This window comes from Helianthus annuus, chromosome 15 (assembly GCF_002127325.2).
Source record: "Helianthus annuus cultivar XRQ/B chromosome 15, HanXRQr2.0-SUNRISE, whole genome shotgun sequence".
NCBI lineage: Eukaryota > Viridiplantae > Streptophyta > Magnoliopsida > Asterales > Asteraceae > Helianthus > Helianthus annuus.
Window position 1 is genome coordinate 120,476,187 of NC_035447.2, and position 72,089 is coordinate 120,548,275.

Below are 72,089 nucleotides of genomic sequence, written 5' to 3' on the forward strand. Positions count from 1 at the left end.
TCTAGCCTTATCTTTTTGTGGTCACGATGACTTATAAGATTCTTTAAATAGATGAATTATATTTGGAATTATTATATTTTTTTGGATAACAAAATGAAACTATTGGTAATGTTGCATCAGGGAATGCACGTAACGAAGATTAACAAATGACATATAAAAAATACGTAAAGACAATCGTAATCATTTTGCATAAGAAGTGCTAAATAGATGCTTTTATGATATGATGATAAATGTGGAGTTGTTAAAGAGTGATTTACTGGTCTTGTTCATGCCTTGGAAACATATGCATTATCTTCCAAATCTTCTGTTAATGATTTGTTTGCCCGATATGAATTGAGCATAACTAATGTTAGAGGTTAAGGTTATGATTAAACAAGTAATATTGTTGTGAGCTAAACGGTTTGAGAGATTTAATTTTGAAAAAGAAAACAGTCCTTCAGTGAGTGTTTTGATATGGTATACACCTTGACAAATGTTGTATGTGCATCTTGCAAATGCCAATACATGCTTTGAGAAAGTCAAAAAGAGAAATTGAAAGAGGCAATGGGATTTGATACTTTTAAATCATGAAATTTCTTTTGCAAGAGTTTGGGATACAAGTTGGAATTTTCATTATAATACACTTACACATTTGGAAGAAGTTTGCTCTGTGTGTGAAGTATATGACATTAAAATGATCAATATGAATGACAATAACTTAAGAAAAAAAAAAGACAAAGAACTAATATCACAACTATTATGAGTTAATCTATTTCAAAACGATGTTAGATATGCAAATTAAAGAGTTTGGGAAATGTTTTAATGCGGTAACATCCTATGATAAATTCGAGAGATTTAATATATCAAATATACTTAAGTCATAAGCCAAGATGTATCATATGATTTTTATCTTTTTGTTCTTTATTATTTTATAACAAACTGTATTAGTGTCGGTTTTTACCTTCATGTACTGATACCGAATAGGATCGTACCGGTATTTTTTATACCAGTACTGGTTCGATATCGGTTGACACCAATCTTATCCCAACCTCTGATATTAAAAAAAGAATTAAAGTTAAAAAGTAAAGAAAAGAAGTATTATTATAATATTAAAAATAATAAAGTATTAAAAAACTATATATTATTATAATAGTAAAATCACTATTCATTTCAATTCGTTTAGTAATATATAGTAAATATATAGTAAATAGTAAATATATAGTAATAGTAATAGTAATATATATATCTATAATACTATATAATATATCTCATATGTACTAAAAGGTAATTTACTCCTGAAATTTTAAGATGGCAGTCGAAGGGTCATGCCTTATTCCCTGTTTTTTCATCATCTTCTCCCAATTTTACCCCCCAATTCAATGGATTACGCCCACAATCAAGTCTACATCTGAATAACACTGCTGCTAAGATGACGCAAAGCGTCACTGCAATTAGTAATACATCAATTAGGTCACATCAATTCTGGACGATTGGATGGCAGCAACCCTAATCCTCCCGGTGAAGAAGACGAACCGTACAAACGAGGCGAGATTATTCACCGTCGTTGCCAACCCCACTGCTACTGTCTGACGCGATGGTTGTTACTTGCGGACTCATTGAAGATGAACGAAGGCGAGATTATTCAACACATTCGGCGGACCACATGTATGAGTTTTCAATTTTGAGTTGTGAAACAAAAAGGTTTAAATTATCGTATCGAATCCCAGATTTGATTGGTAACTACTAATGCTCGGCTCGTCATCTTGGGTTCTGATCGAGTCATCATCTAGGATTCTGATTGACAACCTTCAATTGCCTGGTGAATTTTAGTTCGAATTAATCGACTCATTGCTGTTTTACTAGGAAATTTTGAAGAACCCTTGAAAAGCTTCATCTGGGTTTTTGACAAGGTGCCCTTTTAGAAGTCTGTTTGATTTTATTACATAACTTTTGCTTATATTCAAGTTCATTCTGATTATTGTTGCTAATACAGGGAGTATGCAGTAAGATTAATGGATTAAAACAGGTCTAGGTTACATGGTCATTTTTAGTACAGGCTAGAATGAACTGTGTTAACCCACAGTTACATTTTGTTGATTTTTTTTTTCATAGTGATAATAGCATATTATGATTAAAAATCAAAATTACATTGTTATGAAATAGGCAAAGAATCTTTTAAAAGAAGAATTCATTCATAATTTCATATATTGCGTAGGAAGGGCACCGGATTCTTTAGAGGAAGCTCGAAATATTAAAGAGTGACTCTTCATAAATTGGCAGATGGGTGACATAACTTTTGCTTATGTTCGAGTTGATTGTGATTATCGTCGTTAATATAGGGAGACTTCCCTCACTGGGTTGATTGTTTAACCACTTTTATGTCTTTTTTAACAAATACATTAAACCAAGGAAAGATTTGCAACTTCATATCTTGCAAAGTGGAGTGTTTGGGTTGGGTGTCTAATAGTGTGTTTATGGTAGATTTTGTTTTCTTTTGTATAATTAATGAACGAACTGATGAGTTTGGCCTTCTAATTATCAAGAAATGGTCATGCTTGGAGGATTCTACATGGGAATAATATATTTTCAGGTATGCTTTACTTGGAGCTGCCTCATTCTTTGGAGGTTTAATGCGAATGGCAGTTACCCTATGTGCTATTATCGTTGTAATTTATTAATAGTTTTAAACTTTTACCTCTTATCATGCTTGTTTGATTTGCCGGTACAGAACAAGTTGGACCCACATCTGAAAAAAAAAATGAATACATTAGTGAAACAAGCAACACTGAGGATTTTGAATTGGATTATTTGCTTGTTGAACCATTTTTGGTGCTTCTACCAGTGACTTCAAATTTGATGGAAATACATTCCTTAAAGAAGATGACCTTTTGATGTTCAGCCAGAACCCAGCTTTGACAATTTCCTAAGTATTCATTGTTTCTTATGCCACCAATCCAATAGCTTGGAATACAATTCTTGATTCATTCGATAACGAATATATTTTCGAGGTAAACACATCATTACTTCAATTTGTTCTCTTATTTGGTTTTGATCATATCTGAAACTAATATTTTTATTTTTTTTAATTTTTTAGTATTCAGAATTCAAAAAATGAAACTCATAAAGTGAGTGAACTGAAAAACAATGATGTTGCTTCCACTTCAAACCAAGAGCATCCAGATTCAGCAATGGGTAACATGGAAGGAACCCATGTCATTATTTTTGGCTACGATCAAAATGGAAAAAAAAAGAATGTCATGGGATTGACCCGACAAGTGTGGGCCCCACTAAGGGTATCATCAGCTCCTCATTTAGTCCAATTAGGCGTCAGTTTAAAATGGTGATTGGGTCGACCTTTTGACATCACACGGGCCAAAGGTCTACCAAGTTTACATAGTCACCTGTGTTTCTGATTTTTGGCTACGATCGATCATTCGTGTTTCTTTTTTTTTCTGTGTAAAGCATCGACCAGGTGTTGATCACCAACACCAACATCATTTACATTTTAGTTCACCTACTCGATCATAAAAATGGAAACAAAAAAAGATGTGTCATAGGACTGACCCGACAAGTGTGGGCCCTACTAAGGGTAACGGAGTAGGCGAAGTGAAGCAAGCAACATGGGTAAATTTGGAAAAACAACCTGCTGATGATGGTAACCTGTGTTATGCCATTCCAGAGGATGCTGACTGAGGATGATAATTGGACTGACCAGTGCATTGACTTTGCAGTCAAAACATTTGCAAATGAAATTTTGTTTAATGGTCAGCCAAGTGGAGACTACAGGTGAAATTTTGATAAACTAACGTAAATTATCGACTCCGCTGCAACGCGCGTAAGCTTTAGAGGCAAAAGGGTGCTTAAGGTATATTATGTTTTTTTGGTAACCCATAACATGTTCGCTTCGTTTGCAGCTCTATGTACATGTAAATAAGTTTGATTTTTCCAAGCAATTTAACTTTTTAAACTATTATGGCAACAAGAAGTATGCATACCCGAGACCAGTGGCAGTGGCTGCGGCTCAAGTAGTGATGTCGTGTTCACTTCTCTACTATGTCGTTAGTGCACCAGGGGCGATATACATTGTCTCAGTTGTGATGGGATCGTGTTACGGGGCCCATTGGGCCATTGTGCCATCTGCTGTGTCAGAACTATTCGGGCTAAAGAGTTTTGGTGCATTGTATAACTTTCTTACACTTGCTACCCCAGCCGGTTCACTAATTTTCTCCGGCGTCATTGCTAGCGGCATTTATGACTATGAAACCAAGATTCAAAGTGCTACAAACCTTAACACGCTCACAGATGGCGAAGCACTGACGTGCTATGGAACCATATGCTACTCCATCACTTGCGGAATCTTTTCACTTCTTTGTCTCATGGCATTTGTCTTGAGTATGATTGTGCTGTATAGGACTAAGAGAGTCTATGCAAAACTTTACCGGAGTTCTTGAAGTTGGATCGCGCTCTCGAACTAGACCGTGGTTGTATCATGTGTGTTAGACTCATAGATTTAACGTTTGGTAAAGATGGAGCCATTTAGAATATTGATTCTTTGGTACACTGCTAAGTTCTTTTTTTTTTGGTTGTGCTGCAAATTTAGTACACCATTCAAGTTTTATTTGTAGAATGAACAATATGTACCACTTATGCGTTTTGTGATGGATGTTATATAAAGATGGTGTTTTGTTGAGATTGGTTCTTCTTTATGGGAAATGATAAATTAGAATTCATGGTTGAACATTGCCAAACTCGGGTTAAACTCGAAATTCGACTTGAGATCTAAGCCTTTAACTTCAAGCTCAATCATGGTAAAGTGATCAATACTTTTGAGTTCTCTACTCGGTTATCATCATTATATATTTCACGCTTACACTTGTTTATCATGATCGATGCTTTCGGGCTCTGTTAAATTATGATTTTCATTATCGGCTATTATTTATGTGTTTGTTGTCAACGTTAATGTATGTACGCCGGTGCATGTTAATGTTCGTTTTTGGTACAAGTCTCATGGGGATTTTGGTACCGAGCTGAGGTCACGACGCCTCAAGTCAAGGTAAATACAAAGAAGAATTTAATAATAAGCAACTTAACTGAGGACACTAAATAACTTGGATTTAATAACTGAGGGCACTATATATATGACTGGAATGGGATTTATGGTCGTGTATTGTCGACACCGCTGCAATGCGCGGGTTCCCCACTAGTAGTAATATATAGTAATAATATATAGTAATGGTAATAAAAGAAGACTTGGGCTTAAAACTCCCCAACTACATTGACAATTTGAAAACGGAAAAAGTATTTACAAAGTTGAATGTTTTATTTGCTATTGTAAAACTGACTGCGGAGACAAAGAAACGTTTTTCATTTATGTTGGTGTATAGTTTATTGAAGTTATCATTAGTATTAGTTTTATTGGTTACAAGATCCACTGTTGAGATATGTCTTTCTTCAATGAAGTATGTATAATTAGATTTGCGTAATTGGATTAGTGATTAATATTTGTATGATCGCTGCATTGTTATATTAAAGGAGTTAATTAAGAATAATTGTCTTGAAGATGTAGTAGATCGTTTTCAAAAGACGAAAGACTATACAAAACAATTGTACTAAGGCCACCCGGGGCAGTGCCTTTTTGGTTCGTGATAAACAATTTCAACGCGTGAAAGATTTGCATAAACCACCGGCACACCCTAAAGTTCACGCGTAAATCTTTATTCCCGTGAAAAAAATGACGCCGTGATAAATGGAACATGTGAGGGGGTGTGAGAGTTTATTGTTGGGTGTTGTGAGTGATGAGCATTTCCACTAAAAATGTTGTGAGTGATGGAATAATGGTTGATGACATGGCGGAAACTGATTGGATGTTGTGAGTGATAAATGGGTGGTGAGTGATGATAACCACCCTTACCCCGTAAAACTGTATTTTATTATGTAATTTCTCATGAGTCATGACATAATATTACTATGTATTTTCAAATGGATTTGGTATTATATTTATTATGTGATCGACCCGATGTACATTGAGAATTGAGAATTATGTAAGTGAGACGGTGAGTGATGGACATCCGAACACTGAATATTAGTTACTTAAAAAAATTCATGAGTCGTATCATAACCCATTTCAACGAGTGCAACCAAAAAAATCGTACACAAATCTCCCACACAAATGAAAACGCTAAACAAGGATTCAAGTAGATACACCAGAACTCAAACCCCATAACTTGGATTCACTTATTCAAGCAAAAAACAAACCCTCCAACTACGACTGATCACGAACCCTAAACTAACATTGATTGCTTTTAAATAGATGGAAAAATCAAAAACAAACTCAATAAACCTCCTTGTTTGTAAACCCACAAAATGTGCAAAATCAAGTGTGAGAGGAATGAACGGCTAGAAGGGGTGCTGGCTAAGGTGGCGATAGCGCTGGATGTTGAATCAGTTCTGTTAAACATATAAGGGAAAACATGTAAATAACACCTGTTACAGCAGACAGGCCAGCAGAGAATCCAGTCAGAGATGCAGCCATTGAGTTCGACATACTTGTCAGGATGATCTGGTTCCTCCTTAGGGTGTAAAGTTATGATGGTGATGAAACCGAAACTATGGTAGAATCGGTTGGGAGAGAGAGCCGAGAATAGATGTTATGAGGGTTGTAATTGTGTAACTTGTCTAACCTTTAAACTCTCTAATAATCTCCTTATATATACACCCAAGAGGAAACCTAATTAGTTAATAAGGGTAATATGGTCCATCAACAATTACCAACTAATTATTAATAGGTTATTATTATATTTTGATCTAATATAATATAAATGATTATAATGGCTAAAAGATTAAATATTATAATAATAATATATTTAATCTCACATTCTCCCACTTAGCCGAGTAATCATTTATCATGAGTATTAGATGAGCCTGGCCAGGAGTTAACACTCATTTTAGCCTTAAACCAAGAACTATAGCAGAGAAATACAGCCGTTGAATCATCATTCGACTCAGGACCCCCATTAATCATACTATAGCCTCAATTTAAAACCTAATAGTTATGATCAAAATACTTATAAGCCCTTTAGCGTCTGATTTGTATTTATATTTGTCTATATGTCATTACACCGGCAGAACATATGTTAGAGACATACAAAATCAAACTGGGGAAATTTTATTAATTAAAACGTAAGCTAGTACAATATGCCATTAAATAAGGTCTTTAGTAAGTCCCATATTCGATACATGTTCTTCGAAAACTTTAGGTGGGAGACCTTTAGTCATCGGATCCGCAAGCATATCTTTAGTACTAATATACTCAATACAAAGATTATTTTCCTCAACTCGTTCACGTACGAACAAATATTTTGTATCGAGATATAAACCAGCTCCATTCGAACTGTTACTGTTCGAGAAACTAACGACAGCTGAGTTATCACAGTAAAGCTTCAATGGTCTAGAAATGGAATTAACGATTTTGCGTCCAGTGATCAGATTTCTAAGCAACATTCCATGACAGGTTGCGTTATAAACAGCAATGTATTCTGCCATCATTGTGGAAGTTGTAGTTAACTGTTGTTTATGACTCTTCCATGAGATAGGTCCGCCTGCTAACATAAAGATGTAGCCCGAAGTGGATTTCTTGTCATCTTTGTGACAACTCGTATTTCGAACCTATCTTTGTGCAACGTTATGTAATTACGTGAAATTTTATTAATTGAATGTTATGATTATGTGCTGTGTGTATTGAATGTTTGTATATTGAATGGGCCCAAAACGCACAACATGAACCGACCGCACAACTATTGGCCGATCGCACAAGCCCATTCGGGCCTTACTCATTGTATTCGGATCAAGGGCAACCCAAAGATGGGTTCGGCCCACTCACCCATTACGCATACATGAACCTTTAGGGGGTGTAGTTTCTCATTACTTGCAAAACACCAACACACACAAACCCTAAGCTCTCTCCTTTTCTCTCCCTTGGAACCGGACGGCAGCCCCACTCGAAGCCTTTCTCTTTCGGTTCAATCCAACCCTCTCGAACATCTCGGTTAGTGTTATTTTGTTGATGGTTGTTATGCGTCTGATGTGGTATTGTTATATGATCAGTTAGGGTTTCATGCTAGTAGTTATGTAATGAATTGTGATCATGAATGGAGCATATGTGTTGATTTCGGTTTGCATATGATGAAACTGTTTTCGTGTTAGCAAAACTATTAGAAGGGATTTCATGATGATCTAATGGATGGCTAGGGTTGCATGTTAGTATTAGAGTCCGCTAGCCTAATGATCCGATTAAATGATTGAATGATGATGGTTGATAGTCTATGTTTTGGGTTACATGTTAGTTCTGGAATTAGTTAATCAGATGATCCGATTGAGTGCTTGATGATTGTTCTTGATTTCGTGATGATTAAGATAGTATGATTGTGTATGAAATTCCGAATTCAATGCTGTTTAATCTGTTGTGAAACTGCCAAACTTGTTAGCAATTGTTACGGAATTAAAGATGCTGTAAATAAGGAAGTTTGTTGCATTCCTGATCTCGACACGGGTTGCGAGTCGAGAACTCATAGTCTCGACTCGAGACCACACCTCACCAGCACAGAAACAGCCTAACTCGAGACCATGGTTGCGGGTCCTGTTGCGACTCGAGACCGTCTAGTCTCGACTAGTACATGCATGACTCGAGACTTCCTTAGTTGCGACTCGAGAACTCCAGGACTACAACTCGAGACCACCTAGTCCCGACTCGAGATCTCTAGTCTCGACTCGAGACCAGGAACACGTGCACACAATTGGACTTATACACTGTTACGAGCCCAACTATTTGGGCCGCATACTTGGACTTCGTTTATTTACGTGACTGTACTGTTGAACTCATACTGTGGTTGAACTGCCATGATTATACGTGTATGCCATGATCAATACTTGTATGCAACTAGATGGAATATGTGTAGAAAACATACGTGCACTACTTGAATACGAACCTGAGTTGTATGGTAACCATGGTAGGACGTGGTTGACCACAATATAGCTTGATTGACCTTTCTGTGTATCTGCCGAGCAAACCAAGGTGAGTTCACACTCTTACCAACTCATGGGATTCCCAGGGTCGGGAATGGGTTTGGAAGATTTCTTATACTCAAGTTATTATCAGGATTACGTACTTTGGGCCTCGGGAGAGGAAGGTTTTTGATAGATACTGCTAGACTAGTGATACAAACACTTCTCTTCGCACACACGCCGGGAATGGCTGCGATAATAGAACTAATCTTCGCACACATGCCTGGAATGGCTGCGAACCATACACTAAACTTCGCATACATGCCGGGTGGGCTGCGATACAAATATACCTAGTCTAGAATACTTGGGAAACTCCCACTAATCTTCGCGCACATGCCTAGAGGGCTGCGATACAAATGCATACGATACATGGTTTACTAAACGAACATACGATTTGCTATTCTATCACGAACACTGAATAACCAACTGTGAACTCGCTCAACTTTGTTGTTGAATCTCTGTTACATGCCTTGCAGGACCTTAGGTACCCATGGAGCTTGCACGGGAGGCGCAGTCGTTGTGGGGCATGGATCGTGGATGCCATGTTAAACATTATGACATTTTAAACTATTACTTATGTTGGGTTTTACATTTATGCTTCCGCTATACACTTACTTATGTTTGGTTTTTGGAACACCTTTCGTATTGATGAGTTACTTTAATTATATGCTATGTTCAATATGATTGGTGGCTTGATCCTGGTCATGTCACGCCTCCAAGCGGTGGTACTCCGCGTGTGGATTTTGGGGGTGTGACAATCTTTGCATTTGGCAAAGTCAGAATCAGAATAACCTACCACTTCTAAGTGATCACTTCTTCTATAAGTCAGTTTATAGTCTTTCGTCCCTTGCAGATATCTAAGGACCTTCTTAGCTGTTTTCCAGTGATCTAGACCAGGATTAGTCTGATAACGGCCTAGCATTCCAGCAATATAAGAGATATCTGGGCGAGTACAGACTTGAGCATACATCAGGCTCCCGACTACTGACGCGTAAGGTATCTGGCTCATTTGCTCCTTTTCAACCTCTGTTGTCGGACACTGGAATGAACCGAAAACATCTCCCTTAACTACTGGAGCGACGGAGGGTTTGCACTGTTGCATGTTGTAACGTGTAAGGACACGATCTATGTAAGTCTTTTGAGACAATCCTAAGATCCCTTTGTGTCTATCTTGGTGAATTTCGATGCCAATGACGTATGAAGCATCTCCGAGATCCTTCATGTCGAAGTTATGCGAGAGTAACCGCTTCGACTCATGCAACATGTCTAAACTATTACTTGCCAATAGAATATCATCTACGTAAAGGACAAGTATCGTAAAGTTACTCCTACTCATCTTGAGGTAGGTGCATTGATCCACTTGATTCTTCATGAAACCTTGCCTCTTCATGACTTCATCAAACTTGAGGTACCATTGACGTGATGCTTGTTTTAACCCATAAATGTATTTCTTCAACTTACAGACTAGATGCTCCTGACCTTCAGGTTTATATCCTTCAGGTTGTTTCATGTAAACATCTTCGTCTAAGTCTCCGTTAAGGAAAGCAGTTTTGACGTCCATCTGATGCAGCTCTAAATCAAAATGAGCTACTAGGGCCATAACGATCCTTAATGAATCTTTACGAGAGACAGGTGAAAACGTCTCTTGATAGTCAATTCCCTCTTTCTGAGTGTAGCCCTTTGCAACCAATCTCGCTTTGTAGCGTTCAACGTTCCCATTCGGATCCAGTTTTGTTTTGAACACCCATTTACAACCTACAGGTTTGACACCATTGGGTAATTCTACCAAATCCCAAACGTCATTTTTCTTCATGGATTCAATCTCATCAATCATTGCTTTATTCCATTCAGAAGACTGATCACTGCTAATGGCTTCATTATAAGAGATAGGATCATTGAGCTTTCCAGCATCCATTCAGGTAGGTAACATAATCATCCCAATTAGTAGGCCTTCTTTTCCTAGATAACCTCCTGAGTTGATTATCGGGTTCAGCGTTGTCTTGGTTTTGAGCGTTTGATGTGCCTTCGTTATGAGGTATAATGGGTTCTGATTGTGGAGATGGAATTGGTGCAGTGGCTTCAGGTGCAGTTGCATGGGGTACAAGAGGAGTAAACGGAGTAATGGTAAGCGACGAGTCTCTCCCCCCCCCCCCCCCGCGTCTTGTACTTCTTGCAGTTCTTCGTAAGGGTTGGTACTGCTCCCACTGACCTTGAAATCCTCCAGGAACGCATCACGCTTGGTTTCAACAATACGGGTGACATGGGAAGGACAATAGAAACGATAACCCTTTGAATGATCAGGATACCCGATAAAGAAACAGGTAACTGTTTTAGGGTCAAGTTTCCTTAGGAAAGGATTATAGAGTTTTCCTTCAGCAATGCAGCCCCATACTTTCATATATTTAAGACTCGGTTTCCTTCCTGTCCAAAGTTCATAAGGAGTTTTAGGGACAGACTTAGAAGGAACCCTATTGAGTATATGAACAGCTGCTTTTAACGCTTCAGTCCAGAGGAATAATGGTAAATTAGTGTTGGCTAACATACTGCGCACCATGTTTATAAGGGTACAATTTCTTCGTTCAGCGACACCATTCTGCTGAGGTGTACCAGGCATGGTGTATTGGTTCACAATCCCCTGGCCCTTACAAAACTCATAAAATGGACCAGGAGCTTGACCCACATCAGTATGTCTTCCATAATATTCACCGCCTCTATCTGATCTCACAACTTTAATCTGACGATCTAATTGCTTTTCAACTTCAGCTTTATAATCTTTAAAAGTTATAAGAGATTCAGACTTTTCCTTAATAAGATACAAGTACATGTAACGAGAATAATCATCAATGAAAGTGATAAATGAAGTATGTCCTGTGATGCCAGCGATTTGATAAGGACCACTAATGTCAATATGAATGAGTTCTAATAAATTAGAGCTCCTAGTGGCACCTTTCTTATTTGCTGATGTCATTTTGCCTTTAAGACATTTGACACATGTTCCAAAATCAGTGAAATCGAGAGGAGGTAAGACTTCATCCTTTACGAGACGATTTAATCGTTCTCTTGAGATGTGGCCTAAACGTTGATGCCACAACATGGATGAAGTCTCTAAGTCTCGAATCTGTTTCATCTTTGTGAGTGATTCATTAATATTATATGATAACAAAGATTTGGAAAAATTATCATCTAGTTCTAATCTATAGAGACCACCATCCAGAATGCCAGTACCATAAACAACGGAATCATAGAGAATAGAGAGTTTGCGATGACCATGAGAAACGACAAAACCATCCATTTCTAACTTTGGTCCTGATACAAGGTTCCGAGTTACCTCAGGAACATATAAGGTATCATAAAGTTTAATACATAAACCAGTTTTCAAAAATAATTGTAATGTTCCTATGGCCTTCACTTCTAACTCCCGATCATCCCCAACTTTAAGTGTTCTTTGGTTTCTTCCCAGCTTCCGGATTGAAAGGAATCCCTGAGTAGAGTTAGTTACATGAACCATAGAACCAGAATCAAACCATCAAGAATTAGCAGGAACATTTAAATTAAAGGACTCAAGTATCATGAAAAAATCGTTACCTTTCTTAGCCAGCCACTCCTTGAAGTCAGGGCATTCCTTTTGCTTATGTCCTGTTTTCTTACAGAACTTGCAATAAGGTTTGCCTAAGGAGCTCTTAGAGCTGGAAGGTGCACTTGTATTAGGATTGGGCTTTTGGACTTTGGAAGCATCCTTTCTTTGATGATTGTGTTTCCTCTTCTTAGAGTTGGAGGTTGTGAAGTTAGCAACATCAGTAGTGCGATCCATCTTCATACGCTCTTCCTCCTGTACGCACATAGCGACCAGCTCACTCATCGTCCATTTCTCCTTCTGAGTGTTGTAATTGATCTTGAATGCTTCATAGGACGAAGGAAGCGAAGTGATGATGAAGTGAACAAGAAAACCATCACTGATTTCCATCTCTAGCCCTTTCAGCTTATTGGCCATGTCATGCATCATCATGATGTGCTCGCGAATGCCGCTCCTCCCATCATACTTAGTCGTCACCAGCTTGAGGATAAGAGTGCTAGCGTGTGCTTTTGATGTTCCTTTGAATTGAGCCTCCACAGAAGCCAGATAGGTTTTAGCATCTTCAGAATTAGGAGTGGCGCCTCTAATAGCATTGTGAATGGACTGCTTCATGAACATGAGAGACATGCGGTTACACCTAGTCCATTTTTCATGAACTATCTGATCAGCAGTAGTACTTTGAGTAGTACGATCTGCTGGCTTATTCTCTCTAAGAGCATAATCGAAGTCTAGCAATCCTAGTGTAAGCATGAGGGCATCTTTCCATTCAGCAAAGGTTATCACCAGTCAAAGGTGGAATCCCGCAATTGGGTGCTGATAGTGGAAATAAGATGAGCAAGTTATGATACTAAGAAAGAAGTCCTAATGTGATCTAAGGGCATGATATACTAAGGCATGCATAAATAATGACCATTTTAATTATGAAGTTGTGATAATGTCTATTACTAACATCAAAATAATAGCTTTGGGCAGAAGTGTAATCATTTAAGTATGTGTGTAAAGTAATCGTGACAAATCAGCTTTGGCCATAAATGAGACAATCACTTTAGTTATGCACTTGTCAAGCATGCTAAACATAAATGAATTAAATCAGCTTTGGCCAGAATTAAGACATTTCACGTTTGTAATGCATACTCAACATAGCTTTTATAATACTTGAACAATAAATAGATGTATTAAATCAGCTTTGGCCAGAATTAATACATCAGAAGCTCATTCAAGTTAAGCTATTTTGGTTTTGTAAAAAATTATCTGATTCTGATTAGTGAATTAAGTGTTAACAAAACCAAGTATTTAATAGCAAACCACCTGTTAGCGCGGATCGAACTCCAGAGTGAGTTCGCTGGGGGGTGCAGGGGGACAGTGTGCCCCCGCACGGGGTTCTGGGCGGAGCCCCGAGCTAAATTTTAGTTCACATCAAACAGCCCAAGGTAATGAGGTCTCGAGTGAGGTCTCGAGTTAGGTTTCGACTGAGTTTTGAGATCTCGAGTTAGTTATGAGATCTCGAGTCGTAACCTTTGTCTCGAGTCGAAACCATGGTCTCGACTACTACATTTTATGCGATCTCGAGTCGTAATGAGGTCTCGAGTCACAACCACGGTCTCGAGTTGTGAAGATTATGGTCTCGAGTCGCAACCTTATGGTCTCGAGTTGTGACCTTATGGTCTCGAGTTATAAAGATTTTTAAGCCCTTATGATTTCGAGTCGAGACCTTGTGGTCTCGAGTCGAGATCTGTTGGTCTTGAGTTGTGAAGATTTAAGGACCTGATGATTTCGAGTCGAGACCTTATGGTCTCGAGTCGAGACTGATGATCTCGAGTCGTAATCTGATGGTCTCGAGAGCACTGTTAACAGCTGTTTTGTGATAATAACTGGAAACTGGAAATTTTTGGGATTGTGGGATAATGTTTCCTGTTTTAATGCTGATCTAAACTTATCAAAGATTTCGAAAATAATAACTGATTATTTCTTTAACAGTTTTCAAAAATTTTAGTAGATAAAATTCAGATCAAAATCAGTAAAAACACCCACTAATCCAAATTATATTCCAAAATTTAAGGAATTTTCGAGTTTACTTAGAACAAGTGATAAACCCTAAAAAATATAAACATAATTATGGAAATCCGAAACCTGAATTTTAATGGTTTTGTAATGGATTTCGTAACAACAAGTTTAACCCTTTATGATTTCGAGTCAAATATTTAAACATTCTTCCGAAAAACAGTGACTTCGGCACATGGTACTCGAAATCAGCCGAGACATTTAAAAAACTTTAAAAATTCCGTTTTCCAGATTTTCGATTCCAGAATGATGGATACGAAAACAGAACTGATTTATCAACATACGCTCTGATACCACATGTTGAATCAGTTCTGTTAAACATAAGGGAAAACATGTAAATAATACCTGTTACAGCAGACAGGCCAGCAGAGAATTCAGTCAGAGATGCAGCCATTGAGTTCAACATACTTGTCAGGATGATCTGGTTCCTCCTTAGGGTGTAAAGTTATGATGGTGATGAAACCGAAACTGGGGATGAATCGGTTGGGAAAGAGAGCCGAGAATAGATGTTATGAGGGTTGTAATTGTGTAACTTGTCTAACCCTTAAACTCTCTAATAATCTCCTTATATATACACCCAAGAGGAAACCTAATTAGTTAATAAGGGTAATATTAATCTCCTTATGTAACTTGTCCATCAATAATTACCAACTAATTATTAATAGGTTATTATTATATTTTGATCTAATATAATATAAATGATTATAATGGCTAAAAGATTAAATATTATAATAATAATATATTTAATCTCACACTGAAGACAGATGTTGACCCGGGTGACAAGATGATGGTTTAGTTAAGGTGGCTTGGAGTGAGTCTGAAGTTGTAGGGATGAAGAGACAAGAAAGAGTAACGTTTGAGACTTTTCGGAAGTAATATTTTAGACTCATGCATATTATCAAACATCTCGTCTAGGGATAGTAACATATATTTCAGCCTAAGTAGAAGATGACGTGCATATTAGAAAACAAAAATTATATGTGTTTTTGTTTTGTTTTCTGCCTAAAATAAGGGTGCATATTGAATTTATCCCGTTGGTTAATTTCATGTAACCCATATAGGTAAAGAAACGAAAATATTACTTGTATAGAAAGTGTATTTAACATTATTCTAAGTTTTATCCATTCATTATTATCGATCCCAAGAAAATACATTTTCAACAAATAATCATGTTGAAAATGATATTTGGAGATAATTGACTATATAGGCTTGGATCTTATAGCTAGAAAAATAATGCACGAAACATATTATGTTATTTATTTATATTACTTAGATTAAAAATGACTTGTTGCATTGCATCTATTATTGAACTTAATTACAGTACAGGTTAATGAAAGTGCAATATGATAATTTATTGTATTGTAAATATTATATTATTGGTACATAAAAAGTAATTATTAGAAAGGGGCCCCTTCGAATTGTAGACAACTTGCTTTGTCTTCTTCACCTTCAACATCGTTGGCCATCCTTCAAACATAGGGTGTGTTTTCTATTTCATTACTAGTCTTGTTGTGCTGAATAAGATTGTTATTAAATCGGCCAAACATCTGTATTTATACCACCTCTCTCCATTGTCCCAAAACACATTTACACATTCTTTCTCACTCAACAAACACGCATTAGTATTTCAAAAAGAAATTCGATAATAATGTCTAGCAGAAGATCGAGGCAACCATCAACGAGGATCACCGATGATCAGATCATACAACTACTCGCGAAGTTGCAACAACTTCTTCCAGAGATTGGTAATCATCGTTCAAACAAGGTAAGGGACATTTGTCAATGATTTATATTCTAAACGTTAAATTTGACATTGAAAATTCAACATTTTTCCCTTCATACCATGACAATTGACAAGGACAAGAACTGTTCATCAATGGGTCAAACATGAAAACTATTGTAATGGCATTTATAGGAAAACCACGAATCTTAGTTTCTTTTATCACGTTAATTAGTTCGATTTGAAAAAATGATATAGACTTTGTACTTAATGAAGTTTATCATTTTATGTTGAATTAAAAAATAGAAAACCCTAACAACTTGCAATGACCAACGAGTGTGAATATACCAAGTTTTATTGAAGATCACTAAGATTATCGCAGAAACAAACATAACAAACCTAAATTATTTTATTTATTTTAATCAACGGTGCATACTTCTAAGAATTGTGTGCATTTGTTTATATAACCCTAGTATTAAGCCCATACGTTGCAGCGATTGTCATAAATCTGTGTTAAGTAATAGCAATACTATGCCATTGTCAGCGACCACCAACACCGGAAAAAGCTTGTAAAAACAAAATAAATAAAAATGGGGAAAAAATAACGTCGAGTGAAAAGCAGACGTAAAATCTTGGAATCACGCACGCTCGTTGTAGAGAAATTAAACCGAAACGTAAAACACTGGAAAAAATAACTAAATCCATCCAGGGCCTGCATGTTGGACGAACTTGTCAAAGGCAGAAAAATAGATGTGACGCGACGAGCCAGTCAAATGGGGAAAAAATATACGAAAAAATGTTGAACCCCACACGCACATTGCAATGCGTTAACTCACAAAATTTAAAACGAAACGAAAAACTTGAGAAAGATGAAAAGTATGGTGGACCAAAATTGAAAATAAAAAGCGTTAGGATTAAATTGTAAAAGATGAAAAATTTTGGGTTAAAAGTAAAAAAAACAAAGGGTCTAAATTGCAAAATTGAAGTTATTTATTAATTTTAGATAAATATAAGGATAAAAATAAGTGATATCTATATATTTGTTATTTGGTTATTAATTAATATTAATATTAAAAGAAATTTATTAAACAAATATAAATAAAATTTATGAGGTTGAAAGAGAGAATGTCATGTGGCATTATTTAGAGTCTTTTATTATAAGTTAGATAAAAATAATCAAGATAGTTTATTCATGTGTTTTTAAATTTTTAATTATTTACCTACACATGTATATGTTATGTTTAGCTAATATAATATGTACATGGCTTACGCATGTGTAGGTTACATATATGTAAAAACAAAAAGATTTTTTACTTTTTTATGAAAATTTCGGGTAAAAGTTATATTTAAATCATTATTTATTTTTTTAAGATATAATTAATATTGAAAAATTAAAAGATCCATTTTGTCATGTGTATTCTCATATTATATACATACACACAAGTGGCAAATTTAGAAAAAAACGTTAAGGGCCAAAGTTTCAAATATTTCTTTTCTATAGAGGTGGCGAAATCGAAAAAACATCAATTTTTTCCAGAATTTACACTACCACCATAGCGTTAAGGGATATCGAGAGCTACCCTAGTATCAAGCTACATCCGCCCCTATACACACACCATTTATTTTCGTTTTATTTAGTTAATACTATTGAGTGTCATGTCATGGTCGATGAATATTTCTAAATGAGGGGTCTATTTTTGAGTCACATGAATTGCAGACTAAGACTAAAAAGCTCGTACACAATACATTCATGTACCCTGATAACAGGATTTTAATTATTTACAAAATTTTATTTATAAAAATTCTTGCTAGAAATAAAACTTTGTTTACAGGCATCGGCTTCAAAAGTGTTACAGGAGACTTGCAACTACGTTAGAAGCTTGCACAGGGAGGTTGACGATCTTAGCGACCGATTGTCACAGTTATTGTCCACCATCGATTCTCAGAGCCCTGAAGCTGCAATTATTCAAAGTTTACTCATGTAATTTGTATCTAATTTATTTTGTATTTCGTCATAAACTAATATTATATATTTTAACGTTTGTACTTAGATATGTGAGATTTAATATATTATTATTGTAATATTTAATCTTGTAACCATTATAATCATTTATATTATATGGATCAAAATATAGGGTGGAGATATGATATGAAGTCTATTTCTCTAGGAAGCAATCATGATCGTCCAATTGCACAATCTACGGTCTAGATTAAAATCAAATTAAAAACTGTCATTTAAACACGCTCTCCGGGCTTTCAAGGGTATTATCGTCAAATTCCAAAATAACCGCCGTTGAATATACACAGAAACGCTTCAAAAAAAGTTCATTACGTTTTACACTTCCATTGAACGATCACAAACATACAGAAATTTGAGAAAATCATACTCCATTGAAGTTCATGGCGTCGTCGAGAGATAATTTGAAGGTTTACCTTCGAGTTACTGAAAAGAAATCCGTCTCTCAAAACCCTAAATCATCAAAGAAGCCAAAAACATCATCAGTTGAAGAAAACATAGATCAACAAGTAAATATTAGCCGAAAATCAACAATGAAACAACAAAGTAGTAGAAAACGCAAAGAGATTTCAGACAATGGTAATTTTATGTATTTTTGCTTTTTAACTGAATTCAAGTTACGTTTTATGAAGTGCAATAGACCTAATATATCATATCTCTTCCCAAAAATTGTTAATGAGTGATATCTTATCCCTATCTTATCATTGAATTGCTTAATTGGGTTTGCTATTAGAGACCGCATTGCGTTTTATGTTAAAATTATGACCTAGGGTGCTAATGCTTTTTATGGTATTTATATATTGTGAACTAATGCTTTTTATCTTAATAAATTTGCAAAAACAAAGAGATTATTATTATGATAATTGTAATCGAATTTTAAAACATTGCGTTTTATCTTATCTTTGAATTTGCTGAGATACATGTGTTGTTAACTATTGTGTTTTATCATAATACTGTATCAAATGCTTTTTTTTCTTGGCTAATGCGTTTTATATTAAAATATCATAAAAAACAAAATGAGATTATGTAATGTTCATTTGCTGTGTTAAATTTAATATGATGTAAAATATTGCGTTTTATCTTAAAACTGTGAATTACTGCTTTTTATCTTTATAGTGTTAGCTAATGCGTTTTATCTTAAATTTGTTAATTGACATTGTTTCATTATTCTATTTAAAGTTAAAAAACAAGAGGAAAAACAAAAAAGGAGAAGAAAGAAAGTGGTGATAGAATCTTCAGAAGATACAGATTCTGTTTCAAAGGATGAAAATACTAGTCGAGCTATAGTTCTGCATACTTCTGAACAACAACAAGTAAATTAAGGTAACATAAAACGCCTTAAACAAATTTCATGAAAAAAACATATGTTTCTAAAACACTTCAATGTATCAGATGATGATTTTGTTGATCCACCACCAAGAGTGAAACAGACAAAATATCAAAAGAAGGAAAAGGCAGAATCAAAACCAAAGAGATCATTGAGGAAAGATAAAACAGAAGAACAACCAGAACAACAACCATATTATGATTGCGACGGAAAAAAATCAACATAAGATGTGCAGTCAATAATCTAAAAGATTATATTGAAAATTTGTCAAAAGAGCAAAGGAAAGTTGTTAGAGAAATAGGGTTTGAGAGCATACTATCATTCAAGCTGCATTCAGTTCCACGCAAATTCAGATATTGGCTGGTAAAAAACTTTGATGCTGAAAATGATGAGATAAATACTGGAGATGAAAAGATTAAGATCACAGCTGAATTGATCCAAAAGGTATTTCAAATACCAAATGGAAAAACAGAGATTGAGGAAAAATTGAGACCAAAAGAAACTGATCTTATAATTAAATTCTGGCGCGGTCAATTCAGCAAAGATATTTTGAAGAGAATGTATGCTGCCAACTTGATTAAATATTTAAAATCAAGAAATGAGCTTGGAAGACTGTTCAAACTAAACTTCTTGGTTATATTTTTTACGGTCATGGCAGAGGCAATGCAAAGTAGTAACGTTAATCAAAGATTCTTGACATCGATGAAAAGTGACAAAAAACCCAGGATTTTAATTGGTGTGAATATATTCTGAATGTTCTAAGACATACAAGAAGACAATGGCCTGGAAATGACAAGTTCTTCAATGGACCTATTGCATTGTTAGCGGTATGAAATCTGATCTTTCATTATTGCTACATATTTGTTGAATGCTTGTTTAGGCTGCTTGTTTAATTCTTTGTTAAAAATATGTTTGATTAAAACGCAATGTATATAAAGTTACAAAACGCAGTGACTTGTTTATATTATTTGTTTGTTTGTTTAAAACGCAACGTTTATAAAGGTACAAAACGCAGTAACTTGTTTATATATATATTTTTTTTCAAACTATGCTTTATTAAAACGCGATGTTTGTGTAAAACACAATTTATTTAAAGTTACAAAAAATTAGTTGTGTAAGTCGTTTACAATGATTTATATTATAAAACGCAACAAAATTAGTATTGAGTATTTTTTTAAAACGCAATGATTCATACAGATTCTATATGCTTACAAAAAACAAGGATTTGACGATGCTGAAAACACTGAAGAGTTCTCTCTAGATAAAATTGACTCTACAACATTACAAGAATTTGAAGATGAATTGGAAATTGCTGCGCAAAATGAGGGGGGAGGTCTTGTAATGGATAAAAAGAAAAAAGAGAAAAATGTCAGAAAGAATAAACAAAAAAAAGAAAGATGAGGAGGAGGATGAATTTTATCTTTATCCATCTGAATCCGATAATGAAAACGAAGAAATTTTTCAAGATGAATCTGAAGAAAAAGATGAACACGATGCTGAAGAACAACCAAACATCAATATCAACTCAGAAGAGATAAAAGATGGAAACACCATACTTAAAGCTGCAACAGACTGGATTGAACAAGAGGATCAAGAGGATGTTCAAAACAGCCAACTTAAAACCAATGAAACTGAGAAAACACAAACAGAAAGTGAAGGATCATGGGGGCAATTCTTCATAAAACCATCAAAAGGAAATAAAGATAAATTTTGGGTAGACAGTCAATGCCGATTGCGTAATTTCATGCCATCACAAATTCAAAGTGAAGGTCTTTCTGAAATTCATTCAACAAAAAGTGGCGATGAAAATATGAAGAACATTGAAGGTAAAAAATCAAATGAAGAATATGTTGTGTCTGCCTTGGATTATCATTTTAAAGGATTTGAAGAAGTTTTCGAAAGCATCCAATCACGCATAGATGAGATCATTGAAGAATATCCAAACAGTGAAGTTGTTCATAACAAAGTAAACGAATGGGCGTCATTGATTGAAAATTTCAACGATCAAGCTAAAAAGCACAAGAAAGTTAATGTTGATTCAACTCTGATCTAAACACCATCAAGATTTCTAAATTTGAGCCAAAATGAAGACATCGAAAATCAAATCATTTCAACTCCATTGATTGTAAAACGCAATGATGATGCTACAAAACGCAATGAAGATAACACAGCTGTAGTCCAGCCCTCCAATCCAGAAAAAATCATTGAGAATGAACCTACATCGAGTCTGCAAACACACATTGAAAACCCTTCATTAGTACAATCATCATTTAGCGAAGAAACACCATCATTAGTGTTGGAGATAATAAAAAAGACAGATGAAGAAGAAAAAAATCAGATAAAAAAAATTCAAAATGATGAGGTACCATCCTTTGATTTGAAATTTCTCAGTTGTCTTCAAATGTGGATGAAAATGAAGTGGAAGTTGATACTACTCGCCACGCTGCACAATCCGAAATTCAAACGGAATCTGAAAATAAAACAATCGAGAAAGAAGTTCAAATTACTGGAATAGAAACAATGTTTAAAAGAATTGAAGAACAGAAAACTGAAAAGGAAATCAGTGATCTAATTCAAAACACATCATTCCTCAACCCACAAGAAGATCTGTATAAAACACCTGCAAAATCAGTTCAGCAAGAAAAACCAAGAACTGATATAACCAAAACAGAATAAATAATCACAAAGATGGTACGACCAGATCGAGAGAAAAATGTACCAGAAGTATTTTGTTCACCATACTATCAAAGACAAGTAGCAATGAAGGAAGCAAGAACGGCACACGAAAACAACATATCGGGATATTCTTTCCAATGCAGAAGGAGAAATAACATAAAAAATCATTTATATACACTAACACAAAACAAAAATCAAAATATTATAATTTAATTATTTTTTTTTTTGCAGGGACACTCTCTTTAAAATTAGAGATCATGTATTTCTGTCGAGATATGGTGTAGAAAGAATGAGGCCAGGATTGGAAATCACCGGAGAAGTAATCAATTGTTGGGCATATATTTTGAATGAAGAAGAAAAAAAAAGATCAAAAGATAACAAAACTCCAAGATTTTTTGTACTATTCGAATGCTGGTAAGATCTATAAAATGCAATTTGTCTGTTTTATAGAAATAATATATGTTTAATGAAGTTTTTTGAAGTTCGATTGAATAAAATTATATAAAACGCAACTGCCAGTTTTATTTCTTTCATAAAACGCATCTGTATGTTGTATTACCTTCATAAAACGCAATAATATGTTAATTTGTTTAATGTTATGCAGGCTTTAATATCGAGTGATAAGGAAGAAACTGAAAAGGAAGAAAAAATGATAGAAGCGTTCACAAAGAACATTGAAAAAATTCTTCAAGGTGCAAAGCTAAAAAGCATAAAAGATTTTAAAATTATCCTTTGTCCCGATTCTCCATTCAGAGCATTTCTTTGTGATCTCATTCAATCTTGAAGAGAAACAAATATTCATCATTGACAAATAGTGTGAAAGCGGTCACAAATAAAGAAAAATATGCTGATGTGCCTGAAAATACAGTAAGTTTTCCGACTTATGCTTTTAAAACACAAATATAAGCCACCTAATCTTTTTTTTTTTCTGTAGAGGAATGCTTTGGCAGGTTACCTTAAATCTGTTGGATATGAAAATGCAGATGATATAAAGGGCATAAACCCTGTTAGAATGGAGATGAAATGGAGGACAAAAGATAACAGCATTGACTGTGGTATATTCTGTATGCGTCATATGGAATGTTATAATGGCGAAGAAGTCGAAGAATGGGATTGTGGGTTTAATGAGGAATATGAAGAACCTGCAATTATCAAGAAGGGTAAAAACAAAAAAACAAGTGAACAAGCAGACCGCACAACTCGATGATTTAAGAAGAAAGTTCATCACAAAGATATTATTGCACGAAATCAACGAACGCAAAGATTATGTTATTGAGGACTCAAAGAAGTTTCGGAACCTCAGTGCGAAACCTAAAAAACAATCTTATGACACTAGTTTAGAAAGGATTAAAGAGAGGCTTGCTCTTGCTAGTTTACTTTGATTTAGAAATGCTACTTATTATAAAACGCAATGTTTTTTCTTTTAGCATAATTTTAATATAACGCAATATTTTCTTGATCTTGCTGGTTTACTTTGATTTAGAAATGCTACTTATTATAAAATGCAATGTTTTTTCTTTTAGCATAATTTTCATATAACGCAATATTTTGTTGATATATTTGCTTTAAAACATATACTTAGAGTTACAAATGCTACTTTTTGTTTGTTATTTTAAAACGCAATATTTATCCTTTATTTTAAACATATTATTTAAAATTTGTACAATTTATCAATAAAAATTTTAAACAATATGTTTAAAAGAAAGGATACATATATAGTGAAATGTTATTATGGTAAAACGCAACATTTTAATAGTATGCTATAACTCAATATTGTCTATTTAGTTGTTGTTTGACATAAGTTATTTATTCTAAAATGCATTACAAAGTGTCTCCTAATTATTCATTTTGGACCAACCTGTATAAAAAGCATAAAATTATTAAACATAAAACGCAATAATTTAAAACGCAATATCATGAAAATATGCATTAATGGTAAAATGCAATTGTTTTCTTATATTAAAAAGCAATTTTATTGATAAACATGTTTGGGGATCTTATTGTATAATACATAAAAACACAATAATAAACCTATATAAAAATTGCAGTTTATTATATCGTAAAACGCAGTATAATACCTTTGTCTTCAATTTCCAAACATATAACGCAATATATCTTTATAACGCAATAAAAGTTTTTTTTACTATTTTTATAACGCAAACAAAATAAAGGCTTAATGACAATCATAAAACTAATATATTATACTCTTTCTAAAATGCAATGTTATAAAATAAAATAATAATAAATGAGGAATTGATAAAACAAAGAAAAAACTGATAGCTTAATGACAAAGAAATTGATTAGACAAAAAGCCTTAAAAAGCCTTAAAAAGCCTTTTGGATTCCTGATAAAATACTGTATGATTGAACAATCAATTCAAAGAAAAAACGAAAATATAATCATTTTTATTATTAACACACTTGATACCAATCCCTCTACCATCCATTATATAAGAACAAAAACCCTAAATTAATTTCACATTCCTCATACACCAATACCCAACAACAAACACACACAAAAACCCTAAATGGCTAATCAACAACTATCAGTTTGGTGGGTTAAAAGAGAGAATTTCGTTCTTCAATTTCTTGATGGAAAAAAAATAAGATACCATCCCGTTGCTTCTGTTCTTCAAAACTGCAATGAGAATGTGTTGAGAAGGATGAATGAAATAGGTATACCACCTGCTTGTTAAACAAATCAGACAGCCGCACTATTCAGAATTCTACACAAAAGATTTGGAAATCCGAATCAAACTGCAACTGAAGAAGCCCAAGATACATCTTGGGAGTTCATTGAGGAAACTTTCAAAGTTTCAATTACTTGGGACGATGGTGATGTGGAGATATATGACCCAAGGGACATATCTTCCAGTGAGGATATAAAAATTTTGAAGCAATTATCTGAAATACCAATCATCAACAACTCTGCTAGCAAATTTGCAGAGAAGCTTCAAAAGGCAGTAGTCTCACAGGTTGAACTTTGGACTGAATCTGAAAGTGATGAGGAAATCCCTAATGGAAGCTTAGGGTTCTCATCTGAAGAAGAAACAAACTTTTATCCATGATGCTGATCTTGCTAGTAATTTTTATTTAATTTTGTGGTTTGTAAACATCATCTTTGTTTTTAAATATCATCATCTATATAACGCAATGTTAATGATATCCACTTGCATTTCATGTTTAATTTGATATGTGTTATAATAAAACGCAATAATCAAAAAATTCCATTTATAGTATATTGTTCTATGTATAAAACGCAATAACAATATACTGTTGTTATCATAAAACGCAATTAACCAAAAAAAGCTGATATTTATGGAGGATATCACAAAACGCAATAACAAAAAGAGCTGAAACCTATACATCATAAAACGCAATGACAAAATTTTTTTCTTTCTTATTAATATCAGAATTTGACAGAATTTGTATACATACTTACATTGTATTGCTAGAGCCTATAGCATTAGAAGAAACCTTATCTTTACATGTGCGACTGTTATGTCCTTTTCCACCACATACACGGCACGATTTCTGGATCTTTGATGATTTCTGAATTGCAATCTCACGATTAGACTTGATCCTTTTTTGTACACCGCATCCTTTGGTCCTTTTTTTGATCGGGACACGAATCATAGAATCTGACTTTTCTAAGTTCCCTCCAATATCAGCAAATCTTTCTTTGCGACTAGGAGGGGGCGCAACAACCATAACCTCATCCGCTTTATCAATATAACTTTTAATATGATCTCTGTAACGACACAGCTCATCTAAATACCCAACCAACCTATTAACCACATACTCATTTGCAACAACGATTTCTCTAAAAACTTTATCAATTTCACTATTCCTACCAATTTCCTCAAACCGAATATTGCAATGATTTGATCCATTTGAAACAACATCTCTCATCCATCTTCTAAGAACATATCTTCTAAGAAACTCAGTTATATCATCATACCGTAGAACATAAAATATATGGCGGCACAATATACCAAATTGTTCAAACCGTTTGCAAGTACAACTTATACTTAAACCATCTTCTTGTTTGCTGTATTGAACATGTAAATAAAATTAAATAGCTATATAAAATTAGTGAAATGTAATATAAAACGTAGTGAATAATAAATATAATACAGAAATTAAGTATATGATCATATAATGATAAAACGCAACAAATGATGGAAAAAAATAAAACGCAATAGATGTTTAAAACAATATAAATTTAAAAAATTACCTTGAATAAAGATGTGCATGGCTGTTTGAAATCCTTTATTTCATAATATTGAACATCACCCACAGTATCATGAGACTTTGACATACACTTTGTAATGGCAGCATCAATTTCAATCTGAATATCTTTAAAAATTGTTTTGGTATATATTTCTGATGCTTGTTTCTCCAATACAAAGTCACTCCAAGTCTTAGACTGAATATACCTTGTATCATGATCATTCCTCCTATGCTCATGCCTTTGAAAATCCATTGCAGTCTCAAAATGAGTGAAAAATTCGACAAGTGTGCATCTCGGATTGCAAATCTGACCAAAGAAGTAATTCTCACTTTCACATCTAGACGTAGTACGCATAAGAGCAGCCAAATTCTCTCCATGGTAATAAGCGGAAATCCAATCAAATCAAAGATCGTACATATCTTTTAACCACTCATGATTTTCCAATCCAAAAGTAGACATTATTGAATGCCCTCAGTTTCAAAATCTTCTGGAATAATAGTATCATTCCAAACAACATGAGTCATTCTTGTATTAAAATCAATGTTTGATGACAAAACATGACTAACCTGTATAAAAAGTAATAAAATTATTAAACATAAAACACAATAATTTAAAACGCAATATAATGAAAATGATAAACATAATGCATTAATGGTAAAACGCAATTGTTTTGTTATATTAAAAAGCAATTCTATTGATAAAAATATTTGGGGATCTTATTGTATAATACATAAAACGCAATAATAAACCTATATAAAAATTGCAGTTTATTATATCATAAAACGCAGTATAATACCTTTGTCTTCAATTTCTCCCATATATGCCACATACATAACCTATGCCTACTTCTTGAGAGTACATCCTTAATAGCACTCTTCATTGCAGCATCTTGATCAGTAACAACAACTTTAGGCTCATTTCCAAAAGCATTAACAAAGCACCTTAAAAGCCATCTATAAGAATCTGCAGTCTCAGAACCAAGTAATGCACCACCAAATGTGACATTCCGAAAATGATTATCAATCCCAGTAAATGGTACAAAAACCAAATCATATCTACATAAAACAAATTAATAAAGCATTAGAAAAAATAGAACATGAATATATAACGCAATAGAATATATAACGCAATAAATGAAAAAAACTTACTTGTTTGATTTATAAGTAGCATCAAAACCAACTATGTCACCAAACACTGTATAATTTGTTTTTGATTGCTCATCAGCCCAGAAAAGTCCTTTCAATCTTCTATCTTCACTAATAACATAACATGTGAAACCAGGAGAACTTTCTTTCTTTCTAATAAGACGCCTAACTACCATTTCTGCATCATACTCTCCTATGTAAAGATTCAAATCCCTTCTATAGTTCTTACAATCAACTTTACTAGCACCAACTTCACCAAAACCACCATACATTGTTTTCATAATATTGAATGCTTTAACAGGTCCAATATTGATTGCAGACAATCCAGATATAAAACTTTCTTTAACATAATCAATACTTCTGGTAGCAGGCAAGAAATGAATATCTTCAACAAAGATATGATTATGTTCTTCTTCAAGGTAATAGATTTTAAACATATTATTGTTCTCTAATATTAATTTCACATGAGCATTGCATCCAACTCTTTTTGAACCTCTATTACGTCTAACAATCTTTTTACTATTTTCATCAACTGAAGAAGAATCTATTGCTTTGCTAACATGAAATCCTTCTTTTGAGCAGACAATATATCTTATTTTCACTAAATCACCACTTTTCCAAGAAGTATTTTTTCTTGCAGAAAAACTTGCAGCAAGTGCATATCTCTGATAAAACGCAAAAGCCTCATCAAATGATTTAAAAAACATTCCAACAGTAGGTGTAATGGATCCACTGACTTTAGGTTTGAAAAACTTTCTTCCACTGTTTAAGCATACACGTTCCTCCCACTTGGAAATGTGATCTAAAACAATTAACAAATAACTATAAAACGCAATACCTCTTATATAATAATGTTTTAGTGTTAAATCTCAAAATATATTAATAAAAATTTAAAAATACAGACCTTTAAAGTTTATATATGAACTAATATGGATAAAAGCATAAAACGCAATACGTTCAGTAAAACGCATCAAATGATGAACAAACAAAACAATGTATGAAACGAACAAAACTCTAAAATTGTACAACAATGACAGTTATTGCTTTATATTACATCAATCTTAATTTTAAAGTTTGTATGCACATAATGTTAATCAAATCATAAAACGCAACTCTTCACTAAAACGCAATAAGCAATGAAGAAACAAAACGAACAAATTATGTTAAATTATACAACAATAACAATTAAACTTATGAAAAATCAAATATTAATAACAGAAAGATGAATTATAAAACGTAAAACAATGAATTTCGAAAAAAATAACAAAAAGTTACTCAAAATTGAAGCTAAACTTACCAACAGAGTCTGAAGAAGACATTGAGGTTATCGAACTGACGAACAAAACAAGATTATTGCTTGAAAAAAGGTGAATTTGCGATCAATTGCGATTTAGGGTTATAGAATCTTCAATTCTGTTATGAAATTGACGAACTAAGAAGAGAGGTAACATAATCTAGAATCGTATTAGAAAGAAGATATGATAATGTAAAATGACGAAAAAGCCCACGCGTCCAAAATTTTAAAAAAGCAGATGAACGGCTAACATTGCTTCCTATACTTCCTAGATAATATAAACTTCCTATTTGATCCCCACCCTCAAAATATATTAATAACCTACTAATAATTAGTTGGTAATTGTTGATGAACCATATTACCCTTATTAAGTAATTAGGTTTCCTCTTGGGTGTATATATAAGGATATTATTAAAGAGGTAAAAGGTTAGACACATAAACCTATTAACTCATAACATCAGTTCGTCTCTCTCTCTCCCTAGTCGAAACCTCCCTAGTTTCGACTTCACCACCATCATAATCTTACACTCTAAGGAGGAACCAGATCATCCTGACAAGAATGTCTAACTCAATGGCTGCATGTCTGACTAGATTCTCTGCTGGCTTGTCTACTGTAACAAGTATGCTATTCATGTTTTCCATTATATTTATACAGAACTGATCAACATGTGGTATCAGAGCATATATTAATAAATCAGTTCTGTTTTCATATCCATTATTCTAGGATGAAAATCTAGAAAACAAAAATTTTAAAAGATTAATAAAATCACAGCCTGTTTCCGAGTCCTTTAATGTTACCGAAATCACTGTTTAGAAATATTAAATTGCTTAATCATGAGACTCGAAATCAAATGGGTAAATTAATGTTCAAAATCTGTTAACAGAGGTCTTAAAGTTCAGGTTTCGGATCCCATAATTATGTTTTAAATTTTAGGGTTCATCACATGTTCTTAGGAAAATTCGAAAATTCCTTAAGTTTTGGAATATAATTTGGATTAGTGGATGTTTTTGCTGTTTTGATCTGAATTATATCTCTTAAAAACTTCGAAAATTGTTAAAAGATAATCAAATTATAATTTCGAAATCTTTTGATAAGTTTAGATCAACACTAAAACAGGAAACACTATCCCACAATCCCTAAAATTTCGAGTTTTCAGTTATATTTCACACTAACAGCTGTTGACACTAGGTTTCGAGACCAACCTTAACGAGTCGAAACCATAAGATTCCGACTCGAAACCATAAGATTGCGACTCAAAATAATAAAAGTTTCAGTCTTCATGACTCGAGACCAAGATTCCGACTCGAAATCATAAAGGTTTTAATCTTCATAACTCGAGACCAAGGTTCCGACTCAAAATCTCACTAAAATACGAGGACAGCTGAGATTGTGACTGAGATTTCGACGATTGCGACTCGAAACTCATTATGAAGTCGAAATCTCATTAATATTCATTACTTGAAACCTCGAGATTTCGACTGAGGTTTTGACTGACATTAGTGACTTGCAACCAGATGATTGCGACTCGAAACCTTAATGACTCAAACCTCATAATGATTCATTATTGAGTTTGATCCGCGCTAACTTGAATGAGCTTCTGATGTATCATTTCTTGCCAAAGCTGATTTGATACATCTATTTATAGTTCAAGTATTATAAAAGCTATGTTGAGTATGCATTACAAACGTGAAATGTCTTAATTTCTGGCCAAAGTTGATTTAATTCATTTATATCTAGCATACTTAACAAGTGCATAACTAAAGTGAGTGTCTCATTTCTGGCCAAAGCTGATTTGTCACGATTACTTTGCACACATGCTTAAATGATTACACTTCTGGCCAAAGCTGACTCGTCTTCGTTTAAGTAGAATTTTAACTAAGTCTATTATTTTGATGTTAGTAATAGACAATATCACAACTTCATAATTAAAATGGTCATTATTTATGCCTGCCTTAGTATAACATGCCCTTAGATCACATTAGGACTTCTTGATTAGTATCATAATTCACTCATCTTATTTCCACTATCAGCACCCAATTGTGGGATTCCACCTTTGACTGGTGATAACTTTGCATGAAAGGATGCCCTCATGCTTACGCTTGGATTGCTGGACTTCGATTATGCTCTAAGAGAGAATAAGCCTGCGGACCTTACTCCTCAAAGTACGGTTGCTGAGCAGATAGTTCATGAAAAATGGACTAGGTGTAACCGCATGTCTCTCATGTTCATGAAGCAGTCCATACAATGCAATTAGAGGAGCTATTCCTGATTCGGAACATGGTAAAACCTACATGGCTTCCGTGGAGGCACAATTCAAGGGGACATCTAAAGCACACGCTAGTACTCTTATTCTCAAGCTGGTGACAACTAAGTATGATGGGAGGAGCGGCATTCGCGAACACATCATGATGATGCATGACATGGCCAATAAGCTGAAAGGGCTAGAGATGGAAATCAGTGATGGTTTTCTTGTTCACTTCGTCATCACTTCGCTTCCTTCGTCCCTATGAAGCATTCAAGATCAATTACAACACTCAGAAGGACAAATGGACGATGAGTGAGCTGGTCGTTATGTGCGTACAGGAGGAAGAGCGTATGAAGATGGATCGCACTACTGATGTTGCAAACTTCACCACCTCCAACTCTAAGAAGAGGAAGAACAATTATCAAAGAAAGGATGCTTCCAAAGTCCGAAGGCCCAATCCTAATACAAGTTCACCTTCCAACTCTAAGAACTCCTTAGGCAAACCCTACTGCAAGTTCTGTAAGAAGACAAGACATATGCAAAAGGAATGCCCTGACTTCAAGGAGTGGCTAGCTAAGAAAGGTAACGGTTTTTTCATGATACTTGAGTCCTTTAATTTAAATGTTCCTGCTAATTCTTGGTGGTTTGATTTTGGTTCTATGGTTCATGCAACCAACTCTACTCAGGGATTCCTTTCAATCCGAAAGCTGGGAAGAAACCAAAGAACAATTAAAGTTGGGGACGATCGGGAATTAGAAGCGAAGGTCATAGGAACATTACAATTATTTTTGAAAACTGGTTATGTATTAAACTTTATGATACCTTATATGCTCCTGAGGTAACTCGGAACCTTGTATCAGGACCAAAGTTAGACATGGACGGTTTTGTTCTTTCCCATGGTCATCGCAAACTCTCTATTCTTTATGATTCCGTTGTTTATGGTACTTGCATTCTGGATGGTGGTCTCTATAGATTAGAACTGGATGATGATTTTTCCAAATATTTTTTGTCATATAATATTAATGAATCACTCACAAAGATGAAACAAAATCGAGACTTAGAGACTTCATCCATGCTGTGGCATCAACATTTAGGCCACATCTCAAGAGAACGATTAAATCCTCTCGTAAAGGATAAAGTCCTACCTCCTCTCGATTTCACTATTTTGGAACACGTGTCAAATGTCTTAAAGGTAAAATGAAATTAGCGAATAAGAAATGTGCCACTAAGAGCTCTAATTTATTAGAACTCATTCATAATGATATTAGTGGTCCCTACCAAATCGCTGGCATCACAGGACATACTTCATTTATCACTTTCACTGATGATTATTCTCGTTACATGTACTTGTATCTCATTAAGGAAAATCTGAATCTCTTACAACTTTTAAAGATTATAAAGCTGAAGTTGAAAAGCAATTAGATCGTCAGATTAAAGTTGTGAGATCAGATAGAGGCGGTGAATATTATGGAAGACATACTGATGTAGGTCAAGCTCATGGTCCATTTTATGAGTTTTGTAAGAGCCAGGGAATTGTAAACCAATACACCATTCCTGGTACACCTTAGTAGAATGGTGTCGCTGAACGAAGAAACCATACCCTTATGAACATGGTGCGCAGTATGTTAACCAACACTAGTGTACCATTATTCCTCTGGACTGAAGCGTTAAAGGCAGCCGTTCATATACTCAATAGTGTTCCTTCTAAGTCTGTCCCTAAAACTCCTTATGAACTTTGGACAGGAAGGAAACCGAGTCTTAAATATATTAAAGTATGGGGCTGCATTGCTGAAGCAAAACTTTACAATCCTTTCCTAAGGAAACTTGACCCTAAAACAGTTACCTTTTTCTTTATCGGGTATCCTGATCACTCAAAGGGTTATCGTTTGTATTGTCCTTCCCATGTCACCCGTATTGTTGAAACTAAGCGTGCTGCATTCCAGGAGGATTTCAAGGTCAGTGGGAGCAGTATCATTCCTTACAAAGAATTGCAAGAAGTACAACACGGGGGGAGAGACTCGTCGCTTACCAGTACTCCGTATACTCCTCTTATACCCAATGCAACAACTGCACCTGAAGCTACTGCACCAATTCCACCTCCACAATCAGAACCCATTATACCTTATAACGAAGGCACATCAAACGCTCAAAACCAAGACAACGCTGAACCCGATAATCAACTCAGGAGGTCATCTAGGCAAAGAAGGCCTACTAATTGGGATGATTATGTTACCTACCTGACTGAAATGGATGCTGGAAAGCTCAATGATCCTATCTCTTATAATGAAGCTGTCACACCCCCAAAAATACCACCAGCGGGAACCCCCACGAGGCGTGTGACGTACCAGGATCTAGCCACTAATCACATTGAACTATAAGTAAAAATAGAAATTTCCATTAAATGAGTATAGTAATATTCAAACATCAGTTTTGAAAATCAAACGTACTCAGTGGAAGCATTAAATATTGTTCAATAAGTTTAACGTATAAAGTTTAGAAAACAATCCAACTTCGGGTGTCTAACCAATCGCCACGACCCATGACTACTCCAGCTTCCCAGACAACAAGTCCCATATCAGTGTACCTAATAGCCTGCAAGCATGCAGAAAAAGTGTATCAGCATAAAGCTGACGAGTTCACAGATTTGTTTACGTTTAGTTACCAAGTGTTCGTTTTAAGATATGTTGATAATAACTTGATACCGCAAGACGGTTGTTTGTTTGCCCTTCCCCAATTCTCTATCAAACATTGGTCACGAGGTTAAGGTCATTAGTTTACGCCCATCCTATCCATGTACATCGTGAGGGTGCCAAACCTAATAGCATTATCAACTAATAACCCCGTTGCCCTACGAGCAACTAGTTGGTAGTAAGATGGGACTTAAGTGATAGAAGTGAATGTATTATCCAACAACGACATTTACCGAAATCTGCCTCATATCCCCTACAAGGACATGGGTTTGTAAAGTATCCCCTATGCAAGTTTGTTTGTTTGTTCCTACAGGATGCATGCTTGTAAAGAAAGTAGTGAACTCACCTTTGATTGCTCGGTTAGACTTTTAAAAGTGATTAGGAGTTGAGGTAGGTCAATCCCGTCCCAATACGATTACCATTTAGTTTGTTAGTGTGTTCATGTAAGGCACGAAACTCTAACACGTATCATGCAATCACGTTGACAACTTACATACATATACCTATTCCACATGTAATCACTTGTGATCATAGCACACAATAACTCGCATAACATTTTCGTTGACATCAAACAAGTTTAATCATTCTCAGATAGCACAAACAACACTTAGATATGCACATAATCAACTTATTACGTTTCAGCTTTGACATCCCAAGCTGGGCTGTTTTCGGGTATTTTTATAAAATAGTTGTCTTACTCCAAAAAATCTAAATAATTTACAGAACATTCTAAGTCGTCCGCGTCACTTTTTGTAAAAATCTCAGGACCTAAATCATTACCAATTATTTATTAAAAATCATCCACTAGGCTGCAGTCAGATTTGTCACTTTCTAACCGCAGTCCACGGAAAAATTTATTTAAAAATCATCATCTATCCGATTGGCAAAATTCTAGTGGGATATTTTCGGCAATATCCTTGCCCAACTACTGTATGAATTTCACAACCTAACTCTATCCAGTTTACAAGATATAACGAAACACATAACATGTAATTTCTGCAGAAAAAACGTAGCTTTAGCTGCTGTACAAAACAGCCCTATAAAAATAGTAAACGGTCTCAGAAAAATGCGATCCAGCGCCATTTGAAGCATTTTTAAAAAACGTACGCTTCAGACTTCAGAAAATCAGTTTTTCGATATATAACGACCTGTTTACAGCCAACCGAAGTTGGCTGTAAATGTTAATCAGCTTTTTGTTTTTTGTCTTAATAATACTAGAACGAGTTTAAATGACCATGAAACTTAGTAATATTGACTACTAACAAGTTAACCCATCATGTATCATCTAGCATATCAAAACCACAACAACCCTAGGTATGTAACATTCCAAACATCGACACGAACGTAGCCAACACTCATGTATACATGCATATCATCGGATATCTCAAGCATTAATATTTCACCTGAAACTAATCATGCAACCAATAAATATCTACCATAAACGACTCAAGAACACAGCCATGTATATACAAAAACACCATAAACCGCAAGCTAACAAGCACACTAACCTTGGAGCAGAGAGAAAGAACTAGAGGGAAGGAGATGCGATCAAGAGAGATAAGATAGGGCCATGAAACCGAACTGTAGAGTAGTTATTGGAAGCTCTATCTCTGATCAACAGTAGCGAGAGAGAGGGAGGCAACAATAAGTCGCAGGTAGGGTTTTAATTATCAGGTAGTTATCATCATACACTTACGTAAACTATATAAAAAGGGAATTTAGAGTTGGGCCGATCATAATGTGATAAGAAAAAGAAGTTGGGCCGGTGACAATTAGTTAAGAGAAAGGGAATAGAGTGGGGTTGGGCCGATCAAGTGTTGGCTGCCATTTACCAAACTATTTAATTAAGCGGGAAGGGAAAGTGTATAATATTTATACTAAGACTTCGAAGTGTATAGTCTGTTGCTACAAGATTTCAAGATTTACTGTTTTATAAGTTGATAAAACAACCCGACATGGTTCGGGCCTCGTAAGTTTCGAGTTACGCGAACCAGGTGTTTTGGTTCAAACGGTTCGGGTTGGTTCGACGTAATGTGGATAAAATGTAATTAATTTATCAAATAATAAAACGTAGGATTTGATTTATAAAAGTAAAACAAACGGGTTTTTACCTCAAAGTTACGGGTTATCACAGAAGCCATTAACGGTGATCAGTATTCTGAATGGAATAAAGCAATGATTGATGAGCTTGAATCCATGAAAAAAATAACGTTTGGGATTTGGTAGAATTACCCAACAGTGTAAAACCCGTAGGATGTAAATGGGTGTTCAAAACAAAACTGGATCTGAATGGGAACGTTGAACGCTACAAAGCGAGATTGGTTGCAAAGGGCTACACTCAAAAAGAGGGAATTGACTATCAAGAGACGTTTTCACCTGTATCTCGTAAAGATTCATTAAGGATCGTTATGGGCCTAGTAGCTCATTTTGATTTAGAGCTGCATCAGATGGACGTTAAAACCTCTTTCCTTAACGGAGACTTAGACGAAGATGTTTACATGAAACAACCTGAAGGTCAGGAGCATCTAGTCTGTAAGTTGAAGAAATCCATTTACGGGTTAAAACAAGCATCACGTCAATGGTACCTTAAGTTTGATGAAGTCATGAAGAAACAAGGTTTTATAAAGAATCAAGTGGATCAATGCACCTACCTCAAGATGAGTGGGAGTAACTTTACTATACTTGTCCTTTACGTAGATGAGATTCTATTGGCAAGTAGTAGTTTAGACATGTTACATGAGTCGAAGCGGTTACTCTCGCATAACTTCGACATGAAGGATCTCGGAGATGCATCTTACGTCATTGGCATCGAAATTCACCGAGATAGACACAAAGGGATTTTAGGATTGTCTCAAAAGACTTACATAGATTGTGTCCTTACACGTTACAAAATGTAACAGTGCAAACCCTCCGTCGCTCCAGTAGTTAAGGGAGATGTTTTCGGTTCATTCCAGTGTCCGACAACAGAGGTTGAAAAGGAGCAAATGAGCCAGATACCTTACGCGTCAGTAGTCGGGAGCCTGATGTATGCTCAAGTCTGTACTCGCCCAGATATCGCTTATATTGCTGGAATGTTAGGTCGTTATCAGACTAATCCTAGCCTAGATTACTAGAAAGCAGCTAAGAAGGTCCTTAGATATCTGCAACGGACGAAAGACTACAAACTGACTTATAGAAGAAGTTATCGTTTACAAGTGGTAGGTTATTCTGATTCTGACTTTGCTAAATGCAAAGATGACAAGAAATCTGTAGGATCGTGATACGACCTGACGAGTCATCAAAAGAGTGCTCAGACTGAATCAGAGGCGGAATTCATTGATTCAGTCTTTGTTTAGCTTGATTTCACTACTAATTGTCTCTTGTATTGATTATAAAGCTGTTACAGATGCGGAGACACTTCGACGGAGCTTCGCCGTCGGAAACAAAACTACTACTCTGTGGTTTCGCTCATGATACCTATATATAGTGTTCAGATTTCGCTCCAGACTACACCAGACCATATAAGCGAAATCAGACAAGACCAAATAAGCGAAATCATCTGAAATGACCCTATGAGCGAAATCAAGTTGTTGATGATTTCGCTCCAAATGACAAGATGTCATTATGAGAGAAATCAACACTAAAACATGTTTTCTTGAATTTCGTGCACTGTACAATCAGCCCTACACTAAGACTCGAACGAAGATGTAGTCGACAGACAACTGCACCAACAGACTCCCCCTTGAATGTTGACGGAATCTTCAGTGAGAGTCTTCAACATGACAACTCTTCATTCTTGATCGGTCTTCTTCAGGAACTCTTCCTGGAATCATGTACCCGGATCTTTCTCTGGTTCTAACTTTCTTCAGACTCCCCCTATCATCAAGCTGGGATCGCTGTCTGGAATTTGTTATCACCTTTGAAATCAAATCCTGGCTTTTTCAGTTTAAGCTTCTTCTCAGGTTCTGATGCATCTCCTGGCTTTCCGTAGCAACAAGATCAGAAACGTACACATCTCAAACATTCTATTACAAACAAACAATATTGTGATTCAACTTAATGAATCAACTAAACCTTTGAGATTCTTCACATGTAAAACTTATCAAACTTTGAAACTTTCCAAAATCTGATCCAAATTAATGAATCATCTTAAACATTTCAAACCAATCAACCAACCCATCTGTTCATCATGTTTAGCCTTTGAGATTTTGAATATCAGTTTTCCAACATCAGTTGTCAAAAATCTTTTTGGATTTTTCAAAATATGAAACATAAATGCAATAATAGAAATTAAATGCAGAAATGAAATATGTACAAACATTATTTTTGTGAGTTTGCGAAAGAGAATCATATCAGTTTTTAGACACATCACAAGCACCGTTAAGCTTTTAATCGTTTTAAGTTCTAAACGATTCACATAGATTGACGATATTGTTGTCCACTTAAACTCAATCTAAAAACTTTCGACATGCTTACCGATACGTTAAGATATATTAATTTTATACTAAATTCTTATGGACCCCACGATCTCAGCATATCCCCTCATCATGCAATACACAGACTCAAGTAATGCCTTTAAACTTTGATCAACTGTGATTTGTGCAGAAATAAAGCAGAATGTTTAAACATTAACAATCAGGTCGATACTTTCGTATACGCAGAGAAAGTCCAATGTTTAAACAAAATAAGAAAATAAAACAAGTTGAAGTTGTTTAGGCTTTAACCACCAGGTCGATACTACGCAGAGGAGGTCCAAAGCTTAAACGAAACACCAAAGAAAATAAAGCACAACGTTTAGGCAGTAACATCCAGGTCGATACTCACGTATACGTAGAGGATGTCCAATGCTTAAACAAAATAAAGAAATAAAACAAGTTTAAATCTTTGCAAAATAAAATGCACAATCACAGTGATTTTTCAGCAAAATTGTGAAAGTTCACAAATTTAACCAGTTTTCATGCTTTTTGCATTCAGCGATTACTGAGTAGGCACACAGTCACGAAGGACAAAACTAAGTACTATGCTTTCAACCGTGTTTCCCACTAGAACTAGGCTTTTTCTTTATGTTTGTATCGTTATCGCAAATCTACTAGTCTAGCTGAGCCTATCGTCACATCTTTAGTGAAATCGTTTATCACTTTTTAGACTTTACATTTCTTTAGCATGCTGTGATAGTCCACTGATTTTCTATCATTTCCTCTTGTTTCAGCAAAACTCATTTTTTAATTTTTCAATGTTTTTGACATTTTCAAATTTTCTATTTTTTTTTTTAAATTTTACTCCCCCTAAAATCAAAATATGTTTCAATTTTGATTTTCTGGGAAAATTTGAAACAAACTGTACAAACTTGACAACTTGATGAGAATCACTTCAATTCTCCATCCACCTGGCATAAACAATCAGAACTCCCCCTCACAACAAACTATTTTCCCATTATGATTTCAAAACACTTAAGTTTGTTTTAATCAAAATGGTTTTTCTGGAAAAAGTAGTTTGTTAACCAATCATTTATAGGTTCGGGGTCACTTCAACACATTGTTTTCTTCATACACATGACAGATTTTACAATTTCAGTTTTAAATCTCAAACAACACTTGTAGAAAATCAAGTACAACTTAATGTCCCTGATTTACCACATGTAAGTCGAAATATCACAGTTACCAACCTGTGAATTTCTCAAGAAAGATGCCAATTCCTACTCCACAATTACCAACCTGGGAGTTCCGGCAAGTCAGGTTTTTCATTTGAACAGATTCACCCAAGCCTGACGATCCTTGGGTGATTTTGAATTCTTGTTCAACAATGGTGGAAAGTTTGCATCATCCATTGTTAAACCTGAATTCTCCATTTTTACCTCAACCAATGGCTCCTCTGGTTTTGACGAACCAGAATCATTGCCTGCACATGGCTTGTCTGACTTTGACCTGTCAGATTCATCGCCTGAAGGTGGCTTTTCTGACTTTGACACGTCAGATTCATCGTCGACCATTTTCTTCTTCTTTTCTTCTTTCGTCCTCAGATTTGTATCCGATGAATTCATCTTGCTTGACTTCGCAATCGAGGGAGTCAATTCATCAGAACTCTTATTTTTACCAACAGATGAACCCGAGGACAATATCTTCTCCAGATACTATCTCGCCTTCTTCCTCTTCTTTCGCAGTCTGTCTTTTTGTCCTTGAGAAAGCTTCACTTTCATTTCTTGAACTTTAGGTTCTTGAACCTTTTGTTCTTTGGGCTTGACGTTGACTGGAATCTTTGCCAATTTCTGAGAATTAGCCCTCAATCTTTCATTTGATCTCCTTGGGCAATCTCTGGCAATGTGACTTCTAATTTGACAATTATAGCATTTTCTCGTCTCATAGCTCCAATTCTGGCAGTTAACAGTAATGTGTCCTTGATAACCGCATTGGTAACACACTATGTTATCATACCAATCACCATTTTCAGCCCATATGTTTAGATCAAAGTACTGTTTGGCTTGGTGATATTCCTTTCTCATGTTTGCTGGATTTGGCTTTTGAGCACTGTGATTCGACCTGCACCACTTACTGCCAACAGTTTTTGAGTTTTCATTTATCAATTTTTGTGATTTTTGATTTTGATTGGATGACCGATCTGATGAGCTTTTATTATCTTTTTGAACATTTTTCTCATTTTTAATTTTTTGTTTCTGTTCCACTTTCTTCTTCAAAGGTTTTTGCTTAGAGCATTCTCCCTTTTCAGTTGATTGTAGAACAGTTTTCTGAAATTTTTCTTTTAATTTCAAAAATAAATTTTGTTTTTCAATTTTTTCATTTTCATCATCAGATTTTTCATCGCAATCTTCAACTTTGACATTGTCAAAGTTTGTTCTTCAATCTTTTCAATGAGTGGACAAATTGTCAGTCGAGAAAATTCTCCAGAAATCTTCAAGTTCAAGATATAATTTCCACATTCTTCTTGAGATAAAGTACTGACAAATTTCTCAACCCATTCTTCTGGTCTTTTGGTTATACCAATTTTGGACATTGAACGAACAAGATGGCTATACCTCTCAATGATAGTCTTTGTGTTTTCTCCTGGATAACCTGAAAACGAATCAAATTCTTTCTTTAATATATTTATTCTGTCAAATGTTTCTCTATTCATATTAAAGAAATTGGTATCCATGATTCGGTAACACGTTTATTGAGACAGTTCCTTCTCGAGCGAAATAGGCTTTTCGAGCAAAATCACTAAGCAATTTCAAGCGAAATCCCAATTTTGACCTCTTGGAGCGAAATCTGATTTTTAAATGCTTCAAGAGTGAAATCAGATGTGGTGTCTTATGAGCGAAATCTGATGTCTTATGAGCGAAATCTGATATTAAATTTCCCAAGAGCGAAATCACCACTGTTTTGGAGCGAAATCACTTGATAATAAACCCCAGGAGCAAAATTAAGATGTGTTAAGAGCGAAATCAGAGAAAGTCCATATGAGCGAAATCAACTCGGGGGGCAATTTGGTCCATTTTTAGTCCGAATTTTGGTCCCAAACTTTTAAGGATTCATCTATGTCCAATTTCCTATAATCTGTGAAATTTTGATCCAATTTTGACCAATAAAACTCGTTCTGATGAAGAAAGAAGGTGTAGAAATCAGAATTTTTCAGCAAAAACGAGCTAAACGGTAAGAACTCTTCCTCCTGAGCTCTGATACCACTTGTAGGATCGTGATACGACCTGACGAGTCGATCAGAAGAGTGCTCAAACTGAATTAGAGGCGGAATTCATTGATTCAGTCTTTGTTTAGCTTGATTTCACTATTAATTGTCTCTTGTATTGATTATAAAGCTGTTACAGATGCGGAGACTCTTCGACGGAGCTTCGCCGTCGGAAACAAAACTACTACTCTGTGATTTCGCTCATGATACCTATATATAGTGTTCAGATTTCGCTCCAGACTACACCAGACCATATAAGCGAAATCAGACAAGACCAAATAAGCGAAATCATCTGAAATGACCCTATGAGCGAAATCAAGTTGTTGATGATTTCGCTCCAAATGACAAGATGTCATTATGAGCGAAATCAACACTAAAACATGTTTTCTTGAATTTCGTGCACTGTACAATCAGCCCTACACTAAGACTCGAACGAAGATGTAGTCGACAGACAACTGCACCAACAAAATCCACTTTGGGCTATATCTTTATGTTGGCAGGCGGACCTATCCCATGGAAGAGTCATAAATAAAAGTTAACCACAACTTCCACAATGATGGCAGAATACATTGTTGTTTATAATGCAACCTGTCATGGAATGTTTCTTAGAAATCTGATCACTGAACTCAAAATTGTTAGTTCCATTTCTAGACCATTGAAGCTTTACTGTGATAACTCAGCTGCTATTAGTTTCTAGAACAGTAATAGTTCGACTGGAGTTGGTCTATATCTCGATACAAAATATTTGTTCGTACGTGAATGAGTTGAGGAAAATAATCTTTGTATTGAGTATATTAGTACTAAAGATATGCTTGCGGATCCGATAACAAAAGGTCTCCCACCTAAAGTTTTCGAAGAACATGTATCGAATATGGGACTTACTAAAGACCTTATTTAATGGCATATTGTACTAGCTTATGTTTTATTTAATAAAATTTCCACTATTTGATTTTTGTATGTCTCTAACATATGTTCTGCCAGTGTAATGACATATAGACAAATATAAATACAAATCAGATGCTAAAGGGCTTATGCGTATTTTGATCGTAACTGTTAGGTTTTAAATTGAGGCTATAGTATGACTAATGGGGGTCCTAAGTCGAATGATGATTCAATGGCTGTATTTCTCTACTATAGTTCTTGGTTTAAGGCTAAAATGAGTGTTAACTCCTGGCCAGGCTTACCTAATACTCATGACAAATGATTTCTCGGCTAAGTGGGAGAATGTGAGATTAACTATATTATTATTGTAATATTTAATCTTGTAGCCATTATAATCATTTATATTATATAGATCAAAATATATTAATAACCTATTAATAATTAGTTGGTAATTGTTGATGGACCATATTACCCTTATTAACTAATTAGGTTTCCTCTTGGGTGTATATATAAGGAGATTATTAGAGAGGTAAAAGGTTAGACGCATAAACCTATTAACTCATAACATCAATTCGTCTCTCTCTCCCTAGTCGAAGCCTCCCTATAGCCGTCTGGGGCCGCACCCGATCGGGGGATTACAATTACAATCCCACTGCTCAACCCCGCACCGTATATGATCACGCTGCAAATCACAATCCAGCCCAACCCTACAGGCCAAGATCCACCGCCGAAAACTCCAAATTTATACAGGAGATCGCCTTAGCCCCACTCAGCACCACCAAACTTCCGCTCACAGTGGGGAGATACAATGGTTCGTTAGATCCCGACGACCATATGAATGTCTTTACCGAGGCTGGATGCATCGGTCGTTGGGACGAGGCCAGCTGGTGCCATTTTTTCCCCAAGACTGTCACGGCCCCGACCCGGTTTGACCCGTTTCAGGAGCCGCGGGACAGGAATCCCGTGGTATTTAATTTAGGCGACAGCGGAAGTCTTTTTAAAACAGGATCTTTTAATAATTCAAACTGCCCGTTTCATAACTTAGGGATAAATTCCCGAAATTTACAATAATGTGATTTCTCAGGGAAATCTTTATTTTTCAAAACATGTTCATTTATTTATTTACATTGAGCCACTTTTCTAAGCTGGGAGTGCTCCACGGCACTTTTCTTTGCTCATACCAGATCACCTGAAACATGTTTGAAAAAGGTTTTGTCAGCGGGGAAGTACTGAGTGAATCATTCATTTTACTGAAAACGACACATTTGTTATAATCTACAGTATTAAGGGGAATTACAATGTTTCTGATATCAAACCAACTACCCACAGTATTTGTCACTCGACCATCCATTGGCTAGCCCATTTGTCCAATGGTGTCTGTGACTGTGGTCAGATCACCCCTTGGCCACCCGTTTGTCCAAGTGTGACGGGAAATAAGTAATGTATACAAAACCCCACATACCGGCTGTAACTTGGTGATTACAAAGACTTAATCCCTGTAATTATAACTTTGAAAATAATTTGGAGTTTTGTAAAACAGTTGAGAAAAAGAGAATGACTCACGAAAAGAGTTTATAAAAGTGGAATGACTCACATTGCAAATTTATGAGCAGAGTATAAGCTTTACTGATTAGCCTTCTAACCTAATTTAAATAACAATGCACACACAAACGGGATTAGTAACTAATTCAGCAGTTACGTCAATTCACGAGATTAAACCCTCACAACTATTATCAAGTGCGATACTTAACAATTCAATGGATTCACAACGAATGACAGAGCATAGTCCGAACTCGAACAGCACTCAAACATTCAAGTCGAAATCACAATGAATAACAAAGTACAAGCTCAATTTGAGCAGCACTCGGACAATCGTTGGATAGTTATAATCGATCGGACGTTGAATCGTAATAGCGATCGAGTTATTACCCTGATTGCGGCAGCACCTCGTGATCGTGTGTGTGTCTGGTGAACTGATTTCAGGATATCTCGACGTATACAAGAGCTTTTTACGTCGTTTTAAGTTCAACAGTTAAGTGCCAATGTCGGCTATTTATAGCAATTTTTGGGGCTCCCTTACGGACCGTAAGCTAAGCAGTCTAATTCATAGGCTGCCTAGCTCGGGACTAGCCTTGGTGAATCAAAATTTCAACCAATCAGCTGCTAGCAACGTTTTAATTTAGATAATTATCAACTAGGGTTTGCCCCCCTTGAGTTTTAGGGGCCCTGATCCTGATTCCGATTGTTCTGAAAATTTTAGGGTTAGTGCAGAATTACTTGGGTGTCTCAATTAGGGTTTTCTTATTAACTAATTATCGTCCTAATTATTGATTTTAGTGGCAGTTGTTACATCCTCCCCACCTTAAGAAAAATCTCGTCCTCGAGATTTACTGAAATAGATGAGGGTACTTTCGCTTCATCTCTGATTCCAGTTCCGAAGTATACTCTGGTCCTCTCCTGGATTCCCATTTGACTTGCACTAGCACTAGTCGTTTGTGTTTGAGAAACTTAATCTTCCTATCTTCTATTTGTAGGGTTTCTCTACGAATTTCAGCTTTTCATTTACCTCTATATCTTGAAGAGGTACTACCAGGGATTCGTCTGATAGACATTTCTTGAGATTGGATACATGAAACACATCATGTACTCCAGCTAACTCTTCTGGTAGTTGTAAACGATAAGCTACTGGTCCTATTCGTTGGATCACTGGGAATGGTCCAACATATCTTGGACTCAGTTTTCCTTTCTTACCAAATTGTACTACTCCTTTCCAAGGAGATACTTTTAACAGTACTTTATCTCCGACTTGGAATTCTAATGGCTTACGGCGATTGTCCGCATAACTCTTCTGACGATCTCTAGCAGTCTTCAGTCTTTCCTTGATTTGCGATATCTTGTCAGTAGTTTCTTGCACAATCTCTGGGCCTGATAACTGACTTTCTCCTATCTCTGCCCAACAAACGGGAGTTCTGCACTTGCGTCCATACAGTGCTTCGAATGGAGCAGCTTCGATGCTCGAATGATAACTATTGTTATAGGAGAATTCAATTAATGGTAAATGGCTATCCCAATTACGACCAAAGTCAATTACACATGCTCGGAGCATGTCTTCCAGGGTTTGTATCGTCCTTTCACTTTGTCCGTCCGTTTGAGGATGATATGCAGTACTCAAATTAAGTCGAGTTCCCATTGCTTCTTGGAAACTTGGCCAGAAACGGGAAGTAAAACGACTATCTCTATCCGATACAATGGAGAGTGGGACTCCATGTAAGGATACTACTTCATCTACATACAACTTGGCTAACCTTTCCATGCTAAAGGTTTCCTTCATTGGTAGAAAATGAGCTGATTTGGTTAATCGATCCACAATTACCCAAATAGCATCACTACCTTTTCTGGTTTTGGGTAACTTAGTAACAAAATCCATTGTTATGAGTTCCCATTTCCATACATGCATTTCTAACTGTTGTAGTAGTCCTGAAGGTTTCTGATGTTCTGCCTTAACTTGTGAACAGGTTCGACACTTAGATACGTATTCGGCTATATCCTTTTTCATTCCTATCCACCAAAAATTATTTCTTAAATCCTGGTACACCTTATTATTTCCTGGATGTACAGTATACCTTGATTTATGAGATTCTTCTAAAATCTTATTCCTTAATTCTCCTTGCTTAGGTACCCAAATTCGTTTCTTGTGGAATCTCCAAATTCCATCTTTTCCTTGTTCTAATTCCTTTAGGTAACCTTTCATTCCTTCGGTATCATCCTTGATTGCCGTTCCCTGAACTTCCTTTATTTGTTCCATTAAATCTAATTGTAGATTTAACCTAAGAGCACGGACTCGCTTTTGCTTTTCATGATATTTACGACTTAAGGCGTCTGCGACTACGTTTGCCTTTCCTTCGTGATATTGAATATCACAGTCGTAATCACTTAGGATTTCTATCCACCTTCTTTGCCTCATATTTAACTCTTTTTGCCCAAATATATACCTTAAACTCTTATGGTCCGTATAGATAGTAAACTTACTTCCATATAGATAATGTCTCCAAATTTTAAGGGCGAAAATTATGGCTCCTAACTCTAGATCATGAGTTGTATAATTTTCTTCGTGCTTTCTCAATTGCCTAGAGGCATATGCAATTACCTTTTTGCGTTGCATCAACACACATCCATATCCTAATTTTGAAGCATCACAATATACTTCAAAATCCTTCGTTCCTTCGGGTAAAGCTAAAATTGGAGCATTAGTCAATTTGTGCTTTAGAATCCTAAAAGCTTCCTCTTGTCTAGATCCCCATTCATACTTAACGGCTTTACAGGTTAGCTTAGTTAAAGGTACAACTATCCTAGAGAAATCTTTAATAAATCGTCTATAATATCCAGCTAATCCTAGAAAACTTCTAACTTCCATAACTGTTCGTGGAGCTTTCCAATTCGTGATTGCTTCTATTTTAGCAGGATCTACGTGAATTCCTTCGTGATTCACCATATGACCTAAAAATTGCACTTCTTGTAGCCAAAATTCGCACTTCGAGAATTTGGCATAAAGCTTTTCCTTTCTTAACAAGGTTAAGAGTGCATGCAAGTGCTCACAATGTTCCTCCTGACTTTTGGAATAAATGAGTATATCATCAATGAACACGATTACAAATTTATCCAAGTATGGTTTATAGATCCTATTCATCATGTCCATAAATGCGGCTGGAGCATTTGTTAATCCAAAGGGCGTGACTGTAAACTCATAATGACCATACCTAGTTCTGAAAGCAGTTTTAGGTATGTCCTCTTCTTGCACTTTCAGCTGGTGATATCCAGATCTTAAGTCTATCTTAGAGAAATACCTAGCTCCTTGCAATTGATCAAAAAGATCATCAATCCTAGGTAATGGGTATCGGTTCTTAATTGTGACTTTATTCAATTCCCTATAATCGATACACATTCTCATCGACCCATCTTTCTTTTTCACAAACAACACTGGTGCACCCCAAGGGGATGAACTAGGTTGTATGAATCCTTTGCTTAGTAATTCATCTAATTGCTTTTTCAATTCTAGCATTTCAGTAGGTGCTAATCGATAAGGTGTCTTAGCTATTGGTGCAGTACCTGGAATTAAATGAATTCTAAACTCTACTTCCCTATCAGGTGGTAACCCAGGTAATTCTTCTGGAAAAACATCTGGGTATTCTGAAACTATAGGAATGTCCTGAAGTTCCTTACTTTTAGTGTTAATGATTACAGAAATCATATACACCATTTCTTGTTTCCTTGAATAACTAGACAATTTCATTACTGAAATGAATTTTAGTGGCTTTCGAGGTCTATCTCCTGTAATTAGAATTACTTCTCCTGTGGGGGTACGGAATTCTTATCACACAGGATTCGAGCATGGTTGGCTATTAACCAATCCATTCCTAATACCACATCAAATCTGGCTAAATTCATAGGTAATAGGTTTGCAGAAAACTTATGACCTAACAATTCTATCTTTACTTCTTGCAAAACCTTGTCTATGTTAACAGAATTCCCTTCTGCTGTTTCGACTGTATAAATCTGCCTAAGGGTAGTTAGAGGTAAGTTAAGAGCTTGGCAGAATGCAGTATTAATGAAACTTTGGTTTGCACCAGAATCAAATAATACTTTTGCATAGACGTTATGCACTAAGAACGTACCCGCTATCACGTCTGGAATGAGTTCGGCTTCTTGAGTGGTCAGCTGGAATGCTCGTGCATTTTTCTTAGTAGTTCCTTCGGTCGTTTTAGCTCTACTATCTGCTGGTTTAGCTAACTTAGGACATTCAGACTGGAAATGTCCTGTTTCTCTGCAGTTATAACAGACTCTTGTTTTCCTTCTGCAGTCTTCTTCCCGATGTCCTTTCGCCTTGCAAAAATTGCAAAATATATTGCACTGTCCATAGTGTTTCTTTTTACAATTTCTGCAGAAAGGAGGTGATGAGGATTGCCCTGTTCCCCTCTTTTTGAACTTATTGTTACTATTACCCACGCGAAATCCTTGGGTAATCTTCTGAGCCAATTCCTTCTTGCGATCTTCTTCTCTGGTGCGGACTAGTTCATCGGTTAAGGTATTAGCTAATTCCACAGCATCGTCAATCGTGCGTGGTCTCGCAGCTTTAACGATGTTACGCATTTCTCCAATTAATCCCCAAATATAACGGGAAATAAGTACCGGTTCTGGCGAAGCCAGGGAAGGTACCACTCTCGCATATTCGAAGAATGTCGAAGTATATCCTCGACAGTCTACACCTAGCATACGATGGCTCAGAAACTTGTTTGCCATTTGTTCCTTCTCGTATTCGGGACAGAATTTTCTTTCGACAAGACTCTTAAATTCTTCCCAATTCATCGCATAGGCCACCCTTCTTCCTTTTGCTTGTAGCACCGTGTTCCACCATTCTAGCGCCCCTTCTTTGAACAAGTTTGATGCATACATCACTTGATCTTCTTCAGCACATTTACTTATTGCAATTACTGCCTCGGTTTTCTCTAACCAACGCAGTGTTGCAGTTGCCCCTTCATTACCTGCAAATTTTGCGGGTTTACAAGCAAGAAATTCTTTGTAAGTGCAACCGGGCGTTGCAGCTTTCATTCTCTTAGGGAGTGGTGTCACACCCCCAAAATCCACCTGCGGATGACACCCGCTTCGAGGGCGTGACTGACCAGGATCCAGCCACCAATTATACTGAATAATTAAATTGATAACAAAAGTAATACTTACTAACCATAAGATTAGCAAATATCAAGTTCAGAGTTTAAGGTTTCAAGTTCAAACAGTAATAAGTAGCGGAAGCATAAATAAACAGTTTTAAACAATGTTCATAAGGTAAGTCATGATAAATGCCCAACACACGGGCAGACGACCACTACACATCCCAAGCAGCTGCTCCAGTCACTGGCCACCTGCAAAGCATGCAGTAAGGGATCAACAATAATGCTGAGTGAGTTCGCTAGTTGTCCAGTTTTAATTACCAAAACTTGTTTCACCAGTTAATTTATCCGTTTATACATGCCATGGGGAGCTACCCCAAAAGTTAGCGACTAAACTGTTTTTCCAATACCGAACACTAGGTAACCGTTTGCGTTTCCGCAGGATGCCCCGATGTCAATGTTCTATCATCATTGACGGATGCCTGAGTACATTAGTTCACGACTGATCCCATACCATGGCACGGTGTGAGGTTGGTAAAACCTAAATAGCGCTATCAACTAATAACCCGTTCGCCTGGCCCCGGCGACTAATCGGTATTATGTAGTAGGGACTTGAGTGATAGAGTTGCGTTTAGTGCCGTTTGGTTGCATTCCGTATAAACAGTAATTAACTAAAAGGTTTCCCAATGACAAGGGAAGGAAAAGTAAGTTTGTTCCCAATAACTAGGGAAGGAATGTAAATGGTATCCCCTTTACAAGGGGATAGGGTTGTTCTAGTCTCGTGTCCCAAACCACCGGGACGCATGCTTTTAAGTTGTGAACTCACCTTGGGTTGCTCGGTAGATATTTTACCCGGTCAAGTATGTTGGTCACCACGTCCTAACATGGTTACCAAATATGGGTCAAGTCGGGTACAAGTAACACATAGCGAACACGTATGGCAAACACATATAGCAAACATGTATAACATGCGAATACACAAACAGTTGGGTTATTGGGTCAGCCCTATACATACAATCAGCAGCAACAACACGTAGTCCAGTCAACAGAAAGCCCAACAGTTAAAGCCCAATAATACCAAAATAGCCCAGTCGAGACAAGGGTGGTTGCGACTCGCAACCGAGGTTACGACTCGCAACCGAGGTCTCGGTTCATCACGTTTTGGTTACGAGTCGCAACCAGAGGTTACGACTCGCAACTAGCGGTTCCGACTTAGCAGCAGTGGTTACGACTCGCAACCGGATTTGATACGCGTTGATTGCGACTCGCAACCAGGAGATCTCGACAAGACTTGATGTGGTCTCGAGTCGCAACCGAGGGTTCCGACTCGCAACCGCCGTTGCGTGCACCTGAAATCCTTCTAGACCCTGTGCAGTGTACTATCCAATGGTATTGCATTTTCATGTAATTTGTGTACTATTCCCACTAACATGTTTTGTTGTCTGAATATACACCAAAACAGATCAAACAAGCAGAATTTCAAATATTCATCATGTTCATAACATATTCAAATTGTTCATCAAAATCACCAAATGTTCATCATGTCTAGACTATCCTTTAACCGACCCAAAACAAGTATTTTCCACCTTTCATTTGCAATAATATTGGCATTTCCGGCAGCCCTACGTTACACACATCCAAAACATTCGAAGCATGCCAAGTTACCCAACTAGATTTCATACTTGATCCTATTTCTAGCATGTATGAAACAAGAACATATAAACACATAATATTCACCCTAGCTTATATCTATATCATTTAGTTATTGCAAGTCATGCATTTAGCTCACACAACACATTGTTTGATTTATCATAACAATCTATCACCTTTCAAACAAAATAAACCAACATCCAACTACTCAAAATAGTTTAAGCATCAAGAACCATCATTTTGAGGCAAACAACTATAGTATACTAACCGGTTAGATGTAAGGGTGTGAAGATCCGATGAATCGACTTTCGGGTGGTGATCTTGAGCTCGATCCGGGGGTCTTGGTGTCTCCGGTTGGTTCCGAGTAGGAAGAGGAGATGAGAGGAGGTTGATGATCTTAGGGTTTTAGGGTTTAGTGAGAGGAGATGAGGGTGAAAAATGGAAAAAGGGTGTGAGGGTTGGGTTATATAGGATCTCGAGTTGGGGCTAGGGGGTTCCGGGTTGGGTTCTCGGTCACAAGGCCCTAACCGGCCCAACTGCTACTGTTCACTCGAGACCGTGCATGGTCTCGAGTCGGGTTTCGGCTCCTATATATATATATAACACACAAATATATATATATATATATCTATACGTACACATATGCACCCAACACGTAATAACAAGCAATTCATAATTTTTCACTTAATAGTTTACGTACACACATGTTACATCGAAAGGTTGTCCGGGAAAATCCGAAGTGTCACATTATCCCCAAGTTTTAGGAACTTTCGTCCCGAAAGTTAAGGCAGCCACTGTCAAGCTAGCGTAAGTGAAAGCGTTTCAACGGGGTGTCACATCATCCCCCCGTTAGTTTGGAATTTCGTCCCGAAATTCGGCTGTAGCTTCAGTGCTGGGGTTTTCGTTTGGAAACAGCTGGGGATATTTGTGCTTCATCTGGTCTTCCCGCTCCCAGGTATACTCTGGGCCACGTCGCGAGTTCCAACGGACTCGTACAAGAGGTATTTGGCTACGTTTGAGGATTTTGATCTCTCGATCCGTGATCTCCATCGGTTCCTCAGTAAAGTGTAGCTGTTCATCAATAGTTAGTTCCTTGAAAGGAATCACGAGCGTTTCATCTGATAGACACTTCTTCAGATTAGATACATGAAATACGTTATGTACCGCACTCAGTTCCTCAGGCAGGTTCAATCTGTAAGCAACCTTACCGATTTTCTCGGTAATTTCGAATGGTCCGATGTATCGCGGATTAAGCTTGCCCCGTTTACCAAAGCGAACCACACCCTTCCAGGGTGAGACTTTAAGTAGAACCCGGTCACCGACCTGGAATTCCAATGGCTTCCTACGCTTATCAGCGTAACTCTTCTGACGGTCACGAGCTGCCGCCATGCGTTGTCTGATCTGGGCAATCTTTTCCGTTGTATCTACCACCATCTCTGGGCCCGTGATTTGACTATCACCGATTTCTGCCCAGCAGAGAGGTGACCGGCATTTACGACCGTACAATGCCTCAAAAGGTGCTGCCTGAATACTAGTGTGGTAGCTGTTGTTGTAGGAGAACTCTACTAGTGGTAGATGCTTCTCCCAGTTCTTGCCAAAATCGATCACACACGCTCTAAGCATGTCTTCTAGAGTCTGGATGGTGCGTTCGGACTGTCCATCCGTTTGCGGGTGATAAGCGGTGCTCATGTCCAAACGTGAGCCAAAGGATTTGTGCATAGCTTGCCACAATTCCGAAGTAAAACGAGCGTCTCGGTCGGAAATAATTGAGGTTGGCACTCCGTGCCTCGAAACTACCTCCTTTAAGTAAATCTCCGCCAAGGTAGAAAACTTGTCTGTTTCCTTAATAGCCAGAAAGTGTGCGGACTTGGTCAATCGATCTACTATTACCCAAATAGTGTCATTTCCGCGTTGAGACCTAGGTAGCCCTGTAACAAAATCCATGGAAATTTGCTCCCATTTCCATTTCGGGATTTCTGGTTGTTGGAGTAGGCCTGCCGGCTTCTGGTATTCTGTCTTGACTCTTGCGCAAGTCAAACATTTGCTGACGTATGTTGCTATGTGGGCCTTCATGCCAGGCCACCAATATGTAGTCTTCAAGTCGTGGTACATCTTGTCCGAACCAGGATGTACTGAGTAGCGGGATTTGTGGGCTTCATCCATCACGAGTTCGCGTAAATCTCCATAGAGAGGGACCCAAATGCGCCCTGTTACATAGTAAGCGCCATCTTCCTTCTGTTCTAATCGCTGTCTCGATCCTCGCAGAGACTCAGCCCTGATGTTTTCCGGTTTCAATGCTTCGACTTGAGCATTTCGGATCTGGGTAGGGAGGTTAGACTGGATGGTAAGTTGCAATGCTCGCACGCGCTTTGGTATAGTGTCCTTTCGGCTGAGGGCGTCTGCCACGACATTGGCCTTGCCCGGATGGTACTTGATGGCGCATTCGTAGTCATTCAAGAGTTCGACCCATCGACGTTGTCGCATGTTCAATTCCTTTTGCCTAAAGATATGCTCGAGACTCCTGTGATTGGTGTAAATAGTGTACTTGGTACCGTACAGGTAATGTCTCCATATCTTAAGAGCAAAAACCACTGCCCCCAGTTCCAAGTCATGCGTTGTGTAGTTCCTTTCGTGTGTCTTAAGTTGTCGTGAGGCGTAGGCAATAACTTTCTCGCGTTGCATTAACACGCAACCGAGCCCATGGATAGACGCATCGCAGTAAACCACAAAGTCATCAGTGCCCTCAGGCAACGAGAGAATAGGAGCGCTACAGAGGTTATCCTTAAGCCTCTGAAAAGCAGATTCCTGTGCTTCATTCCACTTGTAGGCGATACCTTTCTGAGTGAGTGTGGTGAGGGGTTGTGCAATCTTTGAGAATCCCTGAATGAATCTGCGGTAGTAACCTGCTAATCCCAAGAATTGGCGAACTTCAGTGGGAGTCTTAGGTGTAGGCCAGTTCTTTATTGATTCGATCTTAGCTGGGTCAACATGAATTCCGTTCTTATTAACTACATGGCCGAGGAAATGGACTTCTCGAAGCCAGAAGTCACATTTAGAGAATTTGGCGTACAATTGCTCCTTGCGTAAGAGTTCGAGGATGAGGCGTAGGTGTCGTTCATGCTCTTCTTGACTTTTCGAGTAGATCAGGATGTCGTCAATAAACACAATCACGAATTTGTCGAGGTAAGGCTTGCACACTCGGTTCATGAGATCCATGAAAACCGCAGGTGCATTAGTCATTCCGAAAGGCATAACGAGGAACTCGTAATGACCATAACGAGTCCTGAATGCAGTCTTGGAAATATCTTCGTCACGTACTCTCAACTGATGATAACCTGACCGTAGGTCAATCTTAGAATAGTAGCTCGATCCTTACAACTGATCGAATAGGTCGTCGATGCGCAGGAGAGGGTAACGATTCTTGATGGTAACCTTGTTCAACTCACGATAGTCGATGCACATTCGGAATGTGCCATCCTTCTTCTTGACAAAGAGTACTGGTGCTCCCCAGGGTGATGAACTAGGACGGATAAATCCTTTATCCAATAGTTCTTGTAGTTGCGTCGAGAGTTCCTTCAGTTCTGCAGGGGCTAGACGGTACGGTGCACGAGCTATGGGTGCTGCTCCGGGAGCTAGCTCGATTTGGAATTCGACCTGACGGTGGGGAGGGAGTCCAGGTAGTTCTTCAGGAAATACCTCGGGATAGTCTCGTACTACAGGAAAATCTTCAATCCTCTTTTCTTTTTCGTGGGTGTTGGTGACAAGTGCTAGGATAGCGGCGTGCCCTTTCTGTAAGCACTTCTGGGCTTTCAGGAGCGAGATAATGCCTGTGACTTCTCCACCTTTGTTGCCTTGAACGATGAGGGTTGGCCAGAACGACGAGGTATACGAACTGCTTTCTCTTGACAGAGGATCTCAGCGCGATGTTTGGATAACCAATCCATACCAATAACGACATCGAAGCTTCCAAGTTTGACGGGGAAAAGATCGATACTAAACGTGTGGCCAGATAATTCTAGTGTGCAGTCGTGGATCATGTGCGTGGCCTCGATGTTCTTACCATTAGCTATCTCGACGATGTGCTTAGAACTTAATAATGCAGGCGGGTGCTTAAGTTTCTTACTAATGCGAAGGGACACATAACTGGCATCGGCACTGGAATCAAATAACACAGAAACATAACGATCATCAAGTAGGAACTTACCCGCCACGACGTTGGGGTCGTTCCTTGCTTCTCCAGCTCCAATCACGAAAGCTCTTCCCCTTGCACCATTCCCAGCATTGTTGTTTTGCTCATTGTTCCCAGCTCCCTGATTGTTGTTGCGATTCTGATTCAGCTCAGGGCAATCCTTTTGCATGTGCCCTGTTGCCCCGCATTTAAAACATGCTCGATTGTTTCCCTGCTGCTGTTGCTGTTGGGGTTGTTGCTGATTCTGCCTTGCTGGGAACTGACTTCTGCAATCCTTGGCTTCGTGCCCCATCTTGTGGCATCGCTGACACTGGCCCTTGTTACATGCCCCATTGTGGTGCCTGTTACACTTGTTGCACTTAGGGTAGCTTCCCCGGTAGCCACCCTGTTGCTGAGTGCCTTTGTTGTTGTCAGTTTTCCTTTGCTGAGCTGGGGCTTGAGTAGAGTTAGCATCCTTGCCCTGATTTCCATCCCACTTTCGTTTACCATCACTGGAATTTCCTTTCGCAGCACTGATCCTTTTGGGCAACCTGCCCTCCTCCACAACCTGGTTGGTGAGTTTGTGGGCAAGACGAACCACGGGCTGTATGGCAGTGAGGTTGGCCGAGGTTACGTGGCTCCTGATTTCCGGGACTAAACCCTTGATGTACAATTCGATCCTTCGATACATGGGTCGGGACATGTTTGGACAAAGAGCAGCATAGTCGTTGGACAGCTTGGTGTAGGTCTCAATCTCTGACCCAACCATCTTGAGTTCATAGTACTCGTCCTCGAGTTTGTGGATGTCATCCCTGTGACAGTACTCTTCCTTGATCATATCCTTGAAATCTTCCCATGCAGTAGCGTTAGCAGTCTCCAAACCAAGCATTTGAATTTGCGCCTTCCACCATGAAAGTGCGTTTCCCTCTAGAGTACCAGTAGCAAACTTCACCCAATTAGCAGGGGGACACTCGCAGACAGCGAAGACAGCTTCGACCTTCTCGATCCAGTGCAGGAGACCTATGGCACCCTCGGTGCCACTGAAAGGAAGAGGCTTGCAATCCATGAAGGTCTTGAAGGTACAGACACGTGGTTGCACAGGCGCAGGCTGACCTGTTGTGAGGAGCGAAGCGAAATAGGTTTAGAGGTGAAAAGACGATGTGGCGGTAGGATCTAAACATCCTAAAACAACGAGCTTACCTATAGGGTGAGCTGCGAAAGCTGCAGCCACCGTGTTGAGCAGGTTAGTGAACTGAGCCTGAGTCATGTTGACGTTTCCTCGTCCGCGTCCACTCATTGTCTTCATAACCAGAAAACATAGTATGAGTGCGGTGTCGTAACATAGCGAGAATAAGATAGAAGAGGGGAGGCGTAACTATCTAATCAGGCAAACTAGTACGCATAGTAAAGCAGAAAGCATAAGACAATTAAGCAGGTAAATATGGATCCGAGCTGTGAGGTCAGATAAGTCGAGCCTTGCACTTGGAGTGTAGTGTCGTCACGAGTCACGGGTTATAGTCTGGTTTTTTTCAAAAAGATTTTCCCCTTTTTAAAACCAAGTTCACTAAAACCAATGGCTCTGATACCAATCTGTCACACCCCCAAAATCCACCTGCGGATGACACCCGCTTCGAGGGCGTGACTGACCAGGATCCAGCCACCAATTATACTGAATAATTAAATTGATAACAAAAGTAATACTTACTAACCATAAGATTAGCAAATATCAAGTTCAGAGTTTAAGGTTTCAAGTTCAAACAGTAATAAGTAGCGGAAGCATAAATAAACAGTTTTAAACAATGTTCATAAGGTAAGTCATGATAAATGCCCAACACACGGGCAGACGACCACTACACATCCCAAGCAGCTGCTCCAGTCACTGGCCTCCTGCAAAGCATGCAGTAAGGGATCAACAATAATGCTGAGTGAGTTTGCTAGTTGTCCAGTTTTAATTACCAAAACTTGTTTCACCAGTTAATTTATCCGTTTATACATGCCATGGGGAGCTACCCCAAAAGTTAGCGACTAAACTGTTTTTCCAATACCGAACACTAGGTAACCGTTTGCGTTTCCGCAGGATGCCCTGATGTCAATGTTCTATCATCATTGACGGATGCCTGAGTACATTAGTTCACGACCGATCCCATACCATGGCACAGTGTGAGGTTGGTAAAACCTAAATAGCGCTATCAACTAATAACCCGTTCGCCTGGCCCCGGCGACTAATCGGTATTATGTAGTAGGGACTTGAGTGATAGAGTTGCGTTTAGTGTCGTTTGGTTGCATTCCGTATAAACAGTAATTAACTAAAAGATTTCCCAATGACAAGGGAAGGAAATGTAAGTTTGTTCCCAATAACTAGGGAAGGAATGTAAATGGTATCCCCTTTACAAGGGGATAGGGTTGTTCTAGTCTCGTGTCCCAAACCACCGGGACGCATGCTTTTAAGTTGTGAACTCACCTTGGGTTGCTCGGTAGATATTTTACCCGGTCAAGTATGTTGGTCACCACGTCCTAACATGGTTACCAAATATGGGTCAAGTCGGGTACAAGTAACACATAGCGAACACGTATGGCAAACACATATAGCAAACATGTATAACATGCGAATACACAAACAGTTGGGTTATTGGGTCAGCCCTATACATACAATCAGCAGCAACAACACGTAGTCCAGTCAACAGAAAGCCCAACAGTTAAAGCCCAATAATACCAAAATAGCCCAGTCGAGACAAGGGTGGTTGCGACTCGCAACCGAGGTTACGACTCGCAACCGAGGTCTCGGTTCATCACGTTTTGGTTACGAGTCGCAACCAGAGGTTACGACTCGCAACTAGCGGTTCCGACTTAGCAGCAGTGGTTACGACTCGCAACCGGATTTGATACGCGTTGATTGCGACTCGCAACCGGGAGATCTCGACAAGACTTGATGTGGTCTCGAGTCGCAACCGAGGGTTCCGACTCGCAACCGCCGTTGCGTGCACCTGAAATCCTTCTAGACCCTGTGCAGTGTACTATCCAATGGTATTGCATTTTCATGTAATTTGTGTACTATTCCCACTAACATGTTTTGTTGTCTGAATATACACCAAAACAGATCAAACAAGCAGAATTTCAAATATTCATCATGTTCATAACATATTCAAATTGTTCATCAAAATCACCAAATGTTCATCATGTCTAGACTATCCTTTAACCGACCCAAAACAAGTATTTTCCACCTTTCATTTGCAATAATATTGGCATTTCCGGCAGCCCTACGTTACACACATCCAAAACATTCGAAGCATGCCAAGTTACCCAACTAGATTTCATACTTGATCCTATTTCTAGCATGTATGAAACAAGAACATATAAACACATAATATTCACCCTAGCTTATATCTATATCATTTAGTTATTGCAAGTCATGCATTTAGCTCACACAACACATTGTTTGATTTATCATAACAATCTATCACCTTTCAAACAAAATAAACCAACATCCAACTACTCAAAATAGTTTAAGCATCAAGAACCATCATTTTGAGGCAAACAACTATAGTATACTAACCGGTTAGATGTAAGGGTGTGAAGATCCGATGAATCGACTTTCGGGAGGTGATCTTGAGCTCGATCCGGGGGTCTTGGTGTCTCCGGTTGGTTCCGAGTAGGAAGAGGAGATGAGAGGAGGTTGATGATCTTAGGGTTTTAGGGTTTAGTGAGAGGAGATGAGGGTGAAAAATGGAAAAAGGGTGTGAGGGTTGGGTTATATAGGATCTCGAGTTGGGGCTAGGGGGTTCCGGGTTGGGTTCTCGGTCACAAGGCCCTAACCGGCCCAACTGCTACTGTTCACTTGAGACCGTGCATGGTCTCGAGTCGGGTTTCGGCTCCTATATATATATATATAACACACAAATATATATATATATATCTATACGTACACATATGCACCCAACACGTAATAACAAGCAATTCATAATTTTTCACTTAATAGTTTACGTACACACATGTTACATCGAAAGGTTGTCCGGGAAAATCCGAAGTGTCACAAGTGGGGCCTGTTGCGGATCATGATCGTCATGATTGCCGCCTCCATTTATGCTGTTACTGCCGTTATCTTCTGGAATACGTTTACTAGGAATTAATTGTGGTTCAGCAGGTTTCTGAACAGCAGCCACGATTTCTGGAATAGCATTGGCTATCCCTTGAGCAATAAAGTGCTCAATATCTTGTCTAGTTATATATTGATCTTCCTGATTTTGCTCAGACTGATTTACTTCGTTAACTGGTTCACTATTAGCGTTTTCCATCTGCTAATTAGTATTAATAGAAATTATTAGTGTCTAATTATTGATAACAAAATCACAGATAAATACACAGATCATTATAACATGCAAGCATAGCCAAAATTTGTCGATGCCTCGACTTCTGTTTTGTTTTATATATTATACCTACTTCAATACACACTTTTTATCTTACAGTGTTTTATTGCCCATTTTACAGAATCAGTTTTACTATATTAGTTATAATACAAACAAACTTCTCCAAACCCTTCCTATCTTTTGGTTTGCTGGCAGTTTCAGTAACGACGCTCCCTCTCGTCGTACTTCCAAGAAATCTGCTCCCCTATTTCCCGGATCCTATTCCCGGTGCCTATCAGTTCTTCACCAAACTGACGTAGTTCAGCTAAATTTTCATAGCTCATTGGCGGATTAGGGATAGGTTCTGGATCAAACTGTGGGAGAAAACTATAGGGACTATTGATTATATTTTGGAATTGCCAGTCATTGGTCCACCATTCCTCCATTTGGCCTAATGGTCGGGTGTGAACTAGTGGGTCTGGAATAGCTGGTCCTAGGTTTATTGGGAATTGGGCTGTAGCAGGATAAGAGAAAAGATTATCGTTGATAGGCTCTAGAATATCACAATTATCCAGTAGGCGGTCTATTTCGTCCTGGAATGTGATTTCCTCAGACTGTTTAGAGCTTTCTCCGATCTCTATTCCCTTTTTCTTTAGGTCTATCCCTATTTCTGCTGGCTTGGAACTTTCTCCGGTTTCTATTTCTTTTCCCTTGCTCACACTTACAGGATTTTCTATTTTAGGGAGTCTCCTAGGTTTCCTTCTGCGCACCTTTCGCCACCCTACATATCTTCTCTTCTTTTTAGGTTTTGCTTTTTCCAGCGGTGGAGCTTGGAATTCCAGAGGTTCCTCTATGTCAGCAATGTAACCAGTGAAGTTGTGGGAGACTTCAATTGGCACAGGATAGAGGTTGAGATTCTGAAATGCTTCCGATATCTCATTCATGCTGTACGGCATATATGCAAAATGCACAAAATGCTAAGTTAAAACTTTGGAACAAAGCTTAACAAATAAACATTTTTATTGCATACCAATTTGTACAACATAACAGCAAACAGAACACACTCAGATCTATTTATTTATTTACTGGGAAGTAAATATTTCTAGATTTAAAGCTTAAAGATTTGCATTTTCTGCTACGGTAGCGAGCAGATACAGATTTGCCCATTTTTCATCTAAGTTATTTTCCCCTGGTGGATTACTGTTAATTTCCTGAATTTCCGGGTTAAACCTCACTCTCTTGGTTTGGGGTTTCTTTTTCTCTTGACCCTTCCTAATAATCAAATTCCTTTTCTCTGGTGTAAGTGGGTTTTCATAATTTGCCTTACGGACAAAGATTCCTTCCTCTAACTTGACGGAAGTTTTGGAGGAAGAAGTTCCCTGTTCTTTAGGTGTACTATCTAATTTGCGGTAGATAGCAGAAATCTTTTGTTTACCCATACTGTAATTTTAACAATTAATCAGTTAATAAGCATATATTCACAGAATGACAAATAAAATTTTCCTAATTAAAATAGTGAGCTTAATCAGTAAGCTTAAAACAGTGGCTCTGATACCACCTTTTCCTGTCACGGCCCCGACCCGGTTTGACCCGTTTCAGGAGCCGCGGGACAGGAATCCCGTGGTATTTAATTTAGGCGACAGCGGAAATCTTTTTAAAACAGGATCTTTTAATAATTCAAACTGCCCGTTTCATAACTTAGGGATAAATTCCCGAAATTTACAATAATGTGATTTCTCAGGGAAATCTTTATTTTCAAAACATGTTCATTTATTTATTTACATTGAGCCACTTTTCTAAGCTGGGAGTGCTCCACGGCACTTTTCTTTGCTCATACCAGATCACCTGAAACATGTTTGAAAAAGGTTTTGTCAGCGGGGAAATACTGAGTGAATCATTCATTTTACTGAAAACGACACATTTGTTATAATCTACAGTATTAAGGGGAATTACAATGTTTCTGATATCAAACCAACTACCCACAGTATTTGTCACTCGACCATCCATTGGCTAGCCCATTTTTCCAATGGTGTCTGTGACTGTGGTCAGATCACCCCTTGGCCACCCGTTTGTCCAAGTGTGACGGGAAATAAGTAATGTATACAAAACCCCACATACCGGCTGTAACTTGGTGATTACAAAGACTTAATCCCTGTAATTATAACTTTGAAAATAATTTGGAGTTTTGTAAAACAGTTGAGAAAAAGAGAATGACTCACAAACTGTGAGAAAAGAGTTTATAAAAGTGGAATGACTCACATTGCAGATTTATGAGCAGAGTATAAGCTTTACTGATTAGCCTTCTAACCTAATTTAAATAACAATGCACACACAAACAGGATTAGTAACTAATTCAGCAGTTACGTCAATTCACGAGATTAAACCCTCACAACTATTATCAAGTGCGATACTTAACAATTCAATGGATTCACAACGAATGACAGAGCATAGTCCGAATTCGAACAGCACTCAAACATTCAAGTCGAAATCACAATGAATAACAAAGTACAAGCTCAATTTGAGCAGCACTCGGACAATCGTTGGATAGTTATAATCGATCGGACGTTGAATCGTAATAGCGATCGAGTTATTACCCTGATTGCGGCAGCACCTCGTGATCGTGTGTGTGTCTGGTGAACTGATTTCAGGATATCTCGACGTATATAGGAGCTTTTTACGTCGTTTTAAGTTCAACAGTTAAGTGCCAATGTCGGCTATTTATAGCGATTTTTGGGGCTCCCTTACGGACCGTAAGACTGACCCTTTACGGTCCGTAAGCTAAGCAGTCTAATTCATAGGCTGCCTAGCTCGGGACTAGCCTTGGTGAATCAAAATTTCAACCAATCAGCTGCTAGCAACGTTTTAATTTAGATAATTATCAACTAGGGTTTGCCCCCCTTGAGTTTTAGGGGCCCTGATCCTGATTCCGATTGTTCTGAAAATTTTAGGGTTAGTGCAGAATTACTTGGGTGTCTCAATTAGGGTTTTCTTATTAACTAATTATCGTCCTAATTATTGATTTTAGTGGCAGTTGTTACACAGACCCTCACCGGATAAGCGAGGGCCTAGTTTGATTCTTTGCCAGTAGGATCGCTGGCCACATTAGAACTATTGAAAGAAAAATTTCTTGCTCATTTTAGCCAGCAACGACATCACAAGCATGATTAATTGGATGTCATGAACATCTGGTGCGGAGAGAACGAAAGTTTGGAATCTTTCATCATCCGCTACAACAAAGAATGCCTCGAAATTGGCGGGGTGGCGGACCAGATGTGTAACACCCCCAAAATCCCACCTGCGGAAATCCCGCGAGGCGTGTTACGCATCAGAGTTCGAGCCACCAATCACATTGAACCAATGGTAAATACTTAAATAAAACATAATATCAAATCCCAAAGTGTTGTGTAGCGGAAGCATATAGATATCGTTTAGCAAATGTTTCATAATAATACTTAAAACCAATGTATCAAATGTAAGTTAATCCAAGAGCCTCGATCCATGACCACTCCAGCACTCCCAGATAGCAAGTCCATGTTCCAAACCTTAATGACCTACAAGCATGCAAACAAGTGTGTCAGACTACGCTGGTGAGTTCAAGGTGTTGCTTACGTGTGAAGTTACCAGATATTAGTTAAATCAACTCGTTGTTTGGTTCAGATGTCGTTGTTAACTTGATTATTGTACCGTATGCAGCGTCAATGATGGGAATGCCTAACCCCAATGCCCGTAACCAGGCATTGGTCAAAGTCAAGGTATCACACAACCTTGACAAGCTGTAGGAGGTCTTATATCCGCGATGTATTCACAAGTTGTCCCAGTAATTAGTTCACGCCCGTCCTTACGGCCCGGTGTGAGGGTGCCAAACCTAATAGCGCTATCAACTAATTACCCCATTGCCTTACAGGCAATCCGGTAGATGATTGTTTCTATGTTCCAGTTGTTTACCCCAAGTTTCCCTTCCAAATGTTTACCAGTTGTCCCAAACCACCGGGACGCATGCTTGAGAAAATTCAATGAACTCACCTTGGTTTGCTCGACAGATTATACCAAAGTTACTTGAATTAAGAGTGGTCAATCACGTCCTAACAGGGTTACCATACAAGTCAGGTTTTGACTTAAGTAATGCACGTTGGTTTCACATAAGTTAACACAGTACGGACATGTGAAGATCATGGTAAACATGTAACAGTTAAACAATGCATTCAACTAGTGCGAGTGAGCTAGGCCCAAAAGTAATCGGCCCAACATGTTGTGCGATCCGCAACATGTTGTGTGATCCGTAACAGCCCGGTCCAAACATTAAGTAAGCCCAACAATTAAACCGAACAACAACTTGTGCGATCAGTTTTATTACCCAGCCCAAGTCTACGGCCCAGTAAATAACCTTAGGCCTTGCCGATCCTATTGGGTTGTGCGGTCGTACCTGGCCCAACAATTATCATTCGGCCCAAACAATATTCAAACAAACATCCTTGTGCGACTGGAGACCCCTTGTGCGATTGGGGCCTCTTGTGCGATCAGCTCAGCTTGTGCAACTGATCTAGTTGTGCGAGTAGGCATCTTGTGCTACCGAGATGCCTTGTGCGAGTGGACCTCTTGTACGATCAAGAGGTCTTGTGCGACCAGTTCAATCATTCCAAGAATCAAGCAATTCGGTTACAACCAATTTATCAGTTTCAAGGTTTCCATGTTTACATCGATCAATTAACAACTTCTATTCTAGACATCATCGATCAAAACGGTTTTTATCTCAACTTTTCGTATGAACCCTAATCCGATTCGTATGAACAACATCGCAACATATTCAATCAACCAAGCATTCTAGCATCCAATTCACATGAATCCTAACCGAGTCAAAACAAGAACAATACAAATAACACTAAAACATATTAGCATGCACCATGAATCATTAACATTCATAACAAGACGATCTCATGAACACTATCATTCAATCTATATGTGGGCCGACTAGCAAGAATATCAATCATGTCTACAACTCTAACCATCATATCAAAACATGAATCACAGTAACATGTAACAAAACATAGGGCACTAACCGTTTCAAGGAAAGATCCGAATCCTATGAACTTCGAGGAGGGTGGCTGCCTTCGGTTCGTGAGAGGGAGAGAGAGAAGAGCTAGGGTTTGTGTGTGTGTTTGTTTTTGATAAAATGTGAGATGGTTACAACACTTACAACATCTCATGTGTTAATCGGCTAGTGGGGTGGGCCGAACCCACACTTGGGCTGCCCCTTTGATCCGAGTGCAAGCAATACGGCCCAATGGCCTTGTGCGTTCGAGTGATGGTTGTGCGGTTCGGTTCCGTTGTGCTTTCGGGCCATTATACACATACATACATTTTATTACACACAGCACAAAATCATAACAATTAATAATTATAATAAATCACATAAGCATGTATCGTTACACAAAATAGGTTCGAATTGCGTGTTGTTACAGTATCCCCAACTAAAAAGAAATTTCGTCCCGAAATTTGGTATGCACTCACTAACGTAAGCTATATTGTTCACTAGTTTTCCTGGGGTGTCACATCATCCCCCACTTGAATGGGAATTTCGTCCCGAAATTCACTAGTTGCATCAACATTAAGTTTGCTAGGTTTTGCCTGATCTGTGGGGAACAAATGTGGATACTTAAGTTTCATCTGGTCCTCGCGTTCCCACGTGAACTATGGACCACGTCTTGAGTTCCAACGAACTCTCACAATCGGTATGCGGCTGTGTTTACGAACTTTAACTTCCCGATCCATAATTTCAATTGGTTCTTCGACAAACTGCAATTTGTCATCTATCTTCAGCTCTTGAAATGGTACTACTAGTGTTTCATCAACCAAACACTTCTTTAACTGCGATACGTGAAACACATCATGGACATTACCCAACTCAGCGGGTAATTCCAACCTGTAGGCCACCTTTCCAATCCGTTCTAAAATTTTGAATGGTCCTACATAACGAGGGTTTAGTTTGCCGCGTTTCCCAAAACGCACCACACCCTTCAAGGGTGAAACCTTTAACATAACGCGGTCATTAACTTCAAATTCCAGCGGTTTACTACGCTTGTCAGCGTAGCTTTTCTGGCGGTCGTGAGCTGCGGCCATACGGTTTCGGATCTGCATGATGCTTTCTGATGCCTCAAGCACAAACTCAGGGCCTGTGATCTGACTATCACCCACCTCATGCCAGCAGAGAGGTGAACGACATTTCCGTCCATACAGTGCTTCGAACGGAGCTGCCTTAATACTTGTATGGTAGCTGTTGTTGTAGGAGAACTCTATCAACGGCAAGTGTTTCTCCCACCCTTTCCCAAAATCGAGTACGCATGCCCGAATCATATCTTCAAGTGTTTGGATGGTGCGCTCGCTTTGACCATCCGTCTGCGGGTGATAAGCGGTACTCATGTCGAGTTGGGAACCGAACGATTTATGCATTGAGTGCCATAACTCTGAAGTGAAACGCGGATCTCGGTCTGAAATGATAGAAGTTGGAACCCCATGCCTAGAAACCACCTCCTTAAGATACACTGCTGCCAGCTGATAGAATTTGTCTGTTTCCTTAATTGCCAGGAAATGTGCTGACTTCGTGAGGCGATCAACAATCACCCAAATGGTGTCATTCCCAGCCTGAGTTCTTGGTAGTCCTGTCACGAAATCCATGGCGATCTGTTCCCACTTCCATGTGGGTATCTCTGGTTGCTGCAGTAGACCTGAGGGCTTTTGATGTTCGGCTTTGACTTTAGCACAAGTCAAACATTTGCTGACGTAGGTTGCTATATGAGCCTTCATGCTGGGCCACCAGTAGGTAGTTTTCAAGTCGTGGTACATCTTATCTGATCCAGGATGTACAGAGTAACGTGATTTATGTGCCTCTTCCATTACAAGTTCTCGTAAGTTGCCAAAGAATGGGACCCAAATGCGTCCAGTTACGTAGTAAGCACCATCTCCCTTTCGTTCTAGTCGTTGCCTCGAGCCGCGTAAAGCTTCAGCTCGAACGTTCTCTGGTTTCAACGCTTCTAACTGAGCGTCTCGTATCTGGGAAGGAAGATTGGACTGGATCGTGAGTTGCAATGCTCGTACACGCCTAGGTGCATTATCCTTTCTGCTGAGGGCGTCAGCTACAACGTTCGCCTTGCCCGGATGATACTTTATGGCACATTCATAATCATTCAATAATTCCACCCATCGCTGTTGTCGCATATTCAATTCCTTCTGGTCGAAGATGTGCTGGAGACTCCTATGGTCGGTGTAGATGGTGCATTTGGTACCGTACAGATAGTGCCTCCAAATCTTCAACGCAAATACCACCGCTCCTAACTCCATGTCGTGTGTCGTGTAGTTCTTCTCGTGCACCTTTAGCTGACGAGAAGCATAAGCTATCACCTTCTCGCGTTGCATCAACACGCAACCGAGACCCTGAATCGAAGCATCACAATAAACCACAAAATCTTCGGTACCCTCTGGTAACGACAAGATCGGTGCACTGCAAAGTTTCTGTTTTAACAACTGGAAGGCCTCTTCCTGCTTCGTTCCCCAAGAGTGCGCCGTGTTCTTCTGTGTCAGTGAGGTGAGGGGTTGCGCGATCTTCGAGAAATCTTTAATGAACCTTTGATAATACCCTGCGAGACCAAGAAATTGTCGCACCTCAGACGGAGTCTTTGGTGCCGCCCAATTCTTAACTGCATCCACCTTCGCAGGATCCACATGTATCCCTTTCTCGTTAACAACGTGCCCAAGGAAATGCACTTCTCGAATCCAAAAGTCGCACTTAGAAAATTTCGCATACAGCTGTTCTCTTCTCAAAAGTTCCAAGATGAGACGTAGGTGAGGCTCGTGATCCTCCCTGTTCTTGGAATAGACTAGGATGTCGTCAATAAACACTATAACGAACTCGTCGAGATAAGGCTTACATACGCGGTTCATGAGATCCATGAAAACCGCTGGTGCATTAGTCAATCCAAACGGCATAACCAAAAACTCGTAGTGTCCATAGCGCGTTCGAAAAGCCGTCTTGGGAACATCCTCTTCTCTAACCCTTACCTGGTGATACCCCGATCTTAAGTCGATCTTGGAATAGAAGCTTGACCCTTGCAACTGGTCAAACAAGTCGTCGATGCGTGGTAACGGATAGCGGTTCTTAATGGTCACCTTGTTGAGCTCTCGATAGTCAATACACATACGGAATGACCCGTCTTTCTTCTTTACGAACAGAACTGGGGCTCCCCAAGGCGAAGAACTGGGTCGAATGAAACCCCTATCCAACAATTCTTGTAGCTGATTAGACAGCTCCTGCAACTCACCAGGTGCTAACCGGTAAGGAGCTCGAGCAATCGGAGCCGCTCCCGGCGCAAGATCAATCTGGAATTCTACTTGACGATGAGGAGGTAACCCTGGTAGCTCCTCTGGGAATACATCGGCGAAGTCTCGCACCACTGGCAAGTCTTCGATCTTTCTCTCCTCAGACTGAGCGTTGGTAACTAACGCTAACATTGCAGGATACCCTTTTTGCAGATATTGCTGTGCACGCATGGCCGAGATAATACCAACCATCGTCCCACTACGATGCCCTTGAACTAATAATGTCTCCCCATCAGGGAGAGGGATACGCACGATCTTCTCTTTACACAAAATTTCTGCTTGGTGCTTAGACAACCAATCCATGCCTACCACTATGTCAAAACTACCGAGCGTAATGGGAAGGAGGTCAATATCAAACACCTGACCCACGAGATCTAGTTTGCACCCGAAAAAGACATTCGAGGCTTCTATCGTTTTACCATCTGCTAGTTCTACTACTTGTTTAACTTCTAAAGGTGTTGGGGTTATCCCTAATCGTTGACTAAACTCTAGGGACACATAACTCCAATCGGCACCCGAATCAAATAATACAGAAGCAATACGATTGTTAACAGGAAACGTACCAGTTACAACGTTGCCGTCATTCCTGGCATCCCCTGCTCCAAGCTGGAACACTCTGCCTCGAGCACCATTTCCCCCATTATTGTCGTTGTTGTTGTTGTTGTTTCCAGCGTTGTTATTATTCGGGCGGTTGTTGTCGTTAGCGTTCTGGTTTAACTGAGGGCAATCCCGCTTAAAGTGACCCTCATCCCCACACTGATAGCACCCCCTCCTAAAACCCTGGTTCTGTTGGGGCGGTTGTCCCTGTTGTCTCTGGTTGTGCTGGTTCTGTTGCTGCTGGTGTTTGGGCTGTGGGGCCCTACAATCCTTGGCCTCATGGCCCACTTTACCACACCTACGACATGTGCGACTACACGGCCCGAAATGATGGTAGCCACACCTATTACACTGTGGTTTCTTCCCTGCATACGAGCCCTGACTTTGGCCACTTCCCTGGCCTTGATTGACAGAAGACGACTGGCTGATGTTGCGGTTGTTGTTGTTGTCTGGCCTTTTCTGAGTCTGACCAGCACTGGATGCTTTGTCGTAGTCGCTCCACTTCCGTTTGTTATCATTAGCAGATGTAGTAGCAGTGGGTGCCGCAGCAGTAGTGGCTGAAATGCGCGGGGGTAACGAATTGCTTTCTACCTCTTGGTCCACAATCTTATGAGTCAGACGAACGATCTGTGTCAAATCATTGAGATGTGCTGCAGTAACCAGACTTTTCACACGCGGAGGCAGTCCCTTGATAAACAACTCAATCCTCCGAGACATGGGCCGTGACAAGTTCGGACACATGTCAGCCAATTCATACGATCGCTTCACATACGCTTCGACTTCCGATCCAACCATCTTCAAGTCGTAGTACTCGTTTTCCAACTTCTGGACCTCGTCCCGAGGACAATACTCTTCCCGAATCAGCTCTTTAAAGTCATCCCAAGTTGTAGCATTCGCTGCCTCGATGCCCAACAGTTGGACTTGGGCATTCCACCACGTTAGGGCACCATCTGCCAAGGTACCCGCAGCATATTTCACCCTGTCCCCAGCGGGACAGTTACAGATAGCAAACACAGACTCTGCTTTCTCGAACCATCTCAGAAGTCCCACAGCCCCTTCTGTCCCGGTGAAGGTCTGTGGCTTGCAGTCCATAAAGATTTTGAACGTACACGCAGGCTGGTTGGGTTGAGGTTGCACTTGCTGACCTAAAGGGTGAAAGGAAGCATATTATAGAAATGAAAAGACGTGTACACGATATAAGAGTAAGGAGTACTTGGTACATTCCGTACCAGCTTGATAGGCTGCTAAAGCCTCAGCCACACGGGTGTTGATTAGGTCAGTCAATTCAGCTTGAGTCATGTTGATGTTGCCACGTCCGTGTCCTCGTCCACTCATGTTTCTATATATGGAGATGAACCGATTCAGGAAATCGAAATGAGATGGAAATCAAGTATCATATTCGTATCTACGTACTACCAAGTTCGCACATAATAAGGCAGAACCCTTCTCACGCTCGATAAGCCTCACTGGGACTTGCATGCACCCAACATTATTATTAAGTGTGCACCCATAATAATAAGGCAATTTGCATGCTTGTCTCAGTGCCTCTTAGCTTGCGCTCGAAGTTTCCCCCGTTCAAACAACACAACAGATGGCATCACAGGTCTATGATTCACATGTGTCGAAGAGTAGTGTCACACTATCAAGTCACTATGGTGTTTAATGTTTCATTTCATATATATGTTGTGAGTGTGTGTCTGCTAAGCAATTAATGTATAAAGTGAGAGAGACGAACCTTGCAATCTGGAGCTGAGTGTCATGATCGATTTATGAAGGTGTTCGGTTATAGTCTGGTTTTACAAAACGTTTTAAAACCTAGTTCACTATAACCAGTGGCTCTGATACCAACTATAACACCCCCAAAATCCCACCTGCGGAAATCCCGCGAGGCGTGTTACGCATCAGAGTTCGAGCCACCAATCACATTGAACCAATGGTAAGTACTTAAATAAAACATAATATCAAATCCCAAAGTGTTGTGTAGCGGAAGCATATAGATATCGTTTAGCAAATGTTTCATAATAATACTTAAAACCAATGTATCAAATGTAAGTTAATCCAAGAGCCTCGATCCATGACCACTCCAGCACTCCCAGATAGCAAGTCCATGTTCCAAACGTTAATGACCTACAAGCATGCAAACAAGTGTGTCAGACTACGCTGGTGAGTTCAAGGTGTTGCTTACGTGTGAAGTTACCAGATATTAGTTAAATCAACTCGTTGTTTGGTTCAGATGTCGTTGTTAACTTGATTATTGTACCGTATGCAGCGTCAATGATGGGAATGCCTAACCCCAATGCCCGTAACCAGGCATTGGTCAAAGTCAAGGTATCACACAACCTTGACAAGCTGTAGGAGGTCTTATATCCGCGATGTATTCACAAGTTGTCCCAGTAATTAGTTCACGCCCGTCCTTACGGCCCGGTGTGAGGGTGCCAAACCTAATAGCGCTATCAACTAATTACCCCATTGCCTTACAGGCAATCCGGTAGATGATTGTTTCTATGTTCCAGTTGTTTACCCCAAGTTTCCCTTCCAAATGTTTACCAGTTGTCCCAAACCACCGGGACGCATGCTTGAGAAAATGCAATGAACTCACCTTGGTTTGCTCGGCAGATTATACCAAAGTTACTTGAATTAAGAGTGGTCAATCACGTCCTAACAGGGTTACCATACAAGTCAGGTTTTGACTTAAGTAATGCACGTTGGTTTCACATAAGTTAACACAGTACGGACATGTGAAGATCAAGGTAAACATGTAACAGTTAAACAATGCATTCAACTAGTGCGAGTGAGCTAGGCCCAAAAGTAATCGGCCCAACATGTTGTGCGATCCGCAACATGTTGTGCGATCCGTAACAGCCCGGTCCAAACATTAAGTAAGCCCAACAATTAAACCGAACAACAACTTGTGCGATCAGTTTTATTACCCAGCCCAAGTCTACGGCCCAGTAAATAACCTTAGGCCTTGTGTGATCCTATTGGGTTGTGCGGTCTTACCTGGCCCAACAATTATCATTCGGCCCAAACAATATTCAAACAAACATCCTTGTGCGACTGGAGACCCCTTGTGCGATCGGGGCCTCTTGTGCGATCAGCTCAGCTTGTGCGACTGATCTAGTTGTGCGAGTAGGCATCTTGTGCTACCGAGATGCCTTGTGCGAGTGGACCTCTTGTACGATCAAGAGGTCTTGTGCGACCAGTTCAATCATTCCAAGAATCAAGCAATTCGGTTACAACCAATTTATCAGTTTCAAGGTTTCCATGTTTACATCAATCAATTAACAATTTCTATTCTAGACATCATCGATCAAAACGGTTTTTATCTCAACTTTTCGTATGAACCCTAATCCGATTCGTATGAACAACATCGCAACATATTCAATCAACCAAGCATTCTAGCATCCAATTCACATGAATCCTAACCGAGTCAAAACAAGAACAATACTCATAACACTAAAACATATTAGCATGCACCATGAATCATTAACATTCATAACAAGACGATCTCATGAACACTATCATTCAATCTATATGTGGGCCGACTAGCAAGAATATCAATCATGTCTACAACTCTAACCATCATATCAAAACATGAATCACAGTAACATGTAACAAAACATAGGGCACTAACCGTTTCAAGGAAAGATCCGAATCCTATGAACTTTGAGGAGGGTGGCTGCCTTCGGTTCGTGAGAGGGAGAGAGAGAAGAGCTAGGGTTTGTGTGTGTGT

At 38.3% G+C, this 72,089-nt stretch overlaps 3 protein-coding genes and 1 long non-coding RNA gene across 6 annotated transcripts in view; 2 read left to right on the forward strand and 2 right to left on the reverse strand.

Moving 5' to 3' along the window:
- LOC110912308 overlaps positions 1-4,669 on the forward strand; it is a 5,795-nt gene extending 1,126 nt beyond the window's left edge. The window contains exons 1-3 of one of the 3 annotated variants that reach the window (XR_004880940.1): positions 1-2,987; positions 3,074-3,844; positions 3,963-4,669. The exon at positions 1-2,987 is cut by the window's left edge and continues 1,126 nt beyond it. This is a non-coding gene — a long non-coding RNA (uncharacterized LOC110912308). Of the gene's footprint in view, positions 2,988-3,073 lie in introns of all 3 variants that reach the window. The other 2 variants (XR_004880941.1, XR_002577827.2) reach the window with 2 other exon arrangements.
- Positions 4,670-16,188: 11,519 nt separating this feature from the next.
- Positions 16,189-18,523, forward strand: LOC110910186 (transcription factor PRE5). Its single transcript, XM_022154893.2, has 2 exons — positions 16,189-16,439; positions 18,227-18,523. The coding sequence occupies exons 1-2, from the start codon at positions 16,323-16,325 to the stop codon at positions 18,377-18,379; spliced, it is 270 nt and encodes an 89-aa protein (XP_022010585.1). The 5' UTR covers positions 16,189-16,322; the 3' UTR covers positions 18,380-18,523.
- Positions 18,524-25,851: 7,328 nt separating this feature from the next.
- Positions 25,852-26,899, reverse strand: LOC110914103. Its single transcript, XM_022158924.1, has 2 exons — positions 26,853-26,899; positions 25,852-26,464 (listed from the first exon to the last, which is right to left on the reverse strand). Exons 1-2 carry the CDS (start codon positions 26,897-26,899, stop codon positions 25,852-25,854), a joined length of 660 nt encoding a protein of 219 aa, XP_022014616.1.
- Positions 26,900-27,105: 206 nt separating this feature from the next.
- On the reverse strand, positions 27,106-29,111 carry LOC110914104 (protein FAR1-RELATED SEQUENCE 5-like). The gene is made up of 4 exons (XM_022158925.1): positions 29,090-29,111; positions 27,796-28,594; positions 27,444-27,702; positions 27,106-27,213 (listed from the first exon to the last, which is right to left on the reverse strand). The coding sequence occupies exons 1-4, from the start codon at positions 29,109-29,111 to the stop codon at positions 27,106-27,108; spliced, it is 1,188 nt and encodes a 395-aa protein (XP_022014617.1).
- Between the last annotated feature and the right edge of the window lie 42,978 nt (positions 29,112-72,089).

What these genes read in the sequence shown, in the direction of transcription:
- LOC110910186 (XM_022154893.2), top strand. Translation starts at nt 16,323, where the DNA reads ATGTCTAGCAGAAGATCGAGGCAACCATCAACGAGGATCACCGATGAT. An exon ending in GTAATCATCGTTCAAACAAG is followed by an intron (nt 16,440 to 18,226) that starts GTAAGGGACATT and finishes CTTTGTTTACAG; the next exon opens with GCATCGGCTTCAAAAGTGTT.
- LOC110914103 (XM_022158924.1), bottom strand. Translation starts at nt 26,899, where the DNA reads ATGGATTTTCAAAGGCATGAGCATAGGAGGAATGATCATGATACAAG. An exon ending in AGGAATGATCATGATACAAG is followed by an intron (nt 26,465 to 26,852) that starts GTATATTCAGTC and finishes TGTTCAATACAG; the next exon opens with CAAACAAGAAGATGGTTTAA.
- LOC110914104 (XM_022158925.1), bottom strand. Translation starts at nt 29,111, where the DNA reads ATGTCTTCTTCAGACTCTGTTG. An exon ending in GTCTTCTTCAGACTCTGTTG is followed by an intron (nt 28,595 to 29,089) that starts GTAAGTTTAGCT and finishes TAATTGTTTTAG; the next exon opens with ATCACATTTCCAAGTGGGAG. An exon ending in GGGAGAAATTGAAGACAAAG is followed by an intron (nt 27,214 to 27,443) that starts GTATTATACTGC and finishes CTTTTTATACAG; the next exon opens with GTTAGTCATGTTTTGTCATC.